We start from the raw sequence: 72,089 nt of genomic DNA, 5'->3' as shown, positions 1-72,089 counted from the left end.
GTCGCCCAAAGAAAGTGGCCCCTGGCGCCTAGCGCTGAATGTGACAAGCGTTGGTGTTTGAAGTGAATGAAAAGACAGGTTAGCGAGAGTGGTTGGACACGCACGCGCACGTCGGTGTCTCGGCACCACATGTGCAACGTCAGATGTCGCGGCGATCTATTTTGCTACGCGCTCGCCGGCCCCGGCTAATTTTGACGCCGGGTGTATGTATGTATGTATGTAAGTATGTATGTATGTATGTATGTATGTATGTATGTATGTATGTATGTATGTATGTATGTATGTATGTATGTATGTATGTATGTATGTATGTGTGTGTATGTATGTATGTATGTATGTATGTATGTATGTATATGTATGTATGTATGTATATATGTATGTATGTATGTATGTATGTATCCATTTATGTGTGAATATCTCTACAGATATATATGATGCGTACATATGAACATCCTCATTATAAGCTAGAAGTCGCGGGGCGATCCTCCTCCGCCTTTAAAGACTCTACCACATTGAAGCCATGATTAGACATTCGATACACAGATGGTTCTGTAGTCAGGTTTTAAAAGAGCCACTATGGCCTTGGTATTACATAATTCTGGACGCAATAATCATTTTGACATTCACATTGTGTCTTGGGAAAAGCAGGGTCCGACGTCGGTACGAAATAAGCATGGTATATGCTGTGCACTGGGCCTGCTTCGCAATAGTGCGCCAGAACAAACTACATTTTGTCATGCGCTATTCTTGATGGAGAGACCTTTTTCGCTTCTTCCGGCTCCATTGCTAGTACCATCTTTCTTTCATCGGTCGCCTCAAAGATGACTCTTCAGCAGCCTTTTCTGCCGAGCCAGCCGTCATCTTTCAGGCAGCGCATGTCAGCAAAGGTGCGGATAAATGTGCACTTTGCTGCGACAATGGGTTGAGTTCGGCAGTTGCGAAACAGGAGAAATATCCTGCCTTCACATTTTGATAATTTGGTGTATTTTTAGCCTCTTGCCTTTCGCTGTTAATAGCAGAATACTGTCAACTGGAAGATCAACCCTCAGCACCTACTTCGGGCTTTCAGATGTCCTTTGTGGGACAGCAGAGATCGACATCAGTGCAGCGAAGAGTACCTGTGCTTGTACTGCAGTGCCAGTTCGGCGGTCGTGCATTTGTATAAATATTGAATATGCATTTTGCAATTCTGGGGGAACATTTATACATCTCAATAAGGTCTTCCGCATTCCTCCAACTCGTTATGATTAGGAATATGGTCGTGAGCGAAAACAAGAAAAATAAAACACTCGCCGTGGTCGATTCCGAATTTTCGTCTGTGGGTTCATGAAGCCGGCGTATATTCATTTGCCTTATTCTGGCATAGGCTAACCCGTGCAGATTTCCAGATGCGTTTGTATTAGAGACTATGCATCGACATAATGGTCAAAACACAATATGCTACTCTGCGGGACAAAAGCCTCCCCCTATCACCTCATCTGCTCCTCTCCTGAGCTGCTCGAGTTGCATATTTTACTCCGAACTTCTAGTTTTGTCCCTACAATGACTAACTGAACCATCTTTTAGACCCAGCTCTCGATATTTACTCCATAATAATGGTCATTCATGAGTCATCGCTTCCTGGAAGGCCATGAGTACTCAAGGTGTACGTATTTATATAAGTGAAATTATGATACCTGCCGCTCTTAATTGCTCACTCATTCAGATGTCGGTCCCTATTTTTCAGTGATACCCCTATAATTCTTCTTTTTGCAGCGTATTCAGAACAACAAGGTTTTTTTTCAGCTGTGAATGTGGCAGGTTACTCCTCCATACCAGAGGATGAGCAGCACAGTATACACAATTTTTATACACAATTTTTCTTATGGATAGATGCAGCTTACGTTTTCAATATTTCGACAGTAATTGTGCAGTTTATCTCAGCCCAAGCATATTTCTGGCGGATTTCTTTTTATGGTTTTGGTCTCAGCAGTGACAATTTGTTTGAGGTACTTACACTGTTTTATTTGTTCTACAATTGAGTTAGGAAAACTGAAGAGGGCGCTTTCGGCATATATATTTTATTTACTTAAGATTTGTTTATATACTTTGGTAGCACCACGGCCATGATTTGTGAATACATACACAAGCATTTCTTGCAATGCTCTGCAACTCGCTCAGAAAGACTATGCCACTGGAAAACTGAACACGCTCACATATACCCCGTTTATCAGTAATTCGGCCATGTCGTAGTCAATCTGCCTAATTACACTTCTGGCTAATTACACCATCTGCCAATCTGCCTAATTACACCAGATACACTTCAAACCGCTTCGCCTACATTGTATCTCTATAATTTTCTCCTTGGCATATAGAAAACATTTCGGTTTTCTTGTGAAGCATTATCGTAATCCTACATTTTTCACATATGTCTTTCGAGGGGCGGAAAAAGTTCAAATCTCTAACGTGGTCATTCAATGCTTCCATCACTGCAGCACTATGTAAAAATTAAACGCTTTTTTATGCAAAATGGCCGAAACACTGCTTTTGTTTTAATTACAGGATTGATGGCATAAATGGGATCTGTTATTGAATAACCTTTATAAACCTTGTTATTTCGGTTTTGTTAGAAATTTAGATCGTCACTTAAGGGTATACCTTTATTCCTGGTAAACAGTTTGTATGCGACAAAGAGTACGCTGATAAGTCTGCAAGCCTAAACATCTTTAAAATGTTCCCCCTTGTGAATGAAATTATTGAGGTCTTTTTCCACTCTAAAGATATCTCTTAAAATGTTATGCATTTAAAAAAAACGACAACAGGTGGTTCTAGTGCAATGTCTTCTTCCTCTTTTAAAAAGATAGTTAAGCGGTTGCAGCGTGAAGCTTTTTACTTTTCTTGCCATTGACATCCATTTCTACTTGTGTCAGAAATGGTACGTGCCTACTTCAGCTCGTTTGATCACGAGTTGCCCTTGTTCTGCAAGTTTGGTTAACTCGTCCACGTTGTTCCCATTTTAGCCTGTTTCTTGTCACAGTATAATTCCTGTTGCCGACTTGTTACCCGACTTTAGGCTTCCGCTCTTTCCCAGTTTCTTTGGTTGTGTGGTCTAAAGTCATAATTTTTCTTGTGTTAATACACTTCGACAGCTCCTTCAATTCACGTTTTTCAGCTTACTCAACAGTTTTATGACCATACAGTTTCTCTGATATCAGTTTTGTCGTTTTATTCGATGGTTTGCAGGCTTGCTTTTCACGTGCTGCTTTCCCCACAAGTACTGCTTACTCCGTGGTATGCCCTTCTTTGGTTTTCACAAATCATGTAAACCCAATTCTTGTTTTCCCTAATATAGCAGAACTTTTTTAAGAGTAATTATAAAACCTGTGCCTGGGCTGAGGGTCTCTCTACGCTGTGATATACTCCCGAAGTTTTTTTTATATTCAGATACAGTCTATGAACATATTCATTGCAACCTCGCTGATATGTATATGAATTTTTTGTGACATAAAATGAGGTAATTTTTGTGGCAGCCTTAGTACTTTTGCACACCAATTTAAATTATTTTTTACAGAACAACGTGTTCATTACGATCGGAAAAATTATTCCGTCAATAGAAACGAGTCGCACCCTTCAACGCGACAGCGTGCCACTTCTCACGCTACAAAAGTTCTTTCGAACTTGTATTTAGTTTTGCACTTTCCACCGGAACTATTCTACCGTCTGCCTTAAGCTAGTTATTTACCATCACAAGGCAGAGAAGAATCGACACTCACGCAAAAAAAGCAGACGGATGATAGAACTTTTGTCTACCTCTTTTGCAGGATTCACTTCAATCATCAACTTGTTCAACAACCAGTTACAAAATGTCCAAATGTCGATATTATTAAGCTGAACATTGTCTCCACATATTCAAGACACAGTTGTTGTTTTCCAGCGGTTTTTTGGTCGTTATTACAGTTCTACTATTATGCGAATGCCAACACGCGGCACGCACAAACCGCGGCACGTGCCTCATAGGTTGCATCCTAAAATGAGAGAAGGATAGCTTCAGTAATACATTTGGAAAGTGATTCTGCTACGTGTTAAAACCAAGCGTGGTCTCCTTTATTTTACTTTCGTTATTGTTCAGCCCTACTGCTCATTTCTCGCATTGCGTGGGAGTGGCCAGTTTGCTCCAAATGTCTCCGCAATACTGCTACAAGATTATATGCAGAGCTCTAAGGCACAAAACAAAAAGAGTGCCCCATGTTGCTCAAGCCTTTCATAGAAAACCTGTGGTACGTTTTGCTAAAATTAGGAAAATCAAAAATGGCCTTTATATATCTTTGCAAAGTAGAAAAAAGTCTGCAACTGCCTTGCAATGCAGCGCATTTGTATAATAAACAACCTAATAAAATAAACTACACCAACAACAGAAAACAATCGATAAATAGTATTTCAAAATTCAGCTCCTTGGCTTCTCTGCATTAAGACAAAAGGGGCCTAATACTTTGGTTGTTCTTAAAGTTATGAACTTTGATTTTTTGTTTGTAAAAGAATGTTACCTTAAGATGAAAAACATATGCCAAGCGTCTGGGCAGTCTGCAAAGTCTCTACAGAAAATACAGCGCCACAATAACTGCAAGAGTTTGTGTTTTGGAGCGGTAAATGGTTCCAATTTTGAGCAACTGGTCCACTAAATTATGCCACCCGAATGACGCTTGGAAATACGTATAGGTAGGCAACATTGTTTTCAGAGTATAACGTTGTTTATGTTTCTCATGCGGACAAAACGCCATGTATGAAAAATAATTCAAAATTGCCCTTTCTACCCGTTACGCCTGTCCCATCAGCGGGAAAACACTGCTGAATTCCACCTGTCCTAGAGCTGTTGGGACGTCAAGTAGGTACCAGAAGAGGCCAGCAGTTTTCACGTATCAACGGTGCCAGCTTTATGAAGTATTTCATTCAAGATAAACGAACGCACATGGACGCTGCTTTCACTGAAAAGCAGCCGCTGGGCTGGAACACGGTGCATACAACAAAACTGTTGAGGCATGTATTAAAGTGCAGCAAATGTTTTTTTCTATTCTGTATTGACGCAGCTCCTGCGTATTGTGTTTCAATCGCATAGTGTGATATTGCTGTAACCGCGAAACGAACAAAAATGGGGACAGTAGCGACGTAAATGTTACGTGGCTCATGCGTGTTTATGACAAGAACGGTGAGTGCGTGGCGTTCGTCTGTGTAGGGCACACCACAGGTGCGACACGCGTAAAACTTTTGCGCCTTGGATGATAGCGTCTCTCAAGAGTAGAGCGCGGTAGTTAGACAGAACATAGCCGCGGAAGCGGATATCAGACAGAAGAGCAACAATGGGAACACAACCGCAACCACACCATTCCGCCTGCCTTCCTAACCTTGTCTGGTTTTTGGAGCGTGCGGAGTAGTTGCTTGGAAGAAGTTTCTGACATCATCGCGGGTGCAGTGGAAGTGAGGTATTATTTTTCGCAGAAAAGATAAAATGTGTTATTCAGCTTCGATTTGCTCTTTTGTCCATTATGTGCGTCGAACTTATATTTGCGCACGTGTCGTTTTTTTTTTGTCCAGGAATGAGCCAGTGGATAAGGTTTCTTGCGTGTCCGTATCGCTTTCAGGCAAGGTCATACTCATAAACCCTTCACATATAAAGAAGTTCGCTTGACTGGTTTGCATTATTGTTGATTGATTTTTTTCTGGATTTTGCACTGTCGCAGAATACTTACGTATCCCTATTTTCTGCTAAATCATCGTAGCCAGCTCTGCGGACGAGGACTATGGCTTGAAAAGCAATGCTGTTACCAACGTTCTGCTTGGCATGGCACAGAACGAACGTTCCCCATAGCTCAAGACTTACCCGGCACTGTGCATGCCGTTATACGCCGCATTGAAGCGGGTACACCCGAAGAATATCTAGCTGACTTGATCTCTACTACTGGTCCTTGATTACCTCAGGCACATATGCTAGTAAACTGAACAAGAGCCCTATCTCTTTCGATGGCCCATATGTCCCCATGTACGTGACTTTTGGAAGTACACACACCCGCTGCTGCCCTTACAGCCTATACGTACAGTTCTGTACTTCAACTTCTGCAGATGCCGGGGTGGCACTGCAACCACTCTTAAATACAGGAAACAAGAACATTTTAACCTAAATCTCTGAGAATGTGTATAGGAAACCACCCCACCGGTAGCATTGTGGCCATCGCACGAGACCCGTATTCTTGAGTTTGTAGGTTAGGATCGCACACGGCGGACATGTTCTCTCCCCTTTCGTTCAATCTTTCAATATTCTTCATCTGTTTAAATGACCTACCACATTTTCCCCTTTGCATTAAGAGGCATTCCTGACTGCCAACTCTTATTTCTGTCCATATCCTACGAGCCCCTCATTTATCATTCAGATTCGCTACATGTATAGTGAGGACCTGTATTATGGTGGTCTTGGTGCCTTAGGTACTCTGAGAATGTTTAATGCTGCTCGATCCCTCTGGACATGTCGTTAATACTTGAGTCACAGCCCTGGGGTTAAGGCGAAGGTCCGCTTCACCCCCTTTTGTCCGGGTGCCGCTAGCTACCTCCCGAAGCGCAGGAAACAGAACGCTATAGCATAAATACCACAGAACGGGGACTGGAAACAGGCCAAAGGTGGAGAAGTGGTCATCCCCCGAGACGCGAATTCTGGAGGTCGTAAAATTATATCGCACTGGCCGGCAATTTTTCTTAAATTTTTTCCTATTTTTCAAAATGCTTTATCGGTTTTAATAAGCTGCCCTATTCTCCTCTATTCTTTTCAAGGCCTTCTTGACTGCGAAACCTCATTTCTGCCTTAATTCAACAAGCCCCTTATTTCCCATTCTGATTCTCTGCATGCATAGCGAGAGTCTCTGTTGTAGCAGTCTGTGTCATGGGTTTTTTAAGAGGGTTGAACGCTGGTCGACCTCTCTCGACAAGCCGTGGACACTCGAGTCACTGCCCGGGAGTTTGAAAGGTCTCCTTCACCCACAGTAGTCCCAGTTGCACTGGCTACAACGCATCGTGCAGGAAACAAAACGCCTTCACATAAATACCAAGCATAAGAGGGGAAGCAGTCCCGCCAGTGGCGTAGTGGTTATCGCGCGTATTCTGGAGGTCGTAGGCTTGGATTCTACCCGAAGGACATTTTCTCTCAACTTTCCTTTTTTCTGTCAAAATTCTTTCTGCGTTCGAATGACCTACCTTATTATCCCCTTTGCTTTCTGAGGCGTTCTTTACTGCCAACGCTTACTTCTGTCTTACTTCAACCACCCTTCCTTTCTTTTTCTGATTCGCTACATTCTGATTCATAATCTCTGTTCTGGCAGTCTTTGTGTCACGGTTAACTTAAGAGAATAGAAAGCTGGTCCCCCACTCTCGACATATCGTAGACACTCGAGTCATGGCCCGAGGGTTAGATATAAGGATACCTTCCACCCTAAAGTACGAGTGGCGTTGGCGACCACCCCCAAGGGAAGCAAACAAAATGCCTTCACATAAATACGTGAGAAATTTTAGGGGATACAGCCCCTTCTTTAGCCTAGTGGTCATGGCACCAGGCACAAAATCTGGAGGTGGTAGGTACAGATCCCAGCAGTGCGCAATGTATATCAAATTTCTTTCTATCATTCAAAATTGTTTATTTGTTCGAATGGCCGGCCTCATTCTCCCCTTTTCTTTCTGAGGCACTCTTGAGTGCCAAACCTTATTTCTGCCCCGATTCAACGAGTCCCTTATTTTTCATTCTAATTCTGTACATGCATAGAGAGAGTCGGTGTTTCGGCAGTCTTTCTGTCATGGGTAGTTCAAGAGGGTTGAACACTGGATGACCACCATCGACATGCCGTATACACTCGAGTCACGGCCTGAGGGTTAAAAAGGTCACCTTCACCCAGAGTATTCCGAGGGGCACCGGCTACAACCCCAAGTTCAGGAAACAAAACGTGCTAACATAAATACCAAAAAGGGGAAGGGAAGCAGCCACGCTGGTGTCGTAGTGGTCATCGCATGTATTCTGCCGGTCGTGGGTTGAAATCCCACCCAGCGGGCATTTTTCTGCCCTTCCTGCTTTCAAAATTCTTTATCTGGTTTAATTACTAACGTCACTTTAACCTTGACTTTATAGAAAATAATTAACTAACAACCGTTAGTTCTCTCATAATTCACCGATTCTGCTTCGCTACATGCATATCAAGCGCCACTCTTCTTGCAGTATTGGTGTCATATGTAACTTCAGATGGTTCAACACTGTTCGGTTACTCGCGAAATAGCATGAGTTGTCGAGGCACCACTCGCGGGTTAAAAGATGGTCTCCCTCACCCAGAGTAGTCCGAGTGGCACTGGCTGCAACCCCAAGCAAAGGATACAAAACATCTTCACATAAATACACCAGCAAGAAGAGGGAATTCACCCCTCAGTGGTGGTCATGGCACCAGGCGCTTATTCTTGAGCTCGTGAATTCGGATCCAACCCGCTGCTCAATTTTTCTCAAATTTCTTTCACTCTTTCAATGTTCTTTATCTGTTTCGATAAGCTACCTCCTTATCCGTTTTTCTTTCCGAGGCATTCTTGAATGCCCACCCTTACTTCTGTCCTAATTCAACGACCCCCTAATTTCATTTTCTGTTTCGCTACATATAGAGCGAGGATCTCTGTTCTGGCAGTCTTGGTGTCACGGGTAGCTTAAGAAAATAAAACGCTGGTGCACCACTCTCGACATGTCGTAGACACTCGACTCACGGCCCAGGGGTAAAAAGAAGGTCCCCTTTACCCCATGTAGTCCGACTGCCGCTGGCTACCACACAAAGCATAGGAAACAAAACGTCTTCAAATAAATACCTGAGAAAGTAGATGGGAAACCGACCCCCCGGTAGCGTAGTGGTCATCGCACCACAGGCGTATTCTGGAGGTCGCGGGTTATGATGTCACCCGGCGGCCATTTTGTCTCCTCTGTCTATGTCAAAATTCTCTATCTGTTTCAATGAGCTACCAAATTATCCCCTTTGCTATCGAGGCATTCTTGACTTCCAACACCTATTTTTGTCTTAATTTGACGAGCGCTTCAGTTCACACTATGCTTCCTTAGATGCATGGGGAGGGCCTCTATTCTGGGAGTACTGGTGTCATAGGTGGCCTAATTGCGTTCAACGCTGATCAAACACTCTGAAAATGCCGTAGACACTTGAGTCACTGTCCGGGCGTAAAAGGTAGATCCCTATCACTCCTAGTAGTTTATGTGGCACGTGCCACAACCACCAAATGCGACAAGACGCCTTCACATAAATACCCGATAAACTGGAGGGAATCATCCTCGCTTGTAGCGTAGTGGCAATCGCAGCAGAAGCGCATTCTGTAGGTTGCGAATTCGAATGCCGTCGGCGGTAATTTTAAACCCTCCTTCTGGCCTTGAAAATGATTTATCTGTTTCAATGACCTACCTCATTCCCCCGTTTACTTTTCGAGGCCTTCTTCACACCCACCCATATGTCTGTAATGAGTGGAGAACCTTTTAATTTCCCATTCAGATTCGCTTCATGAATAGCGAAGTGCTATTTTCTGGCAGTCTTGGTGTCATAGGTAGCTTAACAGGGTTCAACGCTTTTCAACCACTTCCGACATGCCGTAGACGCTGGAGTCACGGCTCGGGTGTTTAAAAGGAAGTACCCTTAAGCCCGGGTATTCTGAGTGGAGCTGGCTGTGACCCTTAATTAAAGCAAACAAAACGCCTTCACGAAAAAACCCGAGAAATTGTAGGCGCAACAGCACCTTCATTAGCGTAGTGGTCAAGGCCCCAGGCGCATATTCTAGAGGTCGTGGGTTCGAATCCCACAGGTGCACAATGTTTCTCAAATTTCTTTCTATCATTCAAAATGCTTTGTCTGTTCGAATGCCCTACGTCATTCCCCCTTTTTTCTGAGATATTCTTGATGGCCAAACTTTACTTCTGCCCTAATTCAACAAGCCCCTTATTTCCAATTCTGATCCGTTACATGCATAGCGAGGGCTTCTGTTCCTCCATTGTTGGTGTCATTGGTAGCTTAAGCGGGTTGAACGCTGGTCGACCACTACCGACATGCCATACACACTTGAGTCACGGCATCACGTTAAAAAAGAAGGTCCACTTCACCCAGAGTAGTAGGAGTGGCACTGGCTACAAACCAATAGGCAGGAAACAAAACTCCTTCACACTAATACCCTAGCAAGTGAAGGGAAAGCAGCCCCACCGGTTGAGTAGTTGTCTTTGCACCAGTCGCTTATTCTAGAGGTCGCAGATTCGAATTCCGCCTTCCGGGCAATATTTCTCAACTTTTGGTTTCAAAATTTCTATTTCTGTTAAAAGAACCAACCTTATTGTACCCTTTACTTTATAAGGCAATATTGACTACCAACCATTATTTCTATGTTAATTCACCGATTCTCCTTCGCTACATGCATAGCGGGGGCCACTGTTCTTGAAGTATTTGTGTCATATGTAGCTTAAGAGGGTTCAACACTGGTCGGCCACTCGCGAAATGGCATGAGTTCTCGAGGCATGGCTCGCGGGTTAAAAGAAGGTCCCCTTCACCCAGAGTAGTCCGTATGGCACTGCCTGTAACCCCAAACGCAGGCTGCAAAACACCTTCACTCAAATTCACGAATACGAAGAGGGGATGCACCTCTTTGTTAGCATAGTGGTAATGGCACCAGGCACTTATTCTTAAGGTCGTGTGTTGGGATCCCTCACGGTGGGAAATTTTTCTCAATTGTTTTTCTACCTTTCAAAATCCTTTATCTGTTTTAATGAGCTACCTCATTCTTCTCTTTTCATTCCTAGGCATTCTTGACTGCCAACCCTTACTGGTGCGTCAATTCAACGAGCCCCTTATTTCCCATTCTGATTGTCTACACGCATAGCGAGAGTCTGTTGAGGCAGTCTTTGTGTATTGGGCAGCGTAATAGGGTTCAACATTGGTCAGCCACTCTCGACATACCGTAGACACTCGAGTCACGGCCCGGGGGTTAAAAAGAAGGTCCCCTTCACCCCCAGTAGTCCGAGTACAACTCTCTGCAACCCCAAGGGCAGGAAACAAAACGCCTTCACATAAATACTATAAAGAGGAGGGGAAGCAGCCCCGCCAGTGTCGTTGTGGTCATCGCACGTATTCTGGAGGTGGCGGGTGACGATGTCACAAGCGCCCATTTAATTTCCACTGTCTATCTCAAAATTCTCAATCTGTTTCAATCAGCTACCCAATTTTCCCCTTTGCTTTGGAGGCGTTCTCGACTGCCAACCCTTATTTCTCTCTTTATTAGACAAGCCCCTCAGTTGCTTTTGTGATTTGCTACGTGCACACGGAGCGCCTCTTCTCTTACAGTCTTGGTCACGGGTAGCTTGAGAGGGTTCAACGTTGGTCAAACACTCTCGACATGTCGTAGACACTCCAGTCACGGACATGGGGTTAAATAGAAGGTCCCCTTCACTCCCAGTAGTTCCAGTGGTACTGGATACAATCACAAAGAGCAAGCAACAAAACGTCTTCACTTATATACGCGAGGTGGTGGATGGGAAGCACCCCCGCTAGTAGAGAAGTGGTCGTCGCACCATACCCGTATTCCGAAGGTCTTGGGTTATGAGCCACCCAGCGTCCATTTTTTCTCCAATTTTTATGTTTCAAAATTCTAGATTTGTTTCAATGAGCTCCCTAATTTTTCCCTTTGCTTTCGAAGAGTTCTTGACTGCCAACCCTTATTTCTGTGTTATTTCAACGAACCCCTCACTTCCAATTCTGATTTGCTACTTGCAAACGGATGGCCCCTGCTCTGGCAGTCTTCTGTGTAACAAGACTATTAAGGGAGTTCAACCCGGGTCAACCACTCTCGGCATGCCGTAAACACTCCAGCATGGCCCATGGGTTAAAAAGGGGGTTTGCTTCACCCAGAGTACTCCGAGTGGCACTGGCTACCACCCCCAATTGCAGAAAACAAAACGCCTTCACATAAATACCAGAAAAATCGAAAGTAATACAGCCCCGCTCGTTGCATAGTGGTCATCGCACCAGAAGCGTATTTGTACTGTCGTTCGTTTGGATGGCATCTTGCGGGCTTATTTTTCTCCAATTTCGTTCGATCTTTTAAAATTTTTTATCTGTTCGAATGACCTAACAAATTCTTCCCTTCGCATTTTGAGGTATATTTGACTGTCAAACATTACTTGTGTATTTATTCAACGAGCCCCTCATTTCCCATTCACATCCGCTACATGCATAGTGAGGGCTTCTGTTCCTGGAGTGTTAGTGTCATGTGTAGGTTAGCGGGTTCACTTCTTGGCCACTCTAGACATACTGTAGACATTCGAGTCACAGCTTGGGGGCTGAAACATGTCCCCTTTACTCCGAGCAGTTGGAGTGGCACTGGCTAGAACCTCTAATGGCTGGAAAACAACGCCTTAACATAAATACCCGAGAAAGTAGAGGGGAAACAGCCCCGCCGGAAACGTAGTTGTCATTTCACGAGACCCGTATTTTGGATGTCGTTGTTCCGAAACCTAACAGGCCGGCATTATTTTCTCTGCTTTCATTCTACCTTTCAAAATTCTTTATCTGTTTCCCGGACCACCCTCATTCTACCATTTGCTTTATAAGGCATTATTGACTAACAACCGTTATTTTGCTCTCAATTCACCGATTCTGCTTCGCTACGTGTATACTGAGGGCCACACTTCTTTAAGTATTGGTGTCTTATGTAGCTTAATTAGGATGATTCAACACTGGTCGGCCACTCGCGAAATGGCATGAGTTCCTAAAGCACGGCCCGTGGGTTAAAAAAAGGTCTCCTTACCCAGAATAGTTCGAGTGGCACGGGCTGCAACCCCAATTGCAGAATACCAAACACCTTTACGTAAATACACGAGAAAGAAGAGGAAATGCACCCCTCCGGTTGCGTAGACGTCATGGCACCAGGGTCTTATTCTGGAGGTCGAGGGTTCGGATCCCATTGGGTGGGCAATTTTTGTCAAATTTCTTTCCGTCTTTAAAATTCTTTATCTGATTCAACGAGATACCTCACCTCCCCTTTTCTCTCCTAGACATTCTTGACTGCCAACCGTTATTTCTGTGTTATTTCTACGAGCCTCTCATAGCCTATTCTGATTCTCTACATGCATATGGAGGGCCTCTGTTCTGGCATTTTTGTGACATAGGTAGCTTAAGAGCGTTGAACGCTGGTCAAGCAATCTTAAAATGTCGTAGACACTCCAGTCACGGCTCAGGGGTTAAAAAGAATGTACCCTTGACGCTTAATAGTTTATGTGAAACGTGAAACAACCACCAATTGCAACAAAATGCCTTCACATAAATACCCGGTAAATTGAATGGAAACATCCCCGCTAGTAGAGTAGTGGTCATCGCAGCAGATGCGTATTCTGCAGGTCGCGGATTCGAATCCCGCCCGCGGGAATTCTTCCTAACTCGCTCTCTAGCCTTTAAACCTTTTTATCTGTTTCAGTGACCTACCTCGTTCTCCCGTTTGCTTTCCGAGGCATTCTTGACTGCCAACCTTTATGATTGTAATGAGTGAAGAAGCTTCTTATTTCTCATTCTGATTCGCACCATGAACAGTGAGGGGCTATTTTCTGACAGTCTTGGTGTCATTGGTAGCCTGAGAGGGTTGAACGCTTGTCGACCACTCCCGACATGCCGTGGGACACTTTAGTCACGGCTCGGGGGTTAGAAAGAAAGTACCCTTGAGACCCAGTATTCTAAGTGGCGCTGGCTACCACCAACAAGTGAAGAAAACAAAACGCCTTCAAATAAATACCCAAGAAATTGTAGGGGATACAGCACCTTCGGTAGCGTAGTCGTCATGTACCAGGCGCATTTTCTGGGGGTGATAAGTTCGGATCCCACCAGGCGTGGAATTTTGCTCAAAGTTTTTTCTACCTTTCAAAATTAAACCTGTTCGAATGCCCTTCCTCAATCACCCTTTTGCCTTCCGACGCATTCTTGACTGCCAACCCTTACTTTTGTCAAAAATGAGCGAGCCCGTCATTTCACATTATGATGCACTACATGCACAGCGAGGGCTTCTGTTCTGCCCGTCTTTGCGCCATATGTAGCTTAAGAGGGTTCATCACTGGTCAACCAATTTCGAGATGTCGTAGAATTCTCGAGTCATGGCCAGAAAGTTAAAAAGGAGGTCCCCTTCACACAGACCAACTCGAGAGGCTCTGGGTAAAACCCCTAAGGACAGGAACAAAACACCTTCACATAAATACTCTAAAAGTGGAGGGGAAGCAGCCCCACCGGTTGTGTAGTGGTCATCGCACCAGTCAATTATTTGGAGGTTCCAACACGTGTCCAGTTGAGCACACTAACAAACACTTTCATAAAACGCAAACAATAGGCCTAAAAGTAGTCTTTACTCGATAACGACAAGCCACCATCCACCCATACTCCCGTCTTTTCACTTAATTTGCTTACGGCCACTCTGAGCACTTCTAAACCCTCAGCTCAATGCCCAGCCAACTATACATATACAATGATACTGCACCTACACTAACGAACTGTTCTAACACTCCTCCACTTCTATAACAAGATATGGCTTTCGGGGCACAATTGAAACTCTTGGAAGCAGGCTTTTGTTGTAGCTTTCCTGAAAAGGACCCTTCCTCTACTGCTAGTTATCGACCCATTGCCCTGACGCATTGCCCCGACGCATTGCTACCTGTGCAAGCCTTCCGAGATGATTAACGGGAGGCTTGTATACTTGCTGAAATGCAATGGCCTACTCGAGAGCTGCCACCCAGGCTCGTATGCGGGGCGCTTCAACAACGTTCAAATAGCTGCATTGCGATCCTACATAAACGATTCTTTCATACACACATAGTTCCGCATAGCAATCTTTCTTTGATGCGCAAAGAGCACGAGCTTCTGAACCAGCACTGTCATTTTCACACATCCACAGAACACCCATGACTGATTTATTGCGCTATGCACACTGCGGGGCATTTCTTGTGCCCTCTCAAATTTGCAATTCGATAAAAACACGGCGCCAAGGTTAGGTGTTATGGAGCATTTTCTTCCCCCAAGGAAAAGCACCAGTGTGCAGCGCTTTACTGTCACATATCAAATACAGCTGATGCTGTGTGTTGTGCTGCGCACGGGAGGAACCCTAATGTGGGGAAAAGAATAAACTCCCACAATAGCATTTCTGCGGCTGAAGCACAGGCATTTTACGTGTTTTACAGCACATTGTCCGACATCAAATTTTAAAGCCCATGGTGTATTCTGATTCTCTATCTTTTGTCCAGAAAACGTCACAAAATTAGGTAATCAATCTTGTTTTTAACGGTCTTATGTCGGCATACAGCACAAGTCCTGAAAGAACAATATGTGGGGTTTCTGGCCACGGCATAATTTCCGGGAACGGAACTGCAGATAAAATGGCCACTGCTGGTACTGCTGGTTATGGCCACTGCTACTGCTGGTTATGGCTGGCCACTGCTGGTTAGCAACAGTGCCGTATACAGACATGAAGCCAACCATCAGAGATATACATCGCAACACATGACAAACAGACTAGAGTAAACAGACAGACAACAAGTTACACATATTAAAACCACACTTGTGATCTTACTTTATTTACTCACCCAACAGACACATTGAAGCTACCTCAGCTAGCTTAAGGTATAGCCATACACATGTAGCACACTCGCACCTGCTCACTAGACCTCCAAGACTTCTGTGTAGCAGGTGTGGGGAGGGCTTATCAGGGATGCATATCCTCATTAAAGAAAGGCACTCGACATCACACTACGCAAACACATCAGATACATCTACAGAGAATATATTCTATTGAACCCGTCGCGCTTTTTAGGAGACAATGACTTGTTTTCTGTTCAGCACGCCTTTAAGTTCTGTCAGAGGTTCCATTCATACAGCTCATCTCATACCACCTAAGGTTTTACCCCTGGCCCTATACACCAGCCACATCATTTACCTTTTAACCGCTCTTGGTCATGGTCTTCTCCTGGCCCTGTACACCAGCCGCCCTCATAGTATTTTATTTTATTTGTGTTAACATTAACCTATTTTAGTGTCACCTATTCTTCAAAACAGTTTCATGGCACTCTTTGTCCGGGTTGTCCTTGCGCCATTACATTCCAATAACATCATCATCAGACGGCAACTAAAATTGGTGGAATTAGGAGGTGGTTGCATTAAGGAGTGCTAGGAATAAAATATTCAGGTATTTTTGTAAACTGTGCCGAAAATGTGTTGCTTACAGCTGTTGCACTATGACTGATGGGAACTGTGTCACTAGATGAGCATTGCAATAAGATGGAATCATCTTTCGGAGGATCGATAACGCGCCCAAACGTTTTTACATTTGTATTTACATGAAGGGCAACACGCTAAAAATTAAGTTATCTTTACGTTGTTTGAGTGCCCTGATGTAAATACTAGTTGAAGGTTTTATAAGTGGCCCATCATACGTTAGTTGGCTAATAATACGCGGAATGATAAAAGCAGTTTTCTAATTAAACAGGCGTTTGATAGTAGCTATATTTCTTGGTGATTGTGCGTGAGCAGCAATGTTGTAGGTTGGTATGTACATTAAGTTGAGGCGCTGAACACCAGCAGCATACATATATAAGTTAGAGTTAAAAAAATCGTTGTTAAAACGGTTGTTACAATCGGTACGAAAAATATCAATAAGGGCAGACAATTGGCGATAGATAGCATCGACGTTAGCTTTTTTTGTAATCGCCTATAGTTTGCTTCATTATGATGCTTTTCTGAGGGATTGCGTGTAACTCAACGTTGGCCAATGAGTTGTCACTAATACGGGTCCAGAAAACCACATTACTTGGTGCAGATATCCGGGAGACGTGAGCGATAGACATTGCAGATGCCCAGGAGACATACCGTTGGGGTCGAAATTACATACATTAAACGTTGCTAAAACTACAAGAAACCCATCCAAATCTTAGAAATTATAGCGTAGAATAGACCTCTCATGGTATTATATGCTGATTACGGGACGTTACTTTAGTGATACATCTAATGGATATTGGAGGGGCACGCATGCAAGATTTATATAGGTGCCTGTTCTAGATTGTTTTTTGTCTTTGGCACAAGCATTAGTTTGTTTTATTCATGACTAGTATATGTTAGTATGATATTGTTGAGATGAACCGGTATGCTAGAATTTTAAGTTCTTTAAATATTATCTGCGAGTTTGGCCAGCCCCTTTCTAAGGTCGCCTACATGTTGTGGGCATTTGTACGTCACATACATGTCTTTCTAGCTATTCGGTACTGTGTGCTGTTACTTGGCACCTGGTTTTTAGATTAATGTGTTTCCATTTGAAAAGTGCTGCATACTGCATGAAGTCTCATAAGTGAGGTGTCGAGGTGACAACACAGTTTTGCAGAAACACACGAAGCATAGCTCTCAACAAGAAAGTTCCCATCAGAGCAAGTGGCAGTAAGTAACAGCAAACCAGTCCTGATCAGCACAAGCGCCCTTGACACTAAGACAGCATCAGTAGGTTCATCGAATTGTACCACACCGAATGGCTGTACAGGCCTTCTGCAAATAAACTATAAGAGAAACAATTCAAAAATAAACTAAATATTATAACAGTCTTGCCAACCTAGCTGTAAGTAAGTCAGCTGGGTAGTACGAAAGGTTTCAAAGTACACATAAAACAAAAAATTAGCGCCAATTCACCGCGGGAATGTGGTAGGAAAGCAAAGCTGTAAACGGCACTAAGATCGATCACCTATGCGACGTTACTTGCGTTCAATCACGTCGCTCTACAAATAGCGAAACCAGACAGGAGTGAAAAGCACACAGCCATACCCTCTATACTCCAAACAGATATTCTTGGTAGGGTTATGTGAATGCAATATGCATGAACGGTGGTTGGTTGAGTTGTACAGGCCTAACACATGAGTGGATGAATGGCAAGTTGGGCTAGTTGGTTCATTGTGACCATATCGGTCACATGAATGGAAACTTTTTTTTATAAAATAAAGCTAAACCCAGTGTTAAACGAACTAACTTCTCCGTCTCTGCTGTTGCGAACGGAGGTGCCGAGGTCGGCGGCAGAGACAGACCAGGAGCAGCAAGAGGAAATATTTATATTCAGATTTCTCAACGGCCCACAGTGCGGCCCAGGGGAGTGGTTCCTCTTTCAACGTAGCCCCTATTCGGTCCGCACAGCCTGTGCTCTGTCCACCGGCTGAAGCTGCGTAAGCAGAGAGGAGCTTGACAGCAGCATCTTCCATTCCATTTGTTCTGTAGTTAACGGAAAGAGAGCAGGGTGCTCAGGGCTAAAGTCGCATACCACGATTATGTGGCGGAGTGGTCCTACTTCTGAGAAAAATCAACTTTCAGCGTCGTAGCGATTCGGTAGCATTAAGTGAAGACGCGTCAGGTGTGGGAAGGAGCCGTACTGTAAGAGCCGCATGATTGTTTGTTGTTCGATAAAATGTTACGGAAAGGCGAAGGTGGGGTGTGTCTCAGATATACTAATGCTGGGTTGTGTACCTCAATGAGACAAGCACGTGGCTCTCCTCGAGCAGCTCCTTAGAACGGGGGGTACAAGGGCAGGCTTGTGGGCGCATTCGTTGCCCTGCATAGAAGCGTGAGCGGGTGTCCAGATTAGCTGAATGGAACCGATTGGGAAGTGGGTTTTTGGGATACGCAGTGCAGGTCGGGACGCTAAAAACAAATGGTAATTCCGGCAGGCTTGTTGGAAATCGGCGAACCTTATGAACCGCTGTCTGGGTGAGAGCTAAGGCGATGGGTCCCTCTTCTGCTGCCATCATGTCTTCGGTCTTGAGTGAGGCACAAGCAGAAAGGTTGATTCTGGAGGTAGTAACGATGATGGTGTACTGCTGCTTGCCTCTATGTTGGGAGGCGTCTGTGTAGATAACTTCATGATCCCCACCGAGTGCGGTCTCCAGCACTAGAGCCCGTGCTTCTCGGCGACCCTCATCGTCTGAGGGGCGCATATTTCTAAGCGAAGTGAGCATCTTTATTTCTTGTCGCCAAACGTCCAGCAGTACATCAAGCGGAGTAAACTTCTGTGGTGCCCAGCCATTCTGTGGAAAGCTGTGGCGACTCGGCGTAGTTCTGTACAGTCGCAGCTTCTCGATAGAAATATGGCGCTCTATTAGCTCTTCCACCTTGTTGTAGAGCCCCGTGCTAAGCAGCCTTTTAGTGGACGGAATCATGGCTTGCTCAACCGCCTTTCTTGTCAATATACATAGCATCTTCATGTTTTTCTTTGCGAGAAGAAGACAGGGTGTTGACGTAGGTCATTCTCGAGACGACAAAAGCTTGAACTAATCAAAAAGTATCGGATTCCTTGAGGCCTCGCTTCTTCGTTCCAACTCTCCTGATCATGTGTATGATTTATTGATGCTGTGTTTGAGGCCCTGCAAGGATACATCACTCTTTGTGTTGACCTCAAGATGTAGGCCTAGAATCTTGATGCTGAGTCTTGGAATGATGGCCTGACCATGAAGGTGTATTTGAATATGTTCCTTGTGATATCATCTGGCGTGAGGGCGCACGACAGGGAGCTGAGATTTTTTACGGGACCACTAGAAGCCAAAGGCTTTAGCACACAGGCGTACTAGACGCGAAATTTTATGGGTTGGTTTGAGCTTCCCTTAATCACTCTCACGTGGCATATAGTGGGAATGCAGGGAAACACGTAGATGTGCTTGGTGAGTGTACAAAATGACTTCCTCGTCTCAGCATGGGGTCGTAGACAAATCGGTAAGAGAACCGGCTCCTGCTTTGTTCCTGGGTTAGTTCCAGGTTCAATTCCTGGCGGTGCAGTAAAGTCTTTTATTTGTTCGCGTGAGTTTTCTGATGGCACCAACGGTCACGAAAGAACCCTTTGGGGGTAGAGTGAAAACGTTTTGATTTAAAAAAGAGTTCAGATAAACAGTTTATATTGAATTCCAAATTATATAATATGCTTTCGAAAAAAATCACTTTAATTATACTCCCATCTGCGCTGGCCCACAGGGTACGCATGGTGTAATTACAAGAATAGTACAAATATTCATGGCTATAAAAAGGTCACACACAGGGAAAAGTTGACAAAATAGGTAAAAAGGAAACATGTGAACCCAAGGTACAAGCACAGGATAGTTATGGAACTTGAACAATCTCTCTCTTTAAGTGAAAAGTGTGGAAAACAACGCAAGAACAGTGTGGAAACAAAGAATTGGTTGAATGGTGATTCAAAAAATGTGCCCATCTCCTCGCGAGGGGGCTCGAGTAAATGTGTCGCATGGGGGTGGGTGTATTGCGTTAACGTTTAGTGTTTGGGGGGTTGGTGCTAGCACGTGTACACCACGCAGCTATCACGCCGCTAGCAGGCCGCTGATTAGCCAACGCACGCCGCTCACGACGTAGTTTGAATGAGCCAAGGATATCAGGCGCGTTCGTAGCCTTTGATACTGTGTCGGTTTTCTGGCGCATTGGAAAGAGCACCATGTACCTCGCGTTCCGCCCACAGGTAGTGAATGCGTTGTATCAGCAGCTTCTTGACGTAGTTTGAATGAGTCAAGGATATAAGGCGCATTCGTAGCCTTTCATTCTGTGTCAGTTCCGTTGGGCATTGGGCAGAGCACCATGTACCTTGCAGTCCGCCCGCAGGGTCGTGGGATCGAAACGAGGCGTCGGTAACTCTTATTTCTTTTATAGTGTAGAGGGAGGCTGGCTGCTGCGTACGCCGACGCACGGGTGACATCGTGAGTTATACAATTGCTCTGCATTAAAAACAAAGCAAATTTACGGAATTAAATAGTTCACATCTAGTGAAATGTTTGGGGAAGAATAAAACAAGCCCGCCTTGGAAACACAGAAGTGTTGTTGAGTGGTGGTTGTGAGGGCCACAGAACTTCAAGCTGCATTTACCAGACCATTATTTAGGAAAATGGTTATGAACACTAGAAAAGGTGTGCATACAGAAATACGGTACCGCGGCGACAAGAGCAGTCAAAATTTACGTGATGAAAGGATTCACAATTAGTGAAATGGAAGGACAACAAAAAACATCAGAACAACCTATTGAATTCTGGTTCGGAAAACAACACAAAGTGACGCTATTTCAATATTTCGCACAAAATTATCTGACTTGAAACAGAATAAAAAACGGGGAACACGGAAATGATTAAATAATAGTTACAAGACAGATTTACATGACTACGTCATTCACCCAAGTGATACTCTCAAAGAGCAATAACACAAAATAAAAACGCACGGAAGCATGGAAATCATTCAATTTTTGTTTAATGATGCATACTTTTATCATCAGTTATACTAGGGATTCTTGAACAGTTTGCATTTTTTGTTGTGGCGCCGTAAACTGCCAAAATAGTTGCAGACCACATTGGTTGGAAAGTTGTAAATAAAAATCTCATGTCCAAAGGCTGAAATAAATTTAATACCTCTTCAGGTAATAAAAAGTAAGAAGCCCCAAGCTGTCGACAAAGCTGATATTTGCACAGGATGTGACTGACAAAAAAAATCTGGGCCCTGTGCATTGTTGGCTGAAAGTGTTTGATGTCTGTAACAGCACAAAGATATCTAGTTACACACGCTGCATGATGTCACTCGCAGGTGCAAAAAAGCGTGCTTCTCCTTTTCCCAAACCAGAAAAACTCCTGCGCCAAGTTGCCCGTCAACAGTAGCTTGAACAGGCGCCTTGTGCAGACTGTTGCAGTAGAACCTTCCTTGCAAGCCAGGCCGTCAATCTAGCATGGATACATAAAAATCTGTGTTATTAATACAGCTTTTAAGACTGGTATTATACAGTATGGCCGCCTACCATTGCCCCTGAAAAACGCAGTGTATGACAGCTGCATTTGGGAGGTACTCGCATACGGGGCAGAAATCTTCCAGGATCACTAAAAGGGTCTGCGCTAAATTAAGACTACTTAGCAGCAATAGAACGCTAGATGATGGGTGTAACATTAAGGGACAGGAAGGGAGATCAGTGGATATAATTTAATGTCAGAATTGGCACCACTAAGGCAACCTTAAAACTAACTATGACTGCTAATGTGAGGTACCACCATTTTTATGAACTATATTTCGTGAATGGTGACTTTGAGGACATATACGCCCATCTACAGGTCCCATCTGAACTTGCAAAATATTTTTCTGTGTCTATCCTAACCGCTTGGTTGGTTGAAGTGACAATATATACGGTATGAAGCCATGTCCAAAAAATGAGGCAAAAGTAAGCATGCACAAACCCGGACTGCGTCACTGCCACGGACGTATACATCCTGCAGCAGAATGGCGAGGTGGGCAGGTTGGTATATATGCGTAACCACGGCTGGACTCGACTCTCCTCCTCTTCCGCACCCGTTACTGCTTTCCCATTGGGATGTCTTGCTGCCTTCTGCCGCAAGTTGGGGTTGCTCTTCTAGACCAGTGTTGCTCCACCGCCACAAAGAGTGTTCACGAGCGCAGTGTATGCGCCGCAGCGCCACTTCCAGCACATGTGCGACAATATGTGACGCGCAAAGTGTATCGTTGCACATCCTCCGATGGATATGTACTGTTTTCCAGTAACTGCCCGTATGTAACCTGCTAACTTTGGCCAGCACTCATAGCGCCGAAAACTACTTGTGGCGCCATGAAAAGATGTCCTGAAGGATCATTGTGGAGATATGACTTTGTGTTCTGCAGGATGAATTCGGGGACCTAAAATTGCTACATTCACGTAGTGGGTGCCTTATCGTAGTTGCCTTCCAACAAGCTAGCAATATTTGGTCAGGTAAAGCCTAATCGTGGAACTGCTATCGACACAGCAATCGAATTTACGATTTGTGAAAGGAGATTGCCAAGCTGTAGATAAAAATCCAGAGCTTGCCAGTTTTTACGGGAAATAAACTGGAAAAACTCGCACAGCAAGGTAGGAACACAGCTCACAAGGAATATATTTTTTTTAATCTGTAACGACAGATGGGATCAATATAGTTGCAGCAGACTGGACAACTAGTAAGCATTAGTATTTTTTCTACCCTGTTTAGTTTTAGGGACTGGTGTATCATACCTTGTTTCCTGATGAACTATATTGTGCAGATTAGGGCAGATTTCTGGGAAAGTTTTTATTGCATTGTAGACCTTTCATGCCGTCAGAAATACTTAGGACAGACATCGCGGTGCTTCAACATGTGCTTGCGCGAGCATCTGTGGGCCCTGATGAATGCGCACACTGCACATCAGTTCACATTGCCAGAAATGCGAAGGCATGCTTCTCGTTATGAGACTGTTGGGATGGCGAACAAGAAAAACCAGGTCGCAGTAGAAACCATTGTAACATTTTAAATGGCTCTCCTTGGTCACAATCGCAGAAGTATGCTGTCATTGGCTAGATCGGCGAAAGAAATTGCGCATCTTGCCCCTAAATTATTCTAAACTGTCGCACCCTGATTTCTTTGCTTTGTTTTTTTTTTCTTTTTGGTGTGTGGGTACCGGGTGTCACACAGTTGGCGGTGGTTGTCCAGTTCTTACCTGTACTTAAGGGCACTGGCTATATCAAAATATTGTGCCATTTTCTTGCATGGCAGATGGTGCGCTACGGAATCAAATTTTTTGCTGATGTATGCAGTTTTGTGTAATATCTGAGCGTTCTTACCAATAAGTGCTGATTGATTGATTATGGGGTTTAATGCGCCGACGCTACACAGGCGAGTAGGCGCACCGTAGTGGAAAGCTCCCGAATAATTTTGACCACCTGGGTATCTTAAATGTCCGCCGAAATCTCAAACACAAGGGCGTTTGCGCTTTTCGCTCCATTAAAAAGCAGCCGCCGTTTCCCGGAATCGAACCCGCCTTCTTAAATGTTAGTTGGAATCAGCACTTGTCTTGGTTGTTCTCCTTCGTCCATCGCGTACGTTTTTGCATTTTACACGTCTACATTAGGCAGTTCTTGTGGGTTGTGTTGCTTTTTTATTCAGGTATACTGATAGGGGACGTGCTTTTTCCCAATATTCTATAAAACTGGTCATAAAATAAAACTTTATGTATTAAGGTTCACCTCAAGTCAGCAATGTTGCTAGAAAATATAGTACATACGCGAACACCTTTGCTGTGATCCTATTGCGTAAACAACTGCCTGGCGTTTATATAGTTTATATACCAGAACAAAAAACCTTAGCCAAATGGATTACAACAACTGCCCCGATTTCATGCGGAAATGCCGCCGCGAAAGCTCATCGGCTATGTTGTCGGCGCTCAAGCTGCCTTGTTCTTGTCTTGCGTGGAGACAGGGCGCCGCAGAGCTTGCGGTGAGGTGGTGCTTTCCTCCTGTGGTGAGTGTATCCAACTGCAGGTCAGAAAAAAACCATATGCCCCGAGCCGGTTTGGCGAAGGCTGTAAAAGGGGCGCGGTAGGAGAGTCGACTCCTGTCGTGCCATAACTAAACCTTCAAAGAGCACATCAATGAAAAACTCGTCCTGTGGCCCTGTTCGCTTCTCCTGTTAGGCCTACATTTTTAGTTTACGTATACGTTGTACAGAAGTAACCATCAAAGCAATGCAAGAAATTTTCACTGCACAATCACATTCAGAAATATTCTTCCCTTAATTTAAACTCTATGTCAAAATTCAAGTCGACTCTGTATTCCAATTGCCGCGATTAGAATTCGATTGTAGTCAGTTGTTTAGGCAGGCTTTCATAAATAGGGTGCATTTTGCTTATGTTCTTTCAGTGGCCTTTGCGTTTACACAACGGCCATGTGACGGTGGGGGCTGCGGCATTCCTTAAAAACCAGGTGGGAATGAAACCAAAATAATAGATTCCCCACTCAGTTTGGCTACTACTGCACCTACTATACCCTGATACCAAGGAAGCTGAATATTTTTGCAATTCAACTTTGCATCAATGTGCAGTTAATGAGGCCACATAAGAACACCTACCGCACAATACCTAAAATGCAGTGCAGGGTGGGGCATGAGACGGTATTGGCTTGCACCAGAAGCTACATGGGGAAACAAGTTAATAAATATTTCTCTCAGAAATGAAGCACATGCAAAATATAAGGACTGGGTGGCATTAAGGCAACAAACATGACTGGCAGACGGTATAATCAGAACGCCAACAAGATGCACGTGAAGTAAAACATGATACAGGGAATTTGCAATTGATACTGGCTGAATTTTATGGCATACAGCACGCTTAGTCTGTTGCATAGGTGGGATGGCTTGACTGTGTAGCATGCTATTCGGGGTAGGTGTTCCCCAAGTAAAAGTTGGCAGTCAGTCTTTTTACGAGTATGGTGTTGTATTTACAGTTCTCCGATATACATAAAGTAACACCATCTTGTGCAAAAACAAGGTTGCTATATTCAGCAAAACAGTGTGCTAAAAATAGAAATGTCACAATTGCATTCATTTAGGCTGCCTATGCTTAAAAAGCTGAAGGACTGACAGTGGGTCATCATCATCACCAGCCAAATTACGCCCACTGCAGGGCAAGCGCCTCTCCCATAAATCGTCAATTACCCCGGTCTTGCGCTAACTGCGATCAATTTACCCCGCAAACTTCTCTATCTGATCTGCCCATCTAACTTAATTTCTGCCGCCCCCTACCACGCTTGCGTTCTCTAGGGCTCCACTCGGTTACCCTTAATTACCAACGGTTATCTTACCTTCGCATTACATGCCCTGCCCTCGTCCATTTCTTCCTAATTTCTATTTTATGTACTTCACACGCGTTCGTTCCATGATCCATTCCTCTCTCCTTGTTGCTTTATGTTACGCCCATTATCTTCCGTTTCATTGCGCGCTGAGTGGTTGGGCACTTCCGTTTCTTTGCGTGCCGAGTACCATCTCACACATTTTATCATTGTACAGTTTCTCCGGCCAAATAGCAGAAGTATATACACACACGATGTAAAAATGAAAATGCCTACCAGTCGTGTTTATTACATACCAGCCCCACATGAGAGTTTCCCAGTTCTGGTGAATAATTCCTCGTTCTGTTTTTTTATTGACTGTACAAAGGCCCCTTCTATGCTGCGAGCAAAAACAAATCTCGAATAGAATTTTAAGGCGTTGGGCCTTTACGCTCGAGTGGGAAACGAGGCTGCGTAAAGAATATGGACAAAACAACCACACAGCTAAGCCACTGTGGCAAATCAGCTTTGCGGAGCCAGTAACACCCACGGGTGTAGCTGGCACTGCATGAGATGTTTACGTAAGGTGGTGATGCCATTCCAATTAGTTGGGTTCCGGTTTATGTCTTTCTTGTTTGAATAAAACACAGTTACACTTCAGCGCTTTTTCTATCTTCTCTTTTTTTATGTGCTCGTCTCCGTGCGCTGTTATTCTATTGAAGATCGCGTCGCCAACAATCGTTTTTGTGGAGGCACTCTTCACAAGAGTTTGAACTTCGGCTGGTTGGGTCGACAGAAGGCGGAAGCCAACGAAGCGGACGGGACGCAAGCTAAATTAACAAAGCAGAAGTGTTTATCTAATTATCGCTCTGTCCCGTGTCTAACGCCACCGCTTTATTTCGAAGGCAGGTTTCACATAATGCTAGAAACAACGTACAGCCTATATGCCTTTTCCCGGTTATGCTGGCAAAACTAATAAAGCATGATATTTCAGTTGTAATGACGTTGAGATGCACAGTACTCACGAAGAGAAGGCGATGAACAAGGTCGAAACGGCAAGGGTTTAAATCATAGAGTTTCTCAATATCACCTAGAGCGGAAAGTGTCGCTGCGATCGCACGCCGACATCAAAACTTTGGGTAGTGTGGGAATCGGATTGGCAGCAAGTGGCTAGTGCAAAAAGCTGTGAATTAGGCTTGTTGGGTCTGAAGCGATTGTTAGTTCTGTTTTCGGGATGCCCTGTTTGGAATTCAATGGCTATCACAGACATGTTTAAATAGCAGCCTGATTAGCTCTTAACGCAACCCGCCGCGGTGGCTCAGTGGCTAAGGCGTTGCGCTGCTGAGCACGAGGTCGCGGGCTCGATTCCCGGCCACGGCGGCCGCTTTTCTGATAGAGGCGAAAAGCAAAAACGCCTGTGTGTTCGAGATTTCGGCGCACGTTAAAGATCACCAGGTGGTTAAAAATATTCCGCAGCCCTCCACTACGGCGCGCCTCATCGCCTGCGTTGCGTCGGCGCGTTAAACCCTACAATCAATCAATCAAGCTCTTAACGCATGTTCTCGCTGTAACAGACCGAAAGCATACGCGCCTGCAACACTACTGCGCATGTCCCGGCTACAGCCGGCGCTGATAAGCTAGTGTGTATAAATGCTTGCGCGTTGGTCAATAAACTCGCTTTTCCTTCCCAGCCGTTTGCCTGAACACATGGTATCAGAAGTTGGGATGGCGTTTCAGCTCGGTCATATACTACGTTTACCAAGTTATAGGTTGGAGGCGTACTCGTTGAAGCTTTCCTGGTGCACAAGCCATGACCACAACACTCTTTCCGCCAACGAAGCCCCTTGCCACAACGGGCGACGGGCTTCAAAACTAGAACGTCTGGAAAATTGAGTGCGAGCTTTTCGCCACTCAAACCAAACTAAAGGAACAGAACGCAGATGTGCAAGCGGCAACGTTTCTTATGGCAATTGGTCAATAGGCGCGACGGGCTTTTTATACCCTCACCTTCGAATGGGATGATCAAAAAAAAAGACTTCAAAGTTTTGATGCAGAAGTTCGAAGCTCATTTTAAGCCGGCAACAAACCTAACTTTCAACGAGTCTCCTTTTTGCTCGAGAAATCAACATGAGGGCAAATCATTTGCTGATTCGCTAACCGAGCTAAGAACCCTCGCGAAGAGCTATGAATTTTAAGAGCGACTTTTGCGCAATAAAATAATTCTACTTATTAGGGACAAAGAGTTGCAGCAAAGGCTCATTGCGGAAAACCCTTACTTCGCCAAAACAGTTGCAGAGTGCAAACTACAGAAAGCAATTGCAGTTGCAACTGCTCTCTGTTGCAAACTACAGAAAGTAGAGTAAAGAACAAATCACCGAGGTTTAAACCGCAGCAAAAGATCGCCAGTTTCGTCAGAGATAAACATAAAAGCAGGTAGCCCACCCCGCTCGTGATGCGGCCTGGAGCAGCACAAATCTGGGAACTGCCCCGCCATAGGCAGACGGTGGAGCACGTGTGGTCGCCGAAACCATTTTGCGAGGACGTGTCGCTTTGCGTACGCGAAATTGTGGTCACAAGGGCGCTTGTACACCAGGTAGAAGTGCCTAGCCAAGAGGACGAATATTTTCTTGAAACACTTAAAGTTCACACACTTTCCAGTCGCGAACAGTGGTCCGCAACCATACTTATCGAAGGCACCGCTGTACAGTGTAAGATAGACACCGGGGCGAACTGCTGTGTCATATCAGAAGCCGTGTTGCGAACGATAACGGCTGCACGCACGCAGAAATGTTCCACCACATTGCGCACGTTCTTCGGACACAGAGAACCGGCTGCAAAGCACAAAGCACTGAGGCAGGTTTTTTTTTGTGGTGCGACTAAATTTACAGGTTATCTTGAGCGGAGACGTTGCTCAGAGACTGGGCCAGATAGCCCTCATAGCTACGCTCAACGCCGAACATCTTCAAGAATGCACAAAGGGGTTTAAAGATGTCTTTCAGGGCCTGGGTCAACCTAAAGGCGTCACGTATCACATGCAACTAAAGCCCAAAGCGATGCCAACCATAAAGTCAGCCACAAGATTCGCGGTCGCCCTTCAAGAGCCTATGAAAGCCAAGCTCCACGAGATGGAAAGCGACGGCGTGATTGGGAAGGTAACAGAGTCTTCGTTATGGTCCAGCTACCTGGTTGTAGTTGTCAAAAAATGGGAAAGTGCGTATATGTCTAGATCCGTCAGATCTGAACAAAGCCATTCTCAGAGAGCACTACCACATGCCTACTTTAGATGACATACTTCCAAGTTGGCATGGTCCCAAGTATGTTTCCGCGCTGAATGCTTCATCATGATTCTGGCAGGTTTGTCTTGTCGAAGAAAGCTCTTTTTATACACTATGAGCGCTCCCTATGGACGATACAAGTTTTTTCGCACGCCGTTCGGCATTACATCGGACCCAGAACCAGACATTTTTCAGTGCGATGTGCACGAAGTAGTTGATGGTTTCACCAGCGTAGCTGTCGTCAAGGACGATTTATTAGTATGGGGTGCTCACGGGTAGAACATGGCAAAAGCTCGCTGCCTGGCTTACACGATGCTGGGAACACAACCAGAAGCTGAATAAGGAAAAGTGCAGTTTTTTCAGTCCCAAGTGCGCTTTTATTTACTTATTTATTTGGTAATACTGTTTACCCTCTAATGAGGGTCATTAGAGGGAGGGAACAAACACTGCAATAACACACAGTGATGAATAAAACACTGCAAAATACTGCAAGAGAACAAAACAAGAAAACAAAATATGGCGAGGAAAAAACTGTGAACCAAAATACTCTAATAGCTAACAGTCATGAACCGATTTGGGATGACGCATTATTTATAAAAACATATCTATAGATAATTCAAATTGCTCTACACCCGAGCACTCCAAAACATCCTTTGGTAGTTTATTCCACATTTCAATGACATCCGCAAAAAAAGAATACCAATACACGTCAGTGTGCGTAATAACAGTTCGAATCGCTCTGCTGTGATTTTTTCGGGAACTATGTTTTGGAGGCGCTTTCACATACTGTTCCTTATCTAGTTTCATTGATCTATGCAATACCTGGAAAAGAAATTTCAGCCGTTGCTTTGTTCTTCTGCTTTCCAGAAGTTCCAACCTGCACTGCTGAAGCATATGTGTAACTGAGTCTGTGCAGCGATACCTTGAACATATAAAACGTGCTGTGATTCGCTGTTTTGTTTTCTACCGTACCTTTTTTTTAAACCCATTTGGTGTGGGCTACATACAGCATTTGCATGTTCTAAAACGGGCCGTATGAAAGTCTTGTAGGCAACTAACTTAATCTTTTAAGTCGCGTTTGGTAGCATCCGCCTAAGAAAGCAGAGCTTAGTTTATGCTTTGTTGTAGGTATGCACATGAATGCGCAAATTGAGATTATTCGCGACTCTTACGCCTAAGTAGCGGAAGCTTGGTTCTTCGGTCAAGGCATATTCCCCTATATTATATTACAATTTTAGAAGATGTCGCTTTCCTGTTACATGCGTTTATGTTGTTTTTTATTTTTTATTTCCATGCCCTACTGTTGACACCATTAATTTACTGCTTGCAGGCATTTTTTTAGTTCAATCTGATCGTTGGGGCATAGTACACGAGAATAAATCAAACAACCGTACGCGAAAATCTACATCTTAACAGGTGCGTTAAAAAAGGCAGGAATATCATTTATGTACAGTAGGAACAATAGCGGTACTAAAACAGAGCCTTGAGGCTCTCCATACAGAACTTCGCATTTTTTTATACGCTTGTTCCAATTTTGACTCTTTGAAAACGATTTCGTAAGTACTCCTCGATCCACGAAACAATACCCTCACTAATTACTAGCCTTCGCAATTTGTAGAGCAGTTTATGATGCGGAACCTTGTCGAATGCCTTCGCAGAGTCTATACATACAAAGTCTCCCTGTTTGCAATCTTCTATATGCTCGCAAAAGTCATGAACAGTTTCGATTAATTGAATGACTGTCGAATGGCCATATCTGAAGCCGTGCTGAAATAGACATAGCAAGTCATTTTTTCTATGAAGTTAAGAATGTTTTGGCAATCATATGCTCTAATACTTTACAACACACCGATGTTAGCGAGACGGGTCTGTAGTTCGTTACGGACAGTTTATTTCCACCTTTATGTATCGAAACAACGTTCACGTCGCGCCAGTCCTGAGGTACTGAATTATCCCTCAGGATTTTTAAACAAAAACTGCAGGTAATAAGACATCCACTCAGTGAAGCGTTGAAGGAATGCCGTCGGTATTTCGTCTGGGCCACATGATTTCTTTGGGTCCAACCTAAACAAATGTTCAAAGACATTTCAGGTCTTCCATTGCTACATTTCAGGTCTTCCATTGGGTACTGAATTGAATATACGAGGATTTCGCTCTTATTGTCTCCGCTATACCTTCTGAAAACTGAGTGGGAGAAACTAATAAATAGGTTCGCGATACCTTTTTTTTAAGCAATAGTTCGCCATCTATTATCTGTTCGATTTCGTTGTTCTTATCTGTAAAGTATGGCCAGAACGTTTGTAGTGAGCATTTGAGGTAGTCTGCGAATGTTGTATTGAAAAACGTTTTCTTCGATTTTACTACGGCGGATTTCAGACTTTTTTTAAGTTAAGAAAATTTCCGTAGGGTTGTTTTTCCCTTTTCGTAATCTTTTTTAGCGTGCGCTTGAGGTGAAATTTGTCTCTAGTTATCAAAGAGTTTATCTTTTTGGATTTCTTCGTTCGTGTGGGAACAAATGTTTTAATGCAGTGTTCTTTAATACCTTTAAGACGTTGCCCTAGTTTTTCGACACTTTTGTGGTGGGATGCTATTTTAAATTCGTCAAATCTGCTCTCCAAAACGTCAAGGATGGATGCGTCATCCACAGGGCCATATTTTAACATGTTTCCATTCATATCGTTATTCAGAGGCCCTTGCGCTCACCGGTATGTTCAAGCAGACCGTCTTAAGATACGATAAACCTTCGTCAATTGATACAGTGTAATCGGCCACTCCACCCGATTTGAAACTCAAGCCCAACACTGACTGCGACTTTGCGGTGACCCTTGTAAATTCTTTACTATTATATTAAGATTATGCGAAAACCTAATCTGCATCAGTTGGTTCGTACTATTTACTTCAACTTGACACGTTGATACATTTTCCCAATTAATATGTGGTAAATTAAAATCACCAGCCATTATTAGCCTTGTATTTTCCTTTACATGCGAGGTTGCAAAACAATTAAAGTCATCCAAACATTTTGGTGAACTGGAGGATGGCCTATATACAGCCCCTATCAAATACACCTTGTTTGCATAGGTAATCCAGCCCCATACCAATTCGGGTAGAGGGCAGTGCAAAGGCATTGTACTTATAGTTCTCACAATGATAGCCACTCCACCAGCTCTAGTATCTCAGTCCCATTTAAACACTTTGTAAGGGGGGGGGGGGAAATGCTACTCTCAGTAATTTCATTATGCAACCATGCCTCATTTAGGAGCAATACGTCAGGGTTTTGGGAAAAAATAAATGTTCCAGATCAGTTGTTTTGTTAGCTATACTGCGTGCGTTCAAAAGTATAATTATGAGCTATGATCACGACGAATCACTTTCCGTGCCAGAATTCTTGCCTGAAGTAGGCGGGCGTTGCTGGTTCTCGCTTGCAGATTTACCATTTCGCCCCTTTGGACGAGTCTTAACTTGTTCCGTCCGAAACAGGCAACGTTTATTTTTTTCTTGATCCCAGACGTAGATGCGATTGCCGATGTTGAGTTTATCGTGTAGCAGTTTTACTCTGCCACCAGCTGCTCTTTCAGATGCACTGCTTTGCCAAAGCTTTTTTCTAACTTCAACAGTACTTTTGCGCAGTATCGACTTATGCTTATCGAACTTAGTTTCAGCTTGCCACAGTTCTGCAACCCACGCTCTCTTTTCGCGAGTCATAAAAGTGCACGATTACCAGCCTATTACCCCCGTTTTTTTTCTTGCCAAGACGATGAATTTTGTCGATCGTGTTCACTTGCACTCCCAAGGTTTCCTTAAAAATATTCTCAATTATAGCTTTCTTGAGGTCGTCGTCTGATTCGTCCTTGTCTTCCTAGACACCATAAAGCAAAAGATTATTGGATCGGCTTCTGTTTTCAAATTATACCAACTTCTGTGCCTGTTGCCGTACAAAAGAATCTAAATTTCGCACTCTACAATCATGTCTTGAATAACGTCGAGCACGGCGTTCTTTTTTTCACATGTAGCATTCACCTCGGTCATATCCGCTCAAAGTGCGTCTATTTTAGCTTCAGATATACCCTCGTTATGAAGAATTTGTTTCAACATTTCCTGTGTCGAGGGACCAGGATTTTCCTCAACGTCTCCCGGCAGCAGCAGTGACATCACCAAATACCACGAATCAACAACACAAGTCCAGTCTCTGTGAGGGCGCGGCAGGACTAACAATCACGGGTGTAACTTCTATAGGTTGCAACATTCGGCATGTAACGAACCTGCAACATGGGTACGTACATTCCCCGCCAGGCCTTCACCTGGATCTCGACAGGATGGACGACATCATGACAGTAGCGCCACGCTAGAACCGTAAGGAGCTCCACGTTTTTCTTCGCATGATCAACTTTGTTTCATGGTTCATCCCAAATATGTCCGTTACAACGGCCCCGCTACGAGAGGTACTCAAAAAGGACACCGCCTGGTTGTGGACAGACGCACAGGAAGAGAGCTTCCCAGCATTGCGTGCTAGTCTTGGCAAAGCGCCTGTCCTTGCTTTCTTTGATCAAACCAAGCCTGTGAAGCTCTCGGTAGATGGCAGCCATTATGAAGTAGGGGCCGTTATCTTGCAAGGAGAACACTGAATTGGCTACTCGTCACGGTCCCTGACCAAACCGCAACAACGGTACGCGCAAATCGAGAAAGAAGCCTTAGCCATAGTTCATGGCTGCGTCAAATTCCGGGACTACATTCTTGGCCAACCGGAAGTAACGGTGAAGTAGGATCACAGGCCGCTGGAAGCAATATTCCAGACCGCTTTGCGAATGCCCTCCCCGACTGCAACGTATGCGGCTGGTGCTTTAGAATTTTTCTATGAAAGTGAATTATAAACCAGGCAAGGAGCTTTTGTTAGCGGACGCCTTGTCGCGATTCCCCTGCAAGGAGGAACTCTCTGAAGAAGCGGAGCGATTCCACGTCAGTATTGTTTCCTCATTGCCTGTTTCAGACCGGCACCTACAAAGCATCAAGGAAGCGACTATCAACGACGTTACCTTCACCGGCATCTGTCGATACGTGAGCACAGAATAGCGTAAGCGCAAAGACCACCTACCCGACGCCCTTCGGCCGTAGAGGAACTACCGCGATGAGCTACACCGAAGACTGTCTTCTGCCTAGGAGCAACAGCTTCTCATCCCTCCAGGCAAGCGCCGGGAACTCCTACACCTACTCCATGCCGCTCACAGCGGCGAAAAAAAAATGAAGGCCAGGGCCCGACAGGTGATGTACTGGCCAAACATGAACTCCGCCATTGCTGCTCTCGGAAATTCGTGCACCACTTGCGGAAAGTATAAAAACAGATATGCACGGCCGCCCATGCTCAGTCACGAGATACCGAATCTGGCGCGGCAAGCTTTCGGGGCTGACCTTTTTCACCACGAAGGCCACGACTACCTTATTCTAGTAGATTTTTACTCGTTTTTTTTGAGATTCAGAAACTGCCCCTTGCAACCGCTGATGCAGTGATAAATGCGTGCGCTCAAGTGTTCGTGACGCATGAAATTTCAGCCAAGCTTTGCAGCGATAACGGCCCCCCTTTCAACAGTAAAAGCTTCCGAACGTTCATGGCGCACTTCCGGATCAGGCATGTCACTTCTAGGTCCTACTACCCGCGCGGTAACGGCATGGCAGAACGAGCTGTCCAGGAAGTAGAAAAGTTGCTAAAGAAATGTCCTTTTTCTACGCTCGCATTTTTCAGCGCCTTTTTGGAGTGGCGAAACACTCCAAGGGACGACCGCCTCAAGTCTTCCGCACAACGGTTGATGCGACGCCACAGCAGGACCCAACTCCCCGTGACCAACTATCACCTAAAGCCAAGGACTGTACCCCCAGAGGAGGTTCGACAACGACTCAAGGAAATAAGGCACATGCAGTGCGTCTACTACAACAGAGGTACCAGATGCTTGCCAGAGCTTGAGAGTGGATCCAGAGTGTCTGTCTACGAGACTCGTAGCAAAACATGGGCCCCGGCCGTGGTCGTCGGCCCTGCGGGTACAGCTCGCTCTTACGTGGTATCTACAGAAAGCCGACAGCAGCTACGTCGCACGAGGGAACACCTGAGGACCACCGAAACCGATACGCATGAGTCGCAAGCGATATCGGAGCCTGTGACGCACATCCCTGAAGACAACACAACAAGCACGAGTCTACGAAGAAGCGAACGCGTTCACCGACAGCCCCGGCGCTACCCATTAGTAAAAATAACTCAAGACTTACATTGTTAAAAGTGAGAAACGAGTTTTGTGGTTTTTTTGTGTTTTTTTTTCGATTAAAAAAAAGGAAGATGTAACAGAGGGCACGCATACGTGCTTGCAACACTACTGCGCATTTCCCGGCTGTAGCCCGCCCTTATTAGCTCGCATGTATGAATACTTGCGCGTTGTTCCATGAAGCCGCTTTAACTTCCCAGCTGCTTGCCTTAACATACTCGCGTTAGCGGGGAGTTTCTTCAGATGAAGGAGTTACCACATGCAGCGACGGCGACAAGTGACGCCAAAAACGCATCCCAAAAGGTGCAACAACAGAATGTACTCGGCGAAAGCGACAAGCGAAAAAAACCGCACCAATCCACCACGTGAATGTGGTTTGAAAGAAAAGCTGTAAACGGCACCCACAACGATTACCCATGCGATGTCACTCAAATTCACTCACTCACAAACCACAAGCTTTATTACTTCCAAGAGATATTCTTGGTAGATTTAAATGAATGCATGATGTATGAACGTTTGCTGGTTGAGTTGTACTGGTGTAGCGCATGAGTGGAAACTCTTTTTTTATAAAATAAAAGAAGCTCAAACCCGGTACTAGACAATCCCACTTTTCCTTCTCCGCTGCCGCGGACCGAGGCGAAGAGATCTTCTGTAGAGACGCGGGATAAGGAGCAGGGGTAGAGAGGGGGAAGAGGAAATTTATTCAGATTTCTGAACGGCCCAGATTGCTGCTAAAGGGAGTGATTGCTTCTTCATTGGAGCCCATATACAGTCCGTGCCGCATAGCGCAAGATGGGTAGGCCGAGAGCGGCTATACAGCAGCATCTCCCAATGCTCATGTTGGGTAGTTAACGCAAAGAGAAGAGGATGCTCAGCGGTAAAGTCGCACACCCCCATTATGTGGCGGAGTGTTCCTACTTCTGAGTAAAATTTACACGCTGCTGAGCACGAGGTAGCGGGTTCGATTCCCGGCCGCGGCGGCCGCTTTTCTGATGGAGGCGAAAAGCAAAAACGCCCGTGAGTGCGAGATTTCGGCGCATGGTAAAGATCCCCTGGTGGTCGAAATTAATCCGGAGCCCTCCACTACGGCGCGCCTCATCGCCTGCGTTGCGTCGGCGCGTTAAACCCTACAATCAATCAAGTAAAATTTAAATTCTGCGTGTTAGTAATTCGGCTGCAGTAAGTGCAGACGCGTCGTGTGTGGAATGAGCCTGATTGTATGAGCCGTATGTAAGTTGGTTGTTCTCTGGAAGGAAAGGTCAGGGTACGGCAAAGGTAGTGTCTGTCTCTGAGGGAGATAATGCTGGGTTATGTTCCTGCAGGAGAAGAGGAGGTGACTTTCCCTGTGCGGCTCCATAGCACGGGGGTAAAAGTGCAGGCTTGTTAGTGGGCGTATTCGTTGGCCTCCACGGTAGCGTGAGCGGGTATCCAGATGAGCTAAAGGAAACCGTTTTGGATGTGGTTTTTAGGTGGGGCAACCCAACCCGACTGGTAATTCGGGCAGGCTCATTGAGAATCGGTGAGTGCCTTCAGAACCCCTTGTTGATTGTGAGCCAAGGCGATGGCTGCCTTTTCTGCTGCCGTGATGTCTTGGGATTGAGTGACGCACGCGCAAGAAGGTTGGTTCTGGATTTAGCCACAATGTTGGCGCACGGCTGCCCTCGATGTTGGTAGGCGGGTTTGTAGATAATTGCATGCCATCTTCAACGAGGTTGGTGTTGAGCGCTTGAGCCCATGCTTGTCGGGGACCCTCGTGTGAGTGGTTCATATTGTTAGGCAAACGGCGCATGGTTAGTTCTTGTTGCCGAGATTCCGTGAGTACATCAAGCGGAGTGACATTCTGTGCTGCCAAGGCAATCTGGTGAAGGATGCGGCGTCCCGCCGCAGTTCTGCGCGTTCGGATCTTCGGGTTAGAAAGGTGGCCCTCCATTAGCTCTTCCACCGTGCTGTGGAGACCCGTGCTCAGCACCCTCTCTGTGGACGCACTCTTGGCAAGACCACCCACCTGCTAAACCACCATTATAATATCTATATAAACCATCTTTATGTCCTCCTTGCCTAGGAGAAGATTAAGTGATTCTGGAGAGGACCATAGCTTGAAGTATTTGAATGGGTTCGGGTTCGTTGAGGCCTCGCTTCCTCGTAGCAACTCTCCTAATTATGTCTGCGATTTGATTGATGCTGTGTTTGAGGCGCTGCAAGGATACGTAACTGTTGGTGTTGGCCTGGAGATGTAGGCCTGGAGATGCCGGATTTTGATTTTGGGGCTAGCAGTGATGGCCTGGCAATCAAGAATGATTTGAATGTGTTCCTAATGTGTTGTTTGGCTCGGTGGACAACAAGGAGCTTTGATTTTTACGAGAACACTGGAGGGCACAGGCTTTACCACATTGACGTATTAGAAGTGAAATGCCATGCGTTGGTTTGAGATTCCTTTAATTGTTGTTACTTCTACTACACGCGCAAGGCGCGCACAGGGTCGCTTGACGTGCCGGGGGCAGAGCGCACAACGGAGCGAGATGTCGCGTGACCCCATCACGCAGCATTAGGCGATAATGCAGTGGGTAACCGCGTATATGTGCCTGGTGAGTGCAACACCTGTCTTCCCGGTCTCCGTGTGGGCTCGTAGCTCAATCGGTAAGACAAGGAGCTCTTTCTTCGTTACTCTATGTTTTCCTTGTTCGATTTCTGGCGGTAGCAGCAAATTCCTTTTTTGTTCGTGAGAGTTTTCTCGTGACATCAACGGTCACGAAGGAACCCTTAGGGGTAGAGGTAAAAAGCCTTCCTTTAAAAACTTATAAACACTGCCACGTATGTCCTTGCTGGCTGCTTCTGGCCGGAAAAAAGCGGGCGAGGGCACCGGCGGCTGCGTGCAGCTTTATACCGCTTGTCGCTCTCTGTTGTCTCCCACCCTATCGGCACTAAATGAGCTTCGCTAGCGCACACTATGCGTTTTCTGCACCCATTCAGTTACAATTTTTGTATCGCTCGTCGCCGTCGCTGCGTGGCAATTACCCCTTGAAGCATGCGCTGCCTTGGACAGCCGCAATGGGGCAACTTACATGGCGACTCGGCAAGCGAGTATTTATTTCCCATTTGAAGTATTCATGGCATTTCATAATGCTTTGCGCGCGCACATTGACTTACTTCGGGTAATAGTTTACGCCTCAACGTTTGCTTATACCTGCTTAGACAAAAAAATAAGTACAACGCGATTACAACATTCTTGCCTATTTATGTTGCATCTGCATCACTTGGCAAAGCGTGTAGCATACCGTAATAAGACTAATGAGAGGGAGCAAGAACACAGTTTAAACGATCTAAAAAAAATCAACGAAAACCTCATCCAGTTTTGAGTACTCAATAATTTGAAATATATCCAGGGTGGCCCGCGGAATCTGGCAGCATGAGCCAAGGGCAGGACGTCTACTTTTTTTTTCATTGTAACCCCCAAATTTGTTTTACAACATAAGTCCTCTACCATAGTGCCCTACACAAAACACCATTTGTTTGAAGCCGCAGTTTTAGCACCATTTTTTTAAACAAAAAGTGAATTTGCGTAGCCACAAAGTCATTGCCGGCCATGCCACGCCAAACTTCCAGCCGAACTACACACTATGCCGGCACTCATGGAGGCGTAGAGCATGTCTGCCGAATCACGTTGACGCTAGCGCCAGATTACACTCTAGGTATGCTAGTGGTAAACTCTAAGGTATAAATGGGGTTGCCTTGGTGACAACTGTCATCGCGCTTTCGACTCGCTGAGCTCTTGCAGACGAATTGAGTTCACAACATAATTCACATGGCTGCATCCCGTCTTCATTAATTCACAATAGTAACAGTAGGCAGTTGAGTAAAATGCAAGGCTCTCATCCTGTTACACGTTTAAACTGAACTGCGCAGCAGGCGTCTGACAGTTTCACTTGTTGCACGCCGAAGGTCATGACCAGTGGATTGGATTGGCCCATATGATTTGGCTTTATAGCACCGTCGTTATTTTGCTGTCTCAAAACAACATATCACACAATAAACTTTTCAACGTTTCAAACTGTAGTGTTAGTACACATTTTGTATATTTTATGTAGTTTTTTATCTTAGCGACAGGAATTCATGCCCCACTTTGGGCATTGCAGGTATAATAACGCAGACAGATGTCAAGGGTCTGATACAAATAAAAGAACTCTGTTTGCCGCGAACCTCGTGCCCTAAATAAAATTTGTTGTTTGTATGGAATTTTGTTGACTAAAATTAAATGATGAAATAAAGATGATTTATCTTGCCGAAATCTTGCATTGCTAATTCGAGTACCCAAGATACGCAAATGGTGCGAAATTCAAACAGAGTCACAAGCGCGTAGGTTGTATGTATGAACGTTAAATTGAAAATATAACGCATAAATAGCGTCCTACTTAATAAACCAATACTAGGGTCGTGCATTTTCTAACCCAGCAGCCTATTAAGCCTCCTGAACCATGTCGACCACTTATCTCCACTTGGTTGCTGGATGGCGCTTAGCCGCTGTCGCGGCCTGGTGCGCGCACAAGCACCAGAAGTTCAACGGCTCGTCCCGGAACTCGGGCGTCCGCTACGCTTCTCAACCACTGATAAGCGTCCTCATTGGCGCATTTTGGCATTTTGTTCTCAGTTTATTCCATTTTGGCTATACACATCGCGTTAAGATTGCATCTTATCCTGTACCGAAACATGCTACGTTAATATGAAGCAGAATTTTTTTGCGCAGGAAAACGAAAATGTCACTTGCGTCTTGGTTTAAGAGGAGACGACGCAGCTCGGACAGGATTTATGCTACCGAGTCGACTTCATGATTAGTGTTAAGATGCACGTCTTCCAATAAATTAACAGTCATGAAGAGACTTGTATTAGTCGAAGACAATTAATTAACAGCCGTGAAAGGACTTGGATTATCCGAAAATCAACTAGCTAAGCGAGCTCGACATCAGCACGGAGGAACCTGCCTGAAACATAAGAACGATTTGAGGTTTGCTACGTGCCGACAAAAAAAAATTGAAAATGATGGAGCGCAGCTTGCTCCTGTTTACCTTTAAAGTTCAGTCCATTGAAGCCCTTTACAGTATGAATTGAAGCATATGTGTGTTTGGGAATTATACCACTAGCACCTTAGACAGTTACCGTAGCACCACTCAGATACATAATGCAGCTAGCAGCATTCAATTAGCACCAAGAAAAAAAATGCGTACTTAAAATTTAAGACCTCGCTCTTTGTAACGAAATGGAGATGTTTTCCAATTATGTTTCATTGCTTACAGTACATCGTGTTCACCATAAGTTTGCAAAACAATTCTTCCTCAACCACACCTTTTCACAGCTCCATGTAAATTTTATTGTGCCCCGAGCTTGTTTGTAGGGCGTCATTTTTAAAGCGATTCTGCCAATATACTACGAAAGAAGGTAGCGCCCATACAGGGGATTTCAGTCTCTAGTAAAAGTAGTATCAACTGTGGGGAAGCTATACGAACGCCTAACGAGGCAACTGCGATGGACGAACAGTATTCTTTGTTTTTCAGGGCCGCTATACCGAAATTCCGAGCCATATACCTTTTCCATATGCTTGGGGACAGAAAACAACGTGGGCACGGGGTCAGGCTGTAGCCGAGTTCGTGCGCCATTTCTGTCAAAACAGTTGTCAGTAAAGTGGTTACAGCAGAGCCTGCTGCCTTCGGATGGAGCCCATTTCTCCCTTCTTATGTTTACCACCCAACGCCGGTATAAATCGAACTTAAAGCAAGGGAATATGCTTAACAAGAGGCACAGCTTAAAAACGACACTAATTAGACATTTGCGTATCGCTGCGTATCGCGCACGTCGTACAAAAATTTTGTAATACTTTCCAGTGGAACGCCTTCCCAGACGACTTCTCTGGTCTGCTTGTGCAGTTGACGAAGCAACAAGCAGTCATTTTTGGCATAATGCGCAAGAAACCAGCCCATACGTAGCAGGCGCTATGCTGAAACGGCGGCCATTTTCCCGAATTCCGCGACGTGCGCTCGAACCTCCGGCGGCCGCGCGCCGGACAGCTCGAAGCGCCATCCAGCAACTCTAGTGGAGGTCATTGATCCCGACTGCTGCACGCGTTTTTTTAGTGAACTGCGCTTGCTTCATTATCGGCTCTTTTCGCTTTTAGAATATGTGAAACCAACGTGTATGATGCTTAGAAATGAAGTATTTAGTGACTATTAAGGCGCAAAGTTACAAAAGGTGTCAGATTTTGGCGAAACACAAATGGACACTCCTATTTTTTGTGGCTGCATAGAGTCTTACTAAGCCATGTGAAATAGCTGAGCACACTGCAGGGAGTGCATGCCGTCCTTAAATCACTCACCATAATATGTTGGCTTTACCTCTTAATTAGGTGACTACTCCATTTTGTGTTTCAAAATATTTGAATATTGGTACCAACCTGAACAGTAGTGCACAGTTAGAAAACTTTAACACTCACAAGGTAAAATTTTAAGAACAATGGACATTCCAAAGTTGTAATAATAATTTTGATGCTCCAGACGTGGGATAATAAAGCTGAGGAATAAAATTAACTCCAACGAATCATAAATGCTCTGAAGTTACAAACTCCTAAAGTAACTGCCAACCTTAAAGGTCTGCTAATTTTTAAATTCAGCGATGCCGTTTTCAACCAGGATATTTCACCCGTCGTCGAGCCCGTATCCTTGGCTGGGTATTGCTAGAAGTGCTTTCAAAACATGGCAAAGCGTTTTTTACAGAGATATATTGATGGACATTAAAAATTCCTTTTGATAATTTTTAGTAAAATTTTGGATCTTTTCACTGCCGGGCTCTTTATCGCGCTCTTGGCTGGAAGCAGAAAAATGCCAACGAAATTCCACGCGCACCTAAGCGTGCATTCCGCGAAGAACGCACACTTCATACATGCATTTGTGGGCTTGCGCCACGTTAAGGGCTCACAAAAAAGAAAATACTGAGAGCAGAAAATATCAGCGCATGTAAGCGTGAATCACGTGAGGAGGGCCCGGCCTCATTCAGGCTTGCGCGTGGGCTTGCGTCACGTGAGGGGCACTGAAAAAAGAAAAGAAACTACCGAGTGCACGTTAGCGTGCGTCTCGAAACGAGCATTGGCGGCTCGGTCAACCATAACTAGCGGCGCCTTGGTTGCGAGCAGCCGAGCGCGTCCACGCACTGCTCGACGCTAGAGATAGGGTGGAATGGACAGAGAGGACAGGACCACATGTTATGGCTTAGTACGTCCAGGGGTCGCACATGGGAGAGCAGGGTGCATGGAACTCAGAGGAGTAGGTCTTGTTGATGAGGGATCGACGGGCCAGGGAGTTGGTCTGAAGGAGTCGCCATAGGCGCTTCTGAGCGTTCGTGAGGGATTGTGGGAAGTTTGGAAACGGCGGAGGGAGAGGCGACAATGCTCGGTGGCTTTTTGGTACGAGAGCAGACGATCACGTGACGACCAAGCACTGTATTTGAGAGCTGGAGCGAGCCGAGCACGGCTGTATAGTTTTAGTGCTGCTCTGTGGGCCGCCTCGGCCTCCCATCCCATTGGGGGCCGGGGTCCAGACAATCTTGAGTGGTTGAGTATGAGGATTTTATAGAATCTTGAATGCTGTAGCTACGACAAATGAAGTTTTGAATGGCCTTCTTCGAATAAGTCATTCGAATATGTGGTGGCAGCCTGATGATGCAGGCCAGGGGTATAGCCTCCTCTTCCGCCATTGTGGTTTAAGATGTCCATACCATGAGGAAACTGACCGGGGGAGAGCCTGCCAGCTTTCTGTTCCTGCAGCCTTTCACCATCGGTACAATCTGGGGAAATGTTTTTGCTAACATACGTGGCTCAACAGTGTCGCCGGCGATTTGTCAGGTCAGCATTTGTATTTTCATTTCGAAGGTAGGAGGAACAAGTAAAATAGTGGGTTTACTGAATACAAGCTCCTATGAGCATCAAATTTTGTTCTGGCACATGTTTTGTTTATGCAGGTTAGGATAAAAAGGTTTACCCTAGGAACACTTTGCTTTCAATCGCAAATGGAAGGTTAATATGGCTGAAAGAAAAATGCCTAGCCACCGCAGGCACGCGAACAGAAACATACGCAAACATAAAAAATTCAGTGACATTCTGTTCTCTAGAGTGGATCACCAGGGGCACTGTATGCAGCTTCAATGACCAGGGTGCCGTTCAAGGAGTATACACAGACGCAAGCACAGACACAGATGCACGCACGCACACTAACATGCATACACACAAATAGGTTTGTGCTTTGCGGAAAAGCATACTTCCTATTTATTGGCGTACTTCCTTATTTATTGGCATACTTCCTATTTATCCTATTATATAGGATTTAAAGGTATCACAGAGGAAGTGAACTTCAAGGCTGTCGAGGGGACGAAAAGAAGATTAGAATGCTGGTGGACGAAAAGCAGAGAGGGGAATATTGCCTAGGACAGTTACCACTTGTAACAGAAAAAAAAAAGTATTTTGTGCCTAATAAGCTTTTTGTGCCTGCCCTAAGCAGCGCTAGTATTGAACCAAAAGTGTAAAACATAGGTATATTAGTCTTTTTTGGTAAGATGACATGTCATCACCCCGATACAAAGGGGAAACCAATAAAAATCATCATCATCATCATCAGCGTTATGAAAATATGAAGGACTAGCTATACTGACTCAAACTTTAGTATTCACAAGCTAGGAGTTTTATTCCAGGGGACATACATGGGGGCTTTCCATTTTCTTATCGGAGGATCCCATGTATTGATTTGAAACAAGAATTTCACTACACTTTAAACTTAACTGTGGACTACTTCGACAAGAAATGGAAACAAACTTGGCGTAATGTTAAATTCGCCCGAACTGCCAATTTAGGCATGATTTTTTTCGCAGAAGCGTACGCGGGATTTACAACTACAGCGCATTCATCAAAAACTTGGCGTTGCCGTCCAATTTGTCGACGTGTCCTTCATTTAGTAATGCAATTTCGGTCAGACCAAACCTGGAACAGCAATACTGGGGGGAACTCTTATCAAGCGGGCACTCTGCCAGTAGCGAGGTTGGCATCCCATCCTCTCCGCCGTGCGCCGTTTCTCGCCTAATTATGTGCCATGATATGCTCAGTACTATTGGTAGCACTTCAGCTTTCCCAGTGAACTAACCTGGGAAGTTGCGTTACGTATGGCATCAGTTTCTGCTATATGTTATTCATAAAGGCGTCACTGGTGGTAATGAAAGAAAAAAATTCAGATTTTCACCAGCGTAACGAAAGGGACAAGACAAGCGCTACATTCGGCCGCCAAAGACGTCACCGTAAGGCTTAATAATGTAACATGAAGAAACGGGTGAGAAGAATGACTCCCGATATATAGAAATCGACTTACAGCCAAATCTGCCTGAATAGGCTTGTGAATAAGTGTTCCCTGCGAGCTTGCGTGCCGTGATCTTTTGCCACTTTCGTGTAGCCAAATTTAAACGATCCTCCAGTGCACACAACAAAATGGATCACAGTGCCTTCATGAGCTTCCCCTAAAAGTCAGTTTCTTCGATCTTCTAGCCGTAGTGTTGTTATCAAAAGATATACCCTTGGTCTGGTTTTTTTTAAAAGAAACGGTGACAGTATGCAAGTGAACAAATTTCAGACTGACCTCAACGAACAGGCGTCTAGTCTGTCCAGCGCCTGTCTCGTTTACTCTGTTCTTCGTCCGTGTAGTTTTGTTGAGCTTCAAGTCATGGCATGCGTACCGAGCTGATGAGCGTAGTGAAAGCACATCAACACTGAACCAAAATGCTGTATTTTGCAGAGTGTCTACGCGAAACTTAACCGAGCCGAAAACTGGGACAGAACTTATATTTTTGCCGGAACTGAACCCAAGCCCGACGGGTATTTTGTGAGCAATCTGAAACCGAGCCGGACTTGAACCGAAACAAATGGTTACCAGTTTACTACGAAACGTTTCGACCACCATGTGTTGATATTGTATGGTCAGCGCTATTTGGCGATTTTATTTTTCACACCATCGGTTTAGTAACTTTTCACGAACTTTTCAATTCATATCGGTCAAAACTATCAACGCTCTCTACGTCGCTAGGTCACGAGACAAAGTATGCGCACCAATGTTGCATTGAAATGCTACTGCTGGTGGCGCTGGCAGTATCCAAAGCTGAGAAAGCGAACTGTTGATCCCTTCTTTCTCTGAGATTGTGTAGAGGGAGTTCGGCCGCAATATAGCTACAGTGCGTAACGGCGAAGACGAATGCCACTAATTTGGATTCTTGATGCATCTTTCATTAGGTCTTTCATAAGGTCGCATATCTGGAAAGTGTAACTATTTGACAAAAGGGACTACCAGGAACTGTTCATTGGATGAGTCATTTGGTGGTCACCACAAGAATGCGGGTTTGATCACCGAACCCGGCTGCCGGTTTTGTGAAGTAGAAGAAACACAAAAACTGGCATGTGTAGATTTTATCGCATGTTAAAGATCATTGGGTCGTCGAAATTGTTTTGTCAGCGTGCATTACACGGTGTGTTTGTTAGCACATAAATAGCTTCAAGCTATCAAACCCACCAAAAATTAGTGGAGTGTGTTTATAAAGGAAAAGAAAAAAATACTAGGAACGCATTTTAGTTTATCCCGTTTTCGCTAGGTAGCACTAGTTTTCTGGCAAGCAAGAATTCTACTGTGTAATTTCAGTAGAGGAGTAACTTATTTCAAAAATAAGCAAACTACGCTGTTTAGAACATTGATAAGTATTTGGAAAGCTTTATCTGTTGGTTCACAATGGTTGTCAAGTCCGTTGTTCTTGAAGTTGTAAATCCAATAGGGATGTTCAGAGTTGAGTCTTCCTTAAAGGACGTAACCACGGGGCTGGTGAGACGGAAAAGGAGACGGATTAATGGTGACGCCCACATCTGTAACAGCTCCCTCACTTTACTACCTCACTTTTAGCAAGGCTTAGCTCAAACCATTGCAAAGGTGACTGCTAACATTTTGGCAAAGCTGAGCCACAATCCGATTCCGATACAGCATTTACGTGGTCTGTGTACAATTTTTGCTTATGCTACAAATGATGAGAAACATTACACCACTGATATTTAAACATGCCCCCTGGTAATGTACTGAGAAGACTAAAGTGTATGCAGGTATAACTCTAGGATTTATCGTTTATGGTGATGAGCGATTCGAGCGAAAAGATTGCGATTTCAGCAACCACGACAACAAAACGCAAAGCAGGAGAAAGTATATTTCGCGGGCAACCCAACCGTTGGCGGTCGCTTCAAGTAAACCCTATGGAAGAAGATAAGAATTGGATAGGAAACTGGTAGGTAAATATGCACTACATCGTTTGTTTTACTTTTTTGGCCTAAGCACCTATTTTCTTTAAAGTTTTTACCTTTTAGATAGAAAACGCAAAATGTGTAATGCGCGAGAACTGCATTTACTTTTTCGTGGTAGCTGTAAACGGCCAAACGTTTTTTGTAATTCGGAACTAATTTGACTCACCGAAGAGGTTGAAGCTTCTAAACCAGTACGCGAAGAGTTTCGGGCTGTAATTGTGTGGAACCGGTAAAGAACCGGAACCTCAAGAATTCTCCCGAACCAAACCGTAACAAAACCGGTGTTTTTTCAGTACTTTGGCGATGTTTTAACGAAGTTATAATTAGTATGTGTGGCACGTATTATATAGCGTTATCTGAACACCAGCGGAGCCCGCCGCTGTACATCAGTAGCTAAGCCAAAGGGATGCCAAGCCGAAACACGCGGGATCGATTTACGGCAGCATGAACAACGTTTTATATGGAGGTAAAAAGTCGGTATTTTAATGCCCTCAAAAGACGCCCGAGTTGTAAAAAAATAATCATACACCCCTCCACGTAACGACGACCGTAAAGATGGTTGTGGTTCGTTTCCCCGAAGTCCGGTGTCGATCAGGAACCCAATCGCATGGGCTTCGGTTGATTTGGCAGGAGGCTGGTAGGGAGATGTTGCAGGTCTTGGAGATGGCGGTCGAATTGACGAACTCGAGGCGCTGAAGTTGTATAAATGATACAAGGAGTTTATATACACCTATTTACAGTAGGAAACCTTGATAAATGAGTAGAAAAAGTCAAAACTTTAAACTTCAGCTAGACGCTCGCTCCGAGTGCGCAAAAATCACTCGAGCTCCTCAACTTCGTCTAACTCTCCTATCCTCGGAGCGTACACAAACCGCTCGAGAAACGACGGCCGAGACTCTGTCTCGCCGCAAGATCCGGCTAGTTGCCCGGTATTGCGCTGTACCCTAAACCTCCGACGTGATCTTAACCTCTAGCCTAGGGGGCTCACAAATCCCAACCTAGCTTTAACGGTCGAGACTGCTTGTCCCGCCGGGAACTGCCCAGCGCAGCGCTCAGACAAGAACGATTTTCAACGGCCAAGTTCGGCCTTATAACACCACGAGATCAGCCTCTCTCGGAAACACCCCTGTAGCGTTCGTAAACGCGTAACGGAGTACCAAATTCATGTAGACAGCTGTCACTCAGCGAGCTACGGAATATTCCATGAGGCGCCGCCATCTTTGGGTCAACGGCACGCTCGCGGACGAGCAGGTGTGCGCGACCCTGCGGGGTGAGAGCGAAAGGGGGCGAAAGTGCACTGTGCTGCCCGGGGCACGTTGACAATGATGTCTCGCGCGGCACGCGCTTCGACGCTGGTAATTCAAACACCTCCGCGCGTCACGTCGACGGTACACGGAACCCGGCGGCGCCGTCTGCTTTCTCAATCGGGGATTATCCCTGTGGTATTCGATGGGCTAGACAATTAGTCTTCCATGCGCGCCGTGACGAATTGGCGAATGCTGCGGCGTATAGTGTACAGTGCTAAGCCCCCAGACAGAGTGACGTGTTCTCACGCGCAGCCCCGGCGCCTGGCCGCTGATCTCATAAGTGGACCTTACAGACGACTATAATTGAGGGCGACTCCTTCTCCTGACAGATTTTGAGGTTGTCGTCCGTTTTTTTCTATCCACATCGATCACAAAGAAATGGAGCAATCGAACCGACATTGGCTTCATGACGCGAGGAACACAGTTTCGATTCCAGCCACAGGAGGCGCTTTTGCGTTTACTTTCCCACGATCAGCCTTCATCATCATCAAAGAAAGTTGGCTTTCCTGCCGTGCCTTTACGCGTTAGAGACACCATTCATCGGAACCGTAGAGCATCGATGGACAGTTAGTCTAGAGCCTTTACTACGGTGCTCTCCGCGCCCCAAGTGTATCGTGGGCGTTTAAAACCCAAGTATACAATCTTTTCTACGCTAGAGAAAATTGTATTCGTATGTTGCTATTATATACTTGTCGTTCGTTAACCAGCTAAACGACTTTTTGTCACTCAGTGCATGGCTTGTTGGTCAGAGGTTTTTTCAACGGCCGGGTCAAACTACGATTTCTAGCGCGCAGAAATGACGGATCAGGTCCTATATTCACGGTCTGTGTGTTACTTGCATTCCTTGCCACTGAAGAAACTTGGAATCCTTGACTACATAATCATCATTTATGCATGTTTGCACCACTCGGTATTGACAACCGAAAACCGTGTTAATATTATTATTTATGATTACCTCAAAGGCCCCCGGGCTGTATTACATAAGGGATGGGCAAACACATCAGCAGCATGGCAACAAATACAAATAACATGATTAGTCAAATAAGCATTTTCAATGGCACTTTTGAACTTGGCGTTACTGGTAATAGCGGCAATGTTGGCGAAAAGGTTGTTCCATTCGTGCGCAGTGAAGATAAAAAATGAACGTTGAAAAGTTGTGGTTTGGGTGCGTGGGACATACACGTCGTTGGGGTAAGAATGGCGAGAGATATGATGCGCTGGAACTATGATCGGGTCATTGCGGGGGAGAGAGTAAAAAAACCGGTGATAAAGGCAGAGTTGGAATATGTGGCGGCGGCATTCCAATGATGGCAGGTGGAGCTGACGTTTGAATGCTGAGATGCTAGAACGGCAAGGGTATACTGATAGAATGAAGCGCGCGACTTGAAGGCACGATACAGGTGATCAAAATAAATGGCCGAGCGGAAGCGCAACTGTTACATATTATTGAATCGCGGCGAGTGCGCTTTTGGCAAATAGGTTTAGCCACTGCTCAGATAAAAAAGCTACGGCTGAATGCATAGCTCACCATCCAGTTTCTGCTGTTTTTTTTGTTGTTCTGCATCCACGTTCATTATCATCGGCGTGCTTGCCTCCCTGTAGGTTGTGTTCTCCCTGTCGTCTCAACAGCCCTTGACATTTAATGTCATCTTACTTTACCTACCAGTGTTGCATAGTTACTAGTCCTGAATTTGGCATGACTTCGACATAATTCCACTTTTCAAATCCCAGGAATAGAACGAGAATAGAATTGCGATAACGCTTACAGAAATCGAAGAAACTGTGCGCCTTTTGTCCGTAATAGAATGGGAATATAGGTGCATACATTTTTCGCAAATTGGGGGGGCTCTTTCGTCTACGAGCTATTTTCCAATGTACGCAAAAATATACAATTGAACCAACAAGCACAAGTTCAAACATTAATAAGTCACTGTCTCGAATTAAACAATACAGCAGTACACGACCTAACGAATTACACATAAGCATTGCATAGGACTTATAAGCAATGCGCCTAGGTCAATTATATCCGAAGCTTGGCTTGATTTTTCGCGTAGCCGTGTTTCTATGCCGCTGGTACCTGTCTTGCGGGACCCAACCACCTATTATGTACAGTTTAGGGGAAAAAACTAGGCCTTTCAACTACCTCACCACCCCTTACGCCTTATAATTGTTTTTACCTCGGTGGCTCCTACATGCCAGCGCCTAAACAACTGTCGCTTTACCCTTAACTTTGTGTGTGTGTGCGGGTGTTTTTTTTCTGTCGTAAAAGACGACAAGGACGGATATTCGAAAACGCGCTTCTTTTTGCATACCGGCTGGCGAGCCTTTATCCTCGCCAACCTCTCCTTCCCCCAACTCCTTTGCAATGATGTACCCCTGTATAGACACACGGACGCCTTGGTCCGAGTCTGTCTACGGCCGCCGAAGATCTGCAGGACAGTGCAGCACGTAGTCGCACATGATGCAATATGTGGTGCCTAACACCATAACAAGAGATAGAGAGAGAGAGACAGAAGAAACTTTTGAAGGCATTGGTGCGGTACTTCACGAAGCCAGCCGAAACAGGAGATCCAACGTAAATGCAACTGTGAGGCGTCACCGTGGCCGCATCGCTGCCTGCACGAGCTGCGATGCGACGCATAGAACCACAGAAAACCCGCGTTCGCTCTGTTCTTTACAGCTTGTGCAAACTCAGCGAACGGATCGTGGTACGTTCTAAAATGGTCCCTACTAGTAAAAAGCTCTCGGTCGAAGGAGCAGTCGCTACTGCACTCAACAAAATTATAACTAATATTATTCGAAACCTTACGTCGAGCTTTGCTGACACTTGTTTACCATGCTGGCTGTGACACCTAGGCAGTGTCACATATATTCTATATATTTCACAAGAAAAAACGAGTGTTCTTGAATCTTCTTATTTAGTCGTCTTCCGGTCCCTCAAGAAGCCAAAGCAAATATTGTGCTTGTAATAAATCAGGTAATGAGCTTGCGTGGTCCGCTCCGCTCGAGTGTCCTAATAGAACTTTAGGGAAAGTTGAGCGCGCCCCCAAACGCTTGGAGCAAAGGATCCAGGGAACGGTGACGGCCGCTGCAGCGGTCACTGCAGCCAGTTCGGCCCGGCCAGCTCTTCACGGTAGCTTTACCGTGCCCAATCGTGCAGTCTGTGACAGCGCGTGCGGATGCAGAAGTTGTTGAAGGTGCAGCTTCGGCGAATAACATATTCTGATGTACTGTTACCCGCCGGCATTGGCAGTGATGACGAAGAAGAGGGACGTGCATGCTGGCAAAATTGGTACTTGAACCAGCAAGTTGTGCAAACATTTATCCAAAATATACACATGTAGCACTTTCTGTAGAGACGCTTACACCGAATCGATACGCATGGTTCAGCTCTCCGAGGCATGCCGTTAACCGGCAAAGAACTACAAATTTTCGCTCCTGCATTGAAAGTGCCGGTAGCCTGCTTCTGTTGATTTCACTGTTTCGCGTTTGCTTTCCACAAACTTGACAAAGCTGACAAGAAATCCATGCGAGCAATAGCACCTCTTTTCGTCCCCAGTAAGAGAATCTACCACTGAAACTTTGTTGTCACTGCGTTAACGTTGTTTTTCAGCATCTCAATCTCAAGCTTCTATAGTTCTATATTGAGTGCACAGTTCTCCGCCTTGAGACGGTCATTTTCGCCTTGAGATTTTGTGCACAGTTACAGGAGGAGATTCATTCTCTACGTACGATTACAGATTCGCTTTCTTGGGGTCCAGCATGGTGCAGGTGGCCTGAAGGGGACAATAACAAGAAACATTGCTAGCAAGAAATATTTTAATTAAAGGATAACATTTTACACAGACTACTTATATCTGCAGGTAAAATTGTTGTAATGTCTAACAAAACTGGCATGGCACTACTGTTTATGTGACGAGTAAAATTCCTAATTTCCGGTGGATGCCATTCAATACGCAGTAAAGTCCGAGCAAATAAAAAATGTGGTCTACGTTAGAAAATGCGCAGAAATATTTGAAGCAACCAAATGTTTAACTGTATTGCAGTTACGCCTCCGAGCTAAAGTTTGCTAATCAAGAAAATTTTATTTATTTTCGCTACGTGTTATAAACGTCGAAGGCAGCACCGTAGCAGAGGGAGCCTCTTCTATAGCTCCTTAAGGATGCAAGAATCCAAGAGGTCCATTTTGAAAACGAGAGTTTTCACACTAGAAGTACACAACACATTTAAAGTGGGAAATAATAAATCCGCAATGAGCGACCGCAAAGAAATCGTCGAAACGCTGAACTCACCACAATAACCCCGCTCCTCTAATACCACAGGCAACAGACTGCAAAAAGTGGAGGCGCTTGGAGAAAGCGTATCACTGGCTGTAGAAGCAAGCGCATTCCTGTATCGTCGTCTTACTGCTTTGGTGCCACAATGTATAATAAAACGAGCAGTCCTTACTCCTACCTGCCAGAAGCATCTCGACAGCGCTGGATATCACTAGTTGTAGCATGCCTGGAAGCCGGACGGACACTAGTGGAGGACAGCGCTTCGTTCGCTTCGCGGCAAACAGGAAACGAAACAAATACGACGTCAGCTACAAAGTGTACACTTAACGTTGTAATGCTGGGCTTACCTGCGTTTACCGGAGCATACACCTCGCAGAAGACGTGGTGTTGAAAGATAGTCGGCGTAGGGTCCATTTGCGTACGCTCGGGGTGAAATGCGCTCCACATATCCTGTAATGCTTGGATGTCTCCGACCAAGCGAAAAGGCCATTTTGACCCTGGTGATTTATCGCGATCCTATTTTTTTCCAGTATGTTGTTCCTGGAATACTTGCGGTAACAAATATGCCGGTCTCGTAGCGTATTGCTATCCCAATAGGGCACACAGCGGGTTTGTTCGCCTCTTAACCTCTTTGGCGCCATACCGTAAGTGTCGTGAAAACTTGGAACGGTAAAACAGGCAGTAAACGAGTGCACATTTACGCACGCGAAAATGCATCACAAAAAATATGGGCGCGAAATATGTGCTCTTTGTTGCCACTCGGCACAACGGGTGCTGCCGGAAGAAAGATATTGACATTACTTTTTACCTCAGGAAGCTCGACTGTCACATCTGTTTTCAATTTCCTTGTGTTGAGAAATCTCTGTTTGTTCTCAGGCTGGAGAACCCGCCTGGACGCTTTTCAAGTCAAGCAGCTGGAAGCTAGCAGACCACATTGCTTATAGACGACAAAAATATTCTCAGGTAATGCAGGCACTTTAAAAAGAATGCGGAGATTTTGGGTTAATTTTGGTTTTATTGTTAAAAGAGGCCTCCAATATCGTGCATCATCTTTTTCCAAGCAGAACATTTCAGTTGATTAAAGGTTGCCTTTTGAAGGGCTCAAGCCGCGTGGAGCGCGCGGCGCGGCCGGCTCTACCGCGCGCTCCCATAGTTCTCATAATTTCTTACGCGAGAAACTCTGTGGAAAAGTCTATTTTGTGCATAGCGCAACATATACCGCACTTGACAAAAACGTAGGGGAAAATTCATTTTTGCTTGTAGGGGACGCAATAATCGGGCCAGGAAAGTAGGAGTCAGCACTGCCTGGAACCTACCGCTAGAGCTGGAACACTGTCACCATAGAGAAATATTTTTTCAGCTGTTTCGCCAGCAGCAGCATGGTAACTTTGGTAGTGTTACGTGTTATTCTTTTTTCGGTATGTGCCTTTTACAGCGAAGTTGTTTTTGCTGGCCGTAATGTGTGGGTTGGGCGGCGTCTTCAAAAAGCTGCCCCATGGTGTCGCGCACCGTCTGCCGTGTACGTGAGCACGCGCCTCTCGTAGGGCGCCCCTCGAGAGGGGACTGTAGCGCTAACTGTGGGTCAGTGGGCGACATGTCGGGCACAAACTCACGCGAACTAGAGAGAAGAACAGCACGGGAGAGATATCACCACAGATGCTGGCCAGAGTGCTTATGTGGTTCTAACTAGCGACTCCAGGCTCTCCTCATGCGGTGCGCGCACACGTGCGCTGAGTATTTGTCTCGGTTCTTCATTGTGGCGATGCCTTATGGTGGAGCGAGGAGCTGAAAAACTCTCCTCTTGAAAGCGCTTTCATTCCAAGGCACTCGCAATTATTTTTAGCCCTCTACTAAGGCATGCCTCGTAGCCAATGTGGAGTTACGGTCGTAGAACACCAAGATATAATTTTCTCACCTCACTAGGCAGGTTATTTCCAGTGCCCACCAAAGGCCTTTAGAGATCTGAGGAGCGCCATCTTCACAGGCTGCCCATAGAGTCATTCTACCGCACTCTAGCCTTAAACACATAAACCCGTCCCTCTCGGGTTCCTGTAACTTCATCGGCCATTGGGAAAGTACATTTACTTGGTATGCGCCCACGCGATACTGCAGGAACGAAGACTAAAGTGAGCACAACGAGGGAGGGCTCGGAGGGAGCCTTGTCCGGCTGCTGGAACCTTGAGTCTCAGCTGGCTCTGGAGCAGCAGATCCCAGCTGCGGCCTCAACAAGTGAGATCCAGGACTAAGGAAAATTCCCGCGCTAGAGAGTATTGTGAGATTCTTCCTCTTTTTAACGCTGTCTTCTACACTATTAAAGTTGTCCCCCTCCTGCTTCGCGTATTGGTATCGTTTTCTTATCGAACTCAAATTATCAACATTCAGATTTCCCCCAAAAATAATCATTCATGTGGTTTATAAACATCATGTGAGTTAAAATTCTACTGCAGTACGAAAGCAGCAAAATCAGTGGCAATACGAATAAGTGGTAAGAAAGATTGGGAATTGTAAGTGTGATCGAGGGATGCGAGTTGTAAAGAGGCGTGTGGGAGGGCATGTGAGTGAAGGATGCGAGTAGTGAGCACGATTGCGAGTGATTCTGAGTAGCCAGTTTGAGTGGTTAGTGTGGATGAGTGTGAGAGCCGAAAGCGAGTTGTGAGCATGAGCGCCAGTGAGTGCGAGTGGTGAGGGCGAGTGGTGTGCGCGAACCCCAGTGCGATTGGTAGCGGTTAGTGGTGAGCGTTACTGCAAGAGGGTACGAGTGGTGGCGGCGAGCGGTGAACGTGAGCGCGAGTTAAGGCGATTAGAAAAGGTACGAGAAGAGCTTGAATTGTGATGGGTACTGGTGAGTGAGAGCGCCAGTGTTTGTGATTGCCGAGGAAAGTGGTGAGCGGGAACGCGAGATGAGTGCGAGGGATGTAGGCGAGGGGTGAGTGTGATGGCTAGTTAGCACGAGTGGAGATGGGGAGTTGTGGGCGTGACCGCAAGTGAGTCCGAGTTGTTAGGGGGAGTGGTGAGCGCTGTACGAGTGAGTACGTGTGATAAAAGCTAGTGGTTAGCGTGAGTGCGAGTGAGTACGCGAGGAATTTTTTTTAGGTCAGTGTGAGTGGCATCCAGTTTTGCGTAAGAATGCTTCCCAAAATGTTCGGGGCACATCCGACGCCAGCGTGTAAAATTCATATTACGTAATTGAGTAACTGAATGTGTCCGTGCCTGAAAGTTCGCCCTGAATCAGGCAACCAGTAACAGTCAACAAGTTTCGAAGTATTTGACGGGGACCACAGCATGTTTAAAACAACACTAGAAGCACGACATGCAAGTCAAGGATAACGAGTCTATCGAGCTAATTAAATTTCGAAGGCAACGTTAACGGAAGAACGGTAAAACGGCCATGATAGCGTCATCGCTCTCACCACAGTGCCGCCGAAAGATAACTAGAGGTTGCTCGGCACAAAGAAACATTAACCTCAACGAATCCGAGCTCTGACCCGGTGCCTCAAAAAAATATTCCTGCAGCCCCGCCCTTTTGGCCCGAAGTGTGGGCAACAGGGTAGCTAATGTCTCACCTTGTTTATTCGTCGTTTGGCTGAATTAGTTTAGTTATGCTTGCAATGCCATGCAATAGTATAGCGCGAAGTCAAATATGAGTACTGAACCTCCCGATGGACTGATTTGCGTATTTCGTTAAGGGAGATACACCCCCGTTGGGAGTAGTGGAGGGGTGGCTTACACGCCGCACGTACTCTTCTTTGGAAGTGAGTACTTTGGGTAGTACTTGTAGCCGCTTTGCTGAGCCTTTGTTGGCATTCGGAAATAGGCAGAATTTTCATTTTATATATATATATATATCTCACCAAGGGTGTTATATACCAAAAAATATTATTTTCAATGCGTTTACAGCATTCCTCAATATTGTACCTCACCAGTTTGTCTATCATACGTATACGCATTTTTATATTGTAGTCATTTTTTTAAACTAAAAAAATTTCTCAACTTAGGTATTTCTTCTACTTCAGAGATGAGATGATTTGCGCAGGCATAACCATCCTCCATTTGAGGTAAACATATACATATTTACCAACTATGTTGACCCAACAGTTTCAACGAAAGAATGGGTCAATATACAAAAATTATTTTCCGGTTTTGGTTATCGTAAAAACGTAAAGCCCTACGCAAATATGTCACTTTTTACAATATATTTCCTAACTGCTGTTCATTTTCCAACAACAGCGATATGTAAGTTTGCATTCGGTTTTCTACTCTGATCAATGAAAAACTGTCCTTGTGAACAGAAAGGCATATTTTAACTGTGCTGTAATTTATTATGCAAAAATGAATTGATTGTGTTGCGCAACGCTGAGCGTAAAACATTCTCTTGAGCAGTAGCTATTTTTGAATACTTTGTTTTGAAGTTATCGGATAAGAAATAAATAAGGTTAACATTTATTTGAGCGCTAAAACGTTAACCGGAAATAGGAAATGTGCTTTGATTTAGCTGTGTAGGAAAACGTGTTTCTGGTGCATTTTGAGAAGTGTGCAGAAATTGTAACATTTGTTTCACACGCAATAAGCTCTGAGGGCGATTTTAAAACAACCCAAAAACATACTTTTCATTAAAAATTTGTGACTCTTGCTTTTGAAACTAATCATCATGCAACCCATATTGGAAGCACAGTCTTGCTAAACTTGTCTGCTAAATTTTGCCCATTTCCGGAGAAAAACTGTAATCTCCTATTGTTTGTGTATATTCTTTTTTTAACATTTGCGTAGACCAACGCTTGATCTTCAACATGTGCAGCTTTCTGTACACATTCTCATCATGCTATAGAACACAATGTTATACAGGTTTTGAATATTGGCTCCGGTGAAACCTTAGACTTACAAAATTGGGGCAGTAAATAAATATTTGTTAGACCACATACGGTGTCTGATCCTTGGCTTTCGAGATATTTTAAAGCAGACATCACTATCACGCCATCTACCCCCTTTCCCGTTATTGCTTCAACACTAGGTTGCATTTTGTGAGTGCTGGCTGATGAACCAAACACTACTCTGTTGGTTTCTTGTGTATTAGTGTGTTCGTGGTTTTTGAACGAGATAAACTTTTATGCCTAATTTGGGGACAAAACGTTACACAGTTTCTGTTAGAATCTGCTCGTTTCATGTCCTCTTTTGTTTTTGAAATCCAAAATGCAATGCGTACCTTTTCACGTTGTTCATCCTATGTTGAGATGTTTTCTACGACACGGCCTTTGCTCTCTCACTGCAAGAAAACCACCAGTGGCATTCATTGTAACCTAATCTCGTTGTTCTTGCAACTGTTGACAGTGTGTTATTTGTCGCTAAAACATCTCACAACACGTTGGAGCTCTCTGCTGCCTTCCGGGTTTAAAAATTTACTCTTAAAATTATAGAATATTACCATTCTGGTTGTTGTACCTTTTTGCCGATGTTGGTACAAAACATAGCTGCGTATTTGTTTTCAAAAAAGAGGGATGACAGTGTTCACTGCTACCTAATTCTAGACGCTTACCTATACGGACAGTGACATTTTGTCGACAAACATGATTGCATCGCTTCGTTACCTTCTGCAGCTCTAGGCATTTATTTTACGCGCGCGCAAAGGTAGAGCGTATCTCCCCACTTTGCTCAAGCTCTGCGCAGACATTACTAAAAATGCTGCGAGACTTACCGAGAAGATGGAAGGTGGTTTAATTGATGATCGTGCTTCTATTGACAGTGTTCTCTTCGTATGCAAAAATATGGTATTGCTATCATGCTCTTCGCCCACCGGCTGGTCGTTTTTTCTAAATTCAAAGGTACTGCGTTTCTTCTCACTTCATTCAAGCCCTGTGTACACGTTTGTAAGAAGGCGGCGGTGTAAGTTTTACCGATGAGATGGGCCTTGTGGGTAAATAAACTTACGGCCATTTCTGAAACCTCTGTTTCCAACATTCCATTTTTTCCAAATATGTTATCTATTTTGGACGGTTCCCTTCCTCATTTTTCTCGCTTTATAGGGTACTACAGACCATAGGCTATCGTGCTATCGTGTGCTATCGTGCTATCGTGCTATCGTGCTATCGTGCTATCAGGATATCGTCTGACTGAGCTTCTTTGTTGTCAGTGTTTATTTCTACAAAACTGTTTTAAATGTATATTCTGGGATTGTTTTGACTGCCTCATTTATTTATTTTGTGTGGTATACAAAACGTATTTTCTTTGTATGACTGTGATTGTGTGACTCTGACCGTCATTTATTGTCAGCGTCTATTTATTCTGCAAAACTGTATTCAATGCATATTTCACGATTGTTTTGAGTGCCTCATATATTTAGTTTGGAATACAAAGTGTATTTGTCTTGCGTGACTGTGATTGTGTGACTGTGACTGTAATTCATTGTTACGGACGAAAACCGGATCATGTTGGATGTTGCTGCTAAACGTCTTGTACATTTTTCTAGTTTTATTTTTGTAGCTTTGAAAAATGTTTTCTGTATCATGTACTCTCAAATTAGGGGGCACAGACCTCGTCAAGCCTGTCTAAATGGCTTTTTGTCTGTGCTCCTGGCATTTGTACCCATGAATGTCAAAAATAAAGATTGATTGATTGATTGATTGATTTATAGGCGCAGAGTACGCGGGTGCTCAGGGGTTCCAGTTCTCTCCGTTGTTACCCGGACTGCGGTGTGTCCTCCCGGCGATGCTGATCCGCGCTATTCCCTGTTGGCATTTCTTTTAGGTTGCCTCGTCCTTTTCACTTAAAAGTTTATTGGGATAAATGCTTATTGCGTCATTGAATAGGTGCAGATGTTGGCGGCTAACTTTCATACTATCCCTTTATGAATTAAAATTTATACCAATGAAGGGGAAGCACACTAGAAGCGTACATGTGCATGTGGATATGTGTGTATGTATGTGTGTATGCATATATGTGTCTATGGACGTATGTAGGTCTGTATATATATCTATGTATGTGGTTGTGCATATATATACATATATACGTGATGGGTCAAGAGATCAAGGAGTTTGCGGGGATAAATTGGTCACAGTTGGCACAGGACCGAGGTAATTGGAGAATAAACGGAGAGGCCTTTGCCCTGCAGTGGGCGTAGATTGGCTGGTGATGATGACGTGATGGGTACATATCAACATCGTCATAATCTGGAACTGTGGGGGAGACCTCCTCTAGAGCTACATACCCTCCCACATTGTTTAGGCCATGTTCACATGTTCGTTACAAAGATGGTTGTGTATTCAGGTTTATAAAAGAGCCACTGCGCATTTCATATTACACAATTGAGAATTCTTTTGGACAGCCGCCTCTTTGTCTTGGGAACTGCTCTGCTCGGCATCGGTGCGGAATAAACATGGACAGGGCTTTCAACGGGGCCTGTTTTGCAACAGTGCAGAAGAGGAAACAACTACATTTGCTGTGCGCTATCCTTGACGGAGATAACTTTTTGGCTCAGCCCCCTTCGTTGCTAGTATCATCTTCCCATCTTCCTGTCGTCCTAAACACCACTAGTAAGCAGTTTTTTTCTCTCGAGCCAGCTTTCGTCTTTCAGGCATAACATGTCAGAACGGTGGGGATAAATGTGCACTGTTCTGTGACAAGGAGTTGAGTTCGGCAAGGTTGAAAAAGGTGCGACATAACGCCTTGGCCTTCCTTTATTTTTGGTGCAAATTTTGCCTTTGAGTGCTAAGAGCAGGATTCTGTCGACTGGAAGATCATCCGTCAAAAGGTACCTCGGGCTTGCAGTTGTCATTTGTGGGACAGCGGAGATCCACATCAGTTCAGAGAAAAGTGCAATGTGCTTCTGCAACAGCGCCAGTTCGGCGGTATTGCAACTGTATAAAACACTGAATATGCATTGTGCAACTCAAGAGAACCTTTAAACCTCTGAGTTAACTTGTCCGCTTTCCGTCAACTAGTTATGATTATGATGATGGTCGTGAGCAAAGTCCGGAAAAATAAAACGCTCGCCGTGGCTTAATCCGAATATTTTAATTGGGGTTATGAAGCCGACGTATTTCTATTTGACATATTCTGGCATGGGAAAACCCGTGGGAATTGTGGGATGCATTTGTTAAACAGACTATGCGTCGACATAATGGTCAAAAGCATATTAGGTTACTCTGCAGGACATGAGCCTTCAATACAACCTCTAACATGTGCCTCTTCTCGGCTGCACGAGTTGCATATTTTGCTCCGAAATTTTTGTTTTGTCACTCCAGTGACTACTTGACTACACCAGTAACGACTGAAGAAGTAAGGAAGGCTTTGAAAGAAATGAAAACGGGGGTAAGCACCTGGTGAGGATCAGATAACAGCAGACGTCTCGAAGGATGGCGGGAAAATTGTACTTCAAAAATTTGTAAACCTGTCTCCGCAATGCCAAATGACTGCAAGTGGACCGGTATCTTGGAAGAACGCCAACGTCATCCTAATTCATAAGAAAGGTGACATGAAGGACTTAAAAAAAACAGGCCGATCACCTTACTGTGTCGTCTACAAGGTACTTACCAAGGTAATCGCTAACAGAATTCCTGCAACCTTAGATTTCAGTCAACTTAAAGAACAAGCAGGGTTCGGCAAAGATTATTCAACAATGGAATATATCCACACAATGAATCAGGTGATAGAGAACTGCGCTGAGTATGCTGAACCACTACATATAGCATTTATACATTATAAAGAAAGCATTTGACTCGGTCGAAACCCTAGCAGTCAATCTGGCATCACGGAACTAGGGGGTGCATGAGCATTATGTAAGAATTCTAGAGGATATCTACAAAGGGACCAGAGCTACCATCATCCTCCGAAAGGAGAGCAGTAAAATACCTATAAGGAAGGGTGTCAGACAAGGAGACACAGTCTCTCCAATGTTATTCACAGCATGCTTACAAGAAGTATTCAGAACGTTGGATTGGGAACAGGTGGGAGTAAGGGTTAATGGAGAATACCTCAGTAACCTCAGATTTGCTGATGACGTGGCCTTGCTAAGTAACTCGGGGGACGAATATCAAAGCATGCTTTCCGCACTGGGCGAACAGAGTAGAACCGTGGGCCTGAAAATTAATATGCAGAAAACTAAAGTAATGATCAATAACATCGGGACAGCACAGCGGTTTGAGATAGGTGGCGAGGCAGTGGAAGTGGTAAGCGAATACATTTACTTCGGCCAAGTTGTTACCCCAGATCCCAACCATGAGGCAGAGATAATTAGAAGGATTAGACTGCGGTGGGGTGCATATGGCAGACATTCTCAGATAATAAATAGCAGCCTACCATTGTGCCTGAAAAAGAAAGTGTATGACAGCTGTATCTTACCGGTGCACACCTACGGGGCAGAAACCTGGAGGCTCACTAAGAGGGTTCAACTTAAATTGAGAACTACTCGGTGGGCCATGGAGCGGAAAATGATAGGTGGAACATTAAGGAACAAGAAGAGAGCAGAGTGGGTCATTGAGAAATCGCGTGTTAAGGACATATTAGTAGAAATTAGGAAGGAGAAATGGACGTGTGCAGCACATGTAATGCGAAGGCAAGATAACCGTTCGTCATTAAGGGTAACAGAGTGAATTTCTAGAGAAGGCAAGCGTTGCAGGGGGCGGCAGAAAGTTAGATGGGCAGACGAGATCAAGGAGTTTGCGGGGATAAATTGGCCACAGTTTGCACAAGACCGGGGGAAAGTAACAATGATGGGAGAGGCTTTTGCCCTGCAGAGGGCGTAGATAGGCTGATAATGATGATCATGGGGATTACTACTTGAACATTCTTCTAGTCCAATGTCTCGGTATCGATTCCATAACAGTGGTGATCCACCAGTTATCGCTTCCTCGAATGCCATGGATACACAAAGTCTACGTATTTTTATTAATCTAAATTATGATTACTGCTGCTCTAAACTACTCTCTCATCCAGAAGTATCCCCCTATCCCTCAGTGGTACGCCTAAAATTCTTCGTTTCGCAGCATGTTCAGCACAAATACGTTTTCTCTTCAGTGGTGAAGGTGGCAGGTTAACCCTCCATACGACACGATGGGTAGCACCTGTGCGTTGTATACAATTATCGTTATGTGTAGATGTAGATGACGTTAATATTATTTCTACAGTAATTGCCCAGTTCACGCAAGACAATGCATATTTTCTGCCAGAATTTTATTTTTTCTTTGAGCAGTGACAACTTGTTCTATGTACTTACAATCTTCAAAAAAAGGGCCACCATGGTCCAAACGAAGCAGTCAATATAACCATTGGTTCGGCATGGTGCTTTCCAACGAAAGAAACTAACCTTTCTTCGACCAAAAAAGCTCAGTACCACATCGCGGTACTTACAAGAATTACAGGGATACCACATTTGCCACCGTGCTTCAATATTTTACGATTTTATCGACATTCGACGTTCCGAATCTGCGGTCGTAAGCTCAGCCTACTTAAAACAGTATTGACACCAGCGCAGCTCCGCGATGCCGCCGCCAGCGGTGATAGAGGAGACGCCTTCAATTGATGACGCGGCAGCCCTGAAGCAATACAATGGCATGAATATCGAAAATGAGGCTGGAAACACAAGCGCAGTGGACACCCAAGAAGATTATATCGACGTCGTCAATAAGTATACAAAAAACGCCAAGAAACTGACGGAATATGGAGTAGCAGACATCTTCGTTCCCGAGACAGCAAACAGCGAGACTTCTAAAAAAATCACACGCCCAAAACCACCGCTACTCCCCAAGAACAACTTCAAGATGGTCATCCACCGCAAAGACAGCCTTGACTTGAGAAAACAACATGCCGCTGCGCTCTTTGACAGCCTTCTCTCTGCAGCAAGACTCGCGTGGAAAGAGGCCCACCTGGATGTTAGAGGCCCACCTGGATGAATAAATTATGGAGGTCTTTTTCCATTTATAGATATTTCTTGAAACTTGATGCATTTAAAAAAGAGAACAGGCGGTTGTAGTACAATGTCCTCTTCCTCTTTTAAAACATAACTGGTTATGCTTTTGCAACGTGAAGCATTTTACTTTTCATGCCATTGACATCATTCCCTACTTCGGTCAGAAATTGTTCATGCCTACTTGAGCTCGATTAATCACAAGTTTCCCTTGTTCTGCAAGTTTGGTTACCTTGTCCGCGTTGTGCCCATTTTAGCCTGCTCTTTTTCACATTATCATTCCAGTAGCCGACTTCTTAGCCGACTTTAGGATTCCCCTCTTTCCCAGTTTCTTTGGTTTTGGGGTCGAAAGTCTTCATTTTCCTTCTGTTAATTCATTTCAACAGCTCCATCAATTCACTTTTTTCAGCTTACTCAGCAGTTTCATGACCCTACAATTTCACTGATATGAGTTCTGTCGTTTCATCCGATGGTTTACAGGTTTGCTTCCAATGTGCTGCTTTTCCCACTTGTGCTGCTGACTCTGTTATAAGCCCTCGTTTTATTTTCACCAATCATGTAAACCCAATGCTCGTTTTCCATAATAATAGCGCAAAGTTGCTATTAAGGGTTAGTTATTAATCCTGCGCAGGGGCTCACGATTGCTCCACGCTGTGATGTATGTTCTAGATTTATATTTCTTTTCAGATACAGCCTAAGAACATACACAATTCCATCTCGCTGATCTGAATCTTAATTTTGGGGGCATATAATGAAGCCATTATTTTTGTTGCACCCTTCGTACTTTTGCATACAAATTTTAAATGTTTTGTTTTTACAGAAAAATGTGTTCGTTAGGATCGGAAACGTTTTATTGCAAATAAATAGAAGTGGCACCCTTCAACGCCGCAGTGCGCCATCTCTGACGCTGCAGAAGTTTTTTGAGCTGGAATTTCTTTTGGCCCTTTCAACCAGAACAATACTCCGGCCTTTCATAAGCAAGAATTGACCATCATGAAGCAGGCAAGACTCCACACTCCCCCAACACAAAAGCAGACAGATCATTGAAGTTTCGTCTATCTATTTTGCTGTCTTCGTTCCAAGTCTCAACATGTTCAACAACCAATTCCAACATGACCAAATATCGATCTGATCAGGCTAAACATTGTCTCCACATATTCAAGAGACAGTTATCCTTTCCCAGAGGTTTTATGGTCATCATTGCAGTTATATTTTGAGTATAACCACAGGGTCACGCAAAAACTCCGGTACGTGCATTAAAAGATGCATTCAGAAATCGCTGAATAGGTTCAGTATTAGATTTGAAAAGAAATTCTGCTGCGGGTGAAAAATGTGCGTGGTTACCTTCATTTTGCTTTCGTTTTGGTTAAGCCGTACGTACTGCTCATTTCTCGCTTTGCGTGGGAGTCGGCATTTTCTACAAACCAGTCGAGAATGTCTTCGCAATAGTTCTACAACGTTATATTCAGAGCTCCAAAGCCACAAAACTAAAAGAGTGCACCATGTTGCTCAAGCCTGTGATATGGAACAGCTGTGGCTCTTTTTCTCAAAGTTTCAAAAATCCAAAATGGCTTTTTCGCATTGTTTTGCAAAGTAAAGAAACTTCTGCAACTGCCCTGCAATGCAGCGCTTTTTTATAATCAACTTTTAAAATAAAATAAATTATGCAGTAAGAATAGAAAAGGATTGATAAATGCTATGTATTATTTGAGCTCCTTAGCTCCTCTACATCAAACGAACAGGGGATCAATATTTTGGCGGTTTCGAAACATTGTGAAGTTTGAATTTTTGTATTAAAAGAATGTTACATTAAAATGGTAAGAGTATGCGAAGTCGCTGGGCAGTCTGCAACGTCTCCACAAAAAAACAATGCCACGATAACTGCAATAGTTTGTGTTTTGCAGCGGTAAAATTTTCCGATTTTGAGCAACTAGTCCACTACATCTTGCCACCCGAGCGACGCTTGGAAATACGTCTAGGTAGGCAACATTGTTTTCAGAATATAACGTTGTTTATGTTTGCTATGCGCAGAAAACGCCATACATAAAAGTTTATTCAAAATTGCACTCTGTACCAATCACGCCTCTCCCCTTAGCGTGAGAACACTGCCGAATTACATCCATCCTGGATCTGCACAACGTCAAGAAGGAACAGGAAGAGGTCAGCGCTCAGCACGTATCGTCGGCGCCATATTTATCAGGTACTTTTTAAAGATAAACGGAAGCAAATGGATGCAGCTTTTATTTAAAACCAGCCGCAGGGGGTGAACACGCTGCTTACCATAAAACTGTCCATGCAGTTTATTGAAGCTCAGCGAATGTTTTTCCATAATCTGTAGTGAAGCAGCTCCTGCGTATTGTGTTTCAATCGTATAGTGTGGCATTGCCCTAACCGCGAAACGAATAAAGATGGGTACATTTGCGACGTAATTATCACTTGGCCCATGCGTAGTTGTGTGTGCAACGGTGAGTGGTTGTGGCTCTCAGCATTGTAGAGCCCGGTAGGTAGACGGAACCGAGCATCGGAAGCAACAACAAGAGCACCAACGTGAACCCAACCGCAACCACAAGCATCGGCCTGATTGGCCTAACCTTGAATGGTGCTGAGAGCGCGCGGTGTAGTTGCTTCTGACAAGTACTCAGATATCATCGTGAGGGTTGAGGAAGTTACGTATTATTTTAGATCCCGAGCATCTCATATTGTCACGTGGCCCGTTCATGTTTGCTTGGAGAACGCTGAGTGATAGCGGCTCTTAGAAGTAGAGCCCGGTAGTTAGACGGAGCAGAGCCGCGGAAGCAGATATCCGACAGAAGAGCAAGAACGCGAACACAACCGCAACCGCAGCACTCGGTCTCCTTGGCCTAACCTTTAATGGTGCTGAGACCGCGCGGTGTAGTAGCTTGGGACAAGTACTCTCACATCATTGTGAGCGTAGATGAAGTGACGTATTATTTTAGATGCGGAGCAGGTCGTTCTCTATTCGGTGAGCTATTCAGACAGCTGGGGTGGAGGTTGTCATGCTTTGCTCTTTCCTAATTAAATCTTTCGTCTTCTTAGAAATTTCATCATTATCGTGTCGAGTGGTGGCACCTCCAGCTTCTTCTGCACACTTCATCATAATGCATGTAAGATTGTCGTTCGCTTCTTGTGTCGTAAACTATGCTTCCCCGGTTAGTGCACGAAGTCGGTTCTGTGGTGGTTTCCTGGATTATCCAGCTTTCCGTCGTACAGTAAGCTCAGTAATGGCCTTCTTTTGTATTTGTTTGCTACGGTTCCTGTTCATATATACCCTAATTCGAGATCTGACCATATGGTGGTCACTACACCTTACACATCCGAGCACTCCTACATCCTGCAAGACCCCACGTTTATCGCATAGTATGAAGTCTATTGCTTCTTTGTGCTACAGATTCGGCCTTCTTCGCACAAACTTCCGGCTCTACCGTTTGCAGAAGAAGGTATTCATAATGCCCAGATTATTCTGTTCTGCGAACTGCACTAATAACTCCCATGTGTTATTCCTACAACACAGAACATAGTTCCCAACTGCCTTGTCTCGAGCGTGCTACTTTCCTACTTTAGAGTTACATTTACCCATAAATACTGTATACTGTTTTTACTTAGTATGTACCGATTCCATATCTACAAACAAGCGTTCAACTGGTTGGTCATCATGGCTCGATTTAGGGGCGTAGCCTGTACCAAATTTGTACCTCCTAGTATGTCAAACTACAACACCCGCTGCCCTTTAGTTATAGCTATGGGAATTGCATGTTCCAGCTATGCTTTTATTGACTACATCTTCCACTCCTAGTTCACTTCTGGCCACTGGACCAGGTTAACATATGACGCCTTCATTTGTAAGCACTCTGAAGGCTATACCTGTCTTTATAACCTTGCTAAACCCATATTACATCCAAATTAGTGACCTCTGATTCCTCGAACGTGTCTAGACTCGCCTCGTAGGATAAAGTTGTCGTGGTAATTATTGCCATGTTCGGACTCCTATGGCGGTATGACTCCTAAGGGGTCCCTAGCACCCTCTTCTGGTGTCATTAGTCTGACCGCCAACGTTTTCAGTGGCTTCGTAGCCACTGGCGACTAAGGGCCAAGGGATAATAGGCGTATTTATGGGAGGTTGTGCCTATTACTACACGAGGGTGGCGAATCCTGCTGAGGTCTGGGGAAGCAATACCCGCCATTGTGGCCGGTATCAAGCAGCACACCAAGCCTGCTTCTGGAATTGCGTCGCAACGTGGATAATTTTAATCGGGTTAGAATTGTGCAGCACCAGGATTCAAACAATCGTCCTTCTGCATCCGGTGCAGATGCTCTAGCTCTACGCCACAGCTGGACCATCATGGTAAATCAATTCCCACTATACACTTTTGGTGAATTCTGCATGTTTTTCTATCACTTGATTGACAACATGAATGGAATTTATGTTTGAGTGCCATTTCCAAAACCAAGACTAATCTGTGAGTGGTTCGAAATCCAGACTGTGACACATGCAGCTCACTATAATTTTGGTTAAAAGCTTATACACAACAGAGAGTACGCTGATGGGTTTTTATTTGTAGAGCTCCTTGGGATATCCCTTCTGAGAAATGGAGATAACGTGGGTGTTTTTCCAGGAAATACACAATTTTTGGGTCTTCAAGCATTCTGAAAAAAGGATAACAAGTTTTCCCTGAACAATATTTTCTCCCTCTTTCGAAAGATCTACAAATATGTCGTCTTCATGTGTAGCGTTTTGTGCTTTTTATGACTTTCTGACCCTTTAATACTTCTCCTTCTAACTAGTGGGACATCGCAAGTGAAGGTTGTACTCCCAGCAGTTTCCCCTGGTATAACGCCGCTGGAATACATCCTGGTGTAAAATAGTAGTTGCTAGGTTTATCATCCCGCCAAATTGTGTGCATTTTGTGGCCCTGCTCGTTCAACATCCGGCTTTTACCGATGACTAGATCTCTCTTAGTGGCTTCAATTTTCCCACTATATTCATTGTTTTCTCGGTGACAGGCATGGTGTATGCACAACTGTTTGTTTGTGTTACTTCTTTTATTTCGATTCTACCGCTTGTCTTGTTCAACCTAACCTGTCGTACTGGACACTTTCATGTTCTTACGTCTGGCAATTAGTTCATTCGTGTTGTTAGTTTTCGTCTTTTTTCCCTACATGTTGCCCCTCAAACAGCCACGGTTGATTCCCTGAGTGCTGATGTTAGGTTGTCATTTATCCTGTCTACACTTAACTCACTGTGCCCTTCCAGAAACTCAAATTTGTTTTGAAGAGAGATTTTAAACTCTTGCGATCTGGCTGTGACTAACGCCATGTGGCGTTACGTTGTTTTCATGAGCGTTTTCCTATCACTTTTGTCATTCAGCCTTAGCTTGAATCTAACCAATATAAAATCGCTGCTCCGAATAATTCTTCAGTTATGGGTAAATGTTGCCCATCGGGTAGCGAAAGATTTGCACATCAGGGTTTTTTTTAATTCTTCCCCCATTTACTTCTTTATGCTGGACATTTCAATAACGACAGCCAACGTCCCGTATGTAAGGGGTACAATTACGAATTTGCCAATTTTATAAACTCGGATGAATTACGGGGCATATTTTACGTGCTAGGGACGTATAGCGGTCAAAATGTTATGAATATAAAATGGCCACTTTATACAAAAAGAGGTCTCGCAATTGCGCCTCCCCACTGTTGACACCACTACTTTTTTCTCCTCACCAGTGAGACCCACATTGAACGTCGCCAAGAGAAACGCGATCGCCGCTGTACCCGGAGATTCCTTCAGGCGCACTATCTTGGTTTCCGCATGAAAGAATTGTTGTAGATGACCACACCGAGGCATAATCGCCTAACTTCAAAAGTATTCGGAAATATGCTGTGAAATATGTTCGCCCTACAAAAACTGGTATTTGTAAAGAGGACAGAGAACTACTTTTCTTTTCGTCTTTGCGCGACTTTCAAGCTCGCGGCGTTTTGAGGACGTCTCGGGTGGAATTACGGGTGGGACCTATGGGGTGTCATTGGTGTTGTTTTTTATAAGAACACCAAAAAGAATAACGGGTGGGACCTATGGGGTGTCATTGGTGTTGTTTTTTATAAGAACACCAAAAAAGCGTTCTCCTGCTGATATTTCTCACAGTGTGTTTTTCTCAAAGAACAAACAGTAAGGACCACATCCAGTTTTGATATTTATTTCCCACAAAAGCTAGACGCTAAGGTAGACCACCTACATTTAAATGAACATTTACCCACTGTGGCTCAATTTTTTTCGAGCTTTCGTTTCAGGTGTTTTTAAATTTTGCTTAGGGCTTCTTAGATTTTACTTCACTTTTCCAGGTTGACACGTGAAAATTATGACACACCTCTGTGGAAAAGTTGCCCTAAAATATTTACGTGTAAATAAAATTAGAAAACGACAAGTTTCCCCAATGGCTGCTAAAAGTTCCATATACCAGTGCATTTTTTCAGGCCATCGGAAAGCCTCCCGTTTAAATTTTCTGTAACTGTAGCACTGCCTTTGTACCGAACCAACATTTCAATACGTAGTTCCCTTTCAATTTTACGTTTTCATGTGGCACAGGTGCAAATCTCTAGCCCGATGGTTCACCCGTTGAATCTTGCAGGCAGAACTGTTTTCAAAAAGGAGGTATTTATTTTATCTTCACAATGTTCACAAGAGCCCACTGCCGTTTCCAGCACTATTCAAAAGCAATGAACTCAGTATCTTCATAAAGAACGCTACTCTTCTTTGAAAGCCTTCGTGTTAGTACCAAACGTCGTGCACCACAATTATGGGCAGTCCTCGAGGCATACAAACACGGTGTTGCAAAAACGCCGGCGATTTACCTTTTATACGGGAACGATGTGATTCTAGAGCCTGCAATAAAAAGTGCGTAAAAATGTGCTCAGTCGGACAGTTGGCAAATAATGCTAGTTTAACTAGCTCTGGTGAATGACGCATGAACTCACACTCTCCAGTGAGTGTTTTCTTAGAAGTAAAACGTGTGTTTTTGGCACATCACCTGCAATGTTGGAAAAGAATGGGAGTTGCGTAAGAGTGGGTCGAAGCAAATGTAATCTCTAGAATTTACTACTTTGCCCAATTCACACAAAATAATTTTGCTACAACGAAGCTAGAATGTTTTGTCATTACGATTGCTTTGGGGGTCACTAATTGACGGTACGGCGCCCTAGTGCGTAGGTTATTATGTTTTACTCGGTTTTTACGCGAAGAAGCCATAATGAAAGTCTCAGCACGTCCCTTGAAACAAAACAGTCCCAGTTTTCGACCCACCTATCTTATGAAACTTGCGGTATCTTGTAGCATTTTTTGAGTGCGCAAATCTTTCTGGAAATGTCCATATTTCCAACCTATATTACCTCGCACCACAAGGAGTCTTCAGTCATCAACAAGCTTAGGCTTGTTTGGTCAATGTAAATATACGACTGGTTGTAATACCGGTTAGGCATATTTTTAATATTTCGCGCTGTAAATATTTGTAAACTGCGGGACTTCATTTCAGGCAAAAAGCTAACGCAGTTTTCAAAACACATTACCACTGTTACATGCTGCACAGCCATTTTCACCAACACCACGCGGACCCCCAATGGCCGCAGAAGGAGGAGCGTCGTCGCACCCAATTTTGAGTACACTAAATTCTGCCTGTGATATCATCACATGTTTATTTATTTATTCATTCATATTAGCGGTGTTGTAGTTTCAATATTCTTCTTTTTTGTGCACTGCTATCTTTATGTCAAATTAACTTTAATTGGTTTCTACATCTTCACGTTATAAGGGCAGTTAAACAGGCTACAAATACGATATCCGCGCTACTCTGAAGGTGCTCTGAGCGACAGCGGCGGGAGCAATCACCGATGTGTGACGCACCCGATGCGAAATGCGGTGCGAATAGGAAACTCCGCTGTCACATGCAACATCGTGCAGGCGAGTAATTCGGTAGGCCTAGCTTCATTTAAACGAGTGTTCCTGTCTTAAGCAGAGCTGGGCAATGGTTAGGATGCATAATGACTACTGGGAAAAAACGTTTCAAGTATTTATTTGTGTAGCTTATAAAAGACTTAGGTACATGGCAGGCAGTGTAAGATGCAAAGGTAGGTCAGGAAGTAAATATTTAATTTTTAATTGGCATATTAAGGGACTTTTTTATGCATTTGTCGTAAAATCGTCACATTGGTAAAAAAGTCTTGATTTTTAATTTTGGATTGAGCTGCTGTAAATTGATATGTAGCATTCATTTCTGTTGCATGAGAAAGCGCCGAGTGGAGTTGATTGGAGTTTCATGGCACATAAGCAACTAAGTCTATCATGTGCCACACAGGTGGTAGTGTGTTTACTTTTTTGTGTTTCCTTATTTCTAGAACGTTTAGAGCTTGCTAAAGTGTTCGGATCCTTTAGAAAACTAACAAGGGAGAAATTTTCAACAAAAGCATAGTCTCCTATGAGTAAGCTAGGATGAAAAGGGATATCTTGTTTGTAAAACTGCAGAAAATGTTTTTTCCTCGTGGCCTCTAATTTCGCACATGAGAGTAGTCTGTGATTTACGGTTAGATCTTAGTTCAATTCTTCACATCTGTGTTTATCTTGTTTTATTAGGAGAAAGTTAGGTGTCAGATGAGTGTGTCCTATGCGAACGTGGCCTAGAATGACTTTTGTCATTCGATCTTCAATTCTGCTCGTTTGCCAATCTGGTATAGTGGGTTTAACCGTGTGCAGTTTGTTGTTTGTTTCAGTATCCCATAAATACTGCCATTTGACTGCAAGTTTACTTCGTATAAAGTTCATAAAGTTGCGGTTAGGACTGTTTACTTTAGTTATCGTTCCATTACTGGCCTGTAGAGAACATCTGTCGGCTCTCTCGTTTCCATTATTTCCCTTGGGGCTAGGAACCCAGCAGAATATCATTTCGTGTCCGAGAGCTTTGGCTGTTACTGCATCATGTATTGTGTGTCCTACTATAGGCTGGGCCGCATTTCTGCAACTAAGTGCTGTGATGGTGCTTAGCGAGTGTTTGTAGATAATACTGTTTTTTTTTCTTATTTTTTT

General features: G+C 44.5%; 1 protein-coding gene across 1 annotated transcript; it reads left to right on the top strand.

Moving 5' to 3' along the window:
* Positions 1-33,194: 33,194 nt before the first annotated feature.
* Positions 33,195-54,353, top strand: LOC144160693 (uncharacterized). The gene is made up of 4 exons (XM_077691898.1): positions 33,195-33,198; positions 33,913-33,980; positions 34,400-35,108; positions 54,220-54,353. The coding sequence occupies exons 1-4, from the start codon at positions 33,195-33,197 to the stop codon at positions 54,351-54,353; spliced, it is 915 nt and encodes a 304-aa protein (XP_077548024.1).
* The last annotated feature ends 17,736 nt before the right edge of the window (positions 54,354-72,089 follow it).

The sequence above is a fragment of the Haemaphysalis longicornis genome, unplaced genomic scaffold, assembly GCF_048455015.1.
Source record: "Haemaphysalis longicornis isolate Haplotype H1 unplaced genomic scaffold, Haemaphysalis longicornis Haplotype H1 scaffold_11, whole genome shotgun sequence".
NCBI lineage: Eukaryota > Metazoa > Arthropoda > Arachnida > Ixodida > Ixodidae > Haemaphysalis > Haemaphysalis longicornis.
Note: the sequence above shows the minus strand (reverse complement) of the source record. Positions and strands in the feature narration are given on the sequence as shown.

Excerpts from the sequence above, each read along its gene's own strand:
- LOC144160693 (XM_077691898.1), top strand. Across the intron at positions 33,981-34,399 it reads TCACCGGCATCTGTCGATAC|AAACTGCCCCTTGCAACCGC; the intron begins GTGAGCACAGAA and ends TTTGAGATTCAG. Across the intron at positions 35,109-54,219 it reads AGACAACACAACAAGCACGA|GAACGAAGACTAAAGTGAGC; the intron begins GTCTACGAAGAA and ends GCGATACTGCAG.